The 72,089-nt window shown below is 41.9% G+C and overlaps 2 protein-coding genes and 1 pseudogene across 5 annotated transcripts in view; 2 read left to right on the forward strand and 1 right to left on the reverse strand.

Moving 5' to 3' along the window:
• The first annotated feature begins 4,356 nt into the window (after window positions 1-4,356).
• Window positions 4,357-44,202, forward strand: LOC117443429 (NLR family CARD domain-containing protein 3-like). 3 transcript variants are annotated; one of them, XM_034079415.2, is made up of 11 exons: window positions 4,357-4,416; window positions 15,328-15,516; window positions 16,207-16,314; window positions 16,869-16,976; window positions 25,871-25,949; window positions 26,089-26,317; window positions 28,263-30,066; window positions 30,154-30,327; window positions 31,861-32,007; window positions 43,433-43,482; window positions 43,571-44,202. In XM_034079415.2, the coding sequence occupies exons 2-11, from the start codon at window positions 15,491-15,493 to the stop codon at window positions 44,113-44,115; spliced, it is 3,270 nt and encodes a 1,089-aa protein (XP_033935306.1). In that variant the 5' UTR covers window positions 4,357-4,416; window positions 15,328-15,490; the 3' UTR covers window positions 44,116-44,202. The 3 variants fall into 3 exon arrangements, with proteins under 3 accessions (XP_033935306.1, XP_033935307.1, XP_033935308.1); XM_034079416.2 differs by lacking the exon at window positions 16,869-16,976; XM_034079417.2 differs by lacking the exons at window positions 4,357-4,416; window positions 15,328-15,516; window positions 16,207-16,314; window positions 16,869-16,976 and adding an exon at window positions 25,495-25,505.
• Window positions 44,203-48,948: 4,746 nt separating this feature from the next.
• LOC117443431 (galactose-specific lectin nattectin-like) lies at window positions 48,949-54,143 on the reverse strand (annotated as a pseudogene).
• An 8,480-nt stretch (window positions 54,144-62,623) lies between these two features.
• The window catches only part of LOC117443428 (galactose-specific lectin nattectin-like), a 17,681-nt gene continuing 8,215 nt past the window's right edge, over window positions 62,624-72,089 (forward strand). Inside the window, exons 1-6 of one of the 2 annotated variants that reach the window (XM_034079414.2) lie at window positions 62,624-62,681; window positions 63,684-63,718; window positions 63,923-63,988; window positions 64,374-64,392; window positions 64,559-64,650; window positions 64,767-64,901. In XM_034079414.2, coding sequence (XP_033935305.2) covers window positions 63,923-63,988; window positions 64,374-64,392; window positions 64,559-64,650; window positions 64,767-64,901 — 312 coding nt within the window. In that variant the 5' untranslated portion in view covers window positions 62,624-62,681; window positions 63,684-63,718. Of the gene's footprint in view, window positions 62,682-63,683; window positions 63,719-63,922; window positions 63,989-64,373; window positions 64,402-64,558; window positions 64,651-64,766; window positions 64,902-72,089 lie in introns of both variants that reach the window. The other variant, XM_034079413.2, reaches the window with a different exon arrangement.

Below are 72,089 nucleotides of genomic sequence, written 5' to 3' on the forward strand. Positions count from 1 at the left end.
CATTAGTTCACAATCCTACAACTAAAGGAACTGTAAGATACACTTTTTATGTATGCAAAACCTGTCATTTTGGAGAAACCATCTCGAGTGAGCTATAATTTGAAAGTACACAAACGGGGGGGGGATATATCCCCCTTCCTTCAGACTTCCTTACAGAGCCCCTCCTCCAACACACATGACCAGAAAGAGGCTGTACTCTGAACCCATCCCCCGATGCCGCATTCGTTTCTTGACTGGCGCTTCAGACGGTTGACTTGGTAAGCTGAATTGTCTGTCTTTTTTAAATTTAGTATTGAGCATATCTCTATACACTGGCCATAGCCTCAGGAGGCTCATTTATACAGAGATTAACACCAGAGGCTTTCATCAATGTGAAATTACACATCACATCAAAGGGCAAACATCAAAGGCTAATTAGATTAGACAACAAAGGGCTCTGAGGGGCAGGGGTCAAAGAGACTATCTTATTCAATACATCAAATAACTATACAACAAAGGTACTGCCTGGGGCTAATCTAATTACTCCACTCTCGGGCAAGGGTCAAATACCTTAACTATCTTATTCAATACATCAAAGACCTATACAACAAAGGGGGTGCCTGGGGCTAATCTAATTGCAGTCTAATTACTCCACTCTCAGGGGCAGGGGTCAAATACCTTAACTACCTTAATCAATACAACAAAAAACCTATACAACAAAGGGGGTGCCTGGGGCTAATCTAATTGCAGTCTAATTACTCCACTCTCAGTGTCAGGGGTCAAATACCTTAACTACCTTAATAAATACAACAAAAGAACTATACAACAAAGGGGGTGCCTGGGGCTAAGGCAATTGCAGTCTAATTACTCCACTCTCAGGGTCAGGGGTCAAATACCTTAACTATCTTAAATGAAGAATCACACCGGGGGGGCTTTCACGCCAATCTGACATCAAAGAATGGGAGGCGGGACATGGGAAGCGGGACTTAGCTCATTGGCCAATGGGAGACGGACTTAGCTCATTTGCATAATTGGGGGCGTGTCCACCTGTCACTTTGTATGCATACTAATGTGATTGAAACAGCATCATTACTACTACTCATATGTTTAAGTTTCGGTCATTGACATGATGGTTTCGGTAGTGACAAAATGGAATGGTAAGCAGGTAAATCCCACCATTTTTTAAATAAATGTGTTTTAACGTCTGAAAATCATTGTGTTACTTTAAAGGTCTCTTATTATGCTATTGTTACGCATATATTATAGGTCTCAAATATATAAAAAACATGTCTATGAAGTGTTTTGCTCAAAATACCAAACAGATTATGCATTCTAGCCTCATCCCCCTCTATTTCAGCTGTTACTAAAGTGCTGATTCTGGGTCAGCAGCTTCAAACATTCACACTTCAACATAAGGCATGTTATGAGTTCAGATTAAGCAATAAGGTTGAGGGAATATGATTCAACCTTGAGAACAAAATACTGCGATCACTACCGAAACACTGGATGTTTTGTAAAAAATTAAGTATGTTGAGTTATCAACTAAAATGATATGATACTGATTGGTTTAATGTATGTTAAATTTCAACAATCATCAACTCTGGAGTCAATATGATCAGTATTATGCATTTTACAAAGAAAGTTTGCATTTTGATTTTTAAGAATTGTATAAATTGAACTTTGAAATTTGATTAAAAATTCACTTTTATTAATTTAATTGTGAAAACCCTCAAGAAATATTTGTTAAAATACTATTTATAGAAGGGAAGGTAAAACAATCTTAACAGGTTAATATAATACTGTTTTACTACAGTGTATATACTATGTTTCGGTAGTGACCATTTTTGTTAGAGGAAGAACGTTCCAATACACTCTGAAAATACGATATAAAAATGTACGGTTCTTTTACTAGATATGTGTGATTTAGATATGGTACAAAATATATATGGACAAAGTTTTGGGAAAAAAACATACAGAATTTCAAAACATTTCCAACCTGACTTTGGTCCAATTTGGTAGAATGGCCCTAATATGACTTACAATCTCATTACTCAGATCATGTACTTGAGTAAGGTCTTAACAAGTTAGCGCTGTTGCTGAGCTGAGGTATGTCGGTGTTTGGAAGTGAAGCATCACAGAAAGCACCGGGAGAAGGACCGGGCATTTCATCTCTGTTCATCCGGGAGAGGGAGCAGGCAGAGCGGACAGCAAACCAAAGACCCCTGGTAGTGCGCCAGACGCTGATGCAAATCGTGGCCAAACGGTGGGACTACATTTAACATTTCACACACAATACACCCTGAAACTACACACTGCGGAGATTTAGAGCTGAGATTAGGGAAGAGCATATCCACCACAGAAAAGAACATATCTACTCTGTAAGTCATTAATATGACTTAACATCTCATTAATAAGACTTCTTTTTATGACTCAGTATTTCACTTGAGTAAAAGTAGAAGCAATACAATAATAATAATAATAATAATGAGTTCCATTTATAAAGCACTTCATATTTGAATGCAAATCCCGAAGTGCTACAAGTAGTGAGCATGAACAGTATAAATAAACATTACACAACACGGTAGAATTAATTAAAAAGCAATAAAAAAATAAATAAAATAAAAATAAAAATAAATAAAAATAAAAGGGTGATAAAAATGTCTAGGCAAAGGCTCTTTTGAAGAGATGGGTTTTGAGGCCTTTTTTAAAAGCCTCCACGGTCTGTGGTGCTCTCATTTGGTCGGGGAGAGCGTTCCACAGGCTGGGAGCAGCCGAGCAGAAGGCCCGGTCTCCCATAGTACGGAGCTTAGTCCTGGGGGGTTTGAGGAAATTGGAGTTGCTGGAACGGGTGGTCCGCAAGGAGGTAAGGGGGGTGAGGAGTTCCTTGAGGTAGGGAGGGGCAGTTCCATGGACACACTGGTGGGTGAGGACGGAGACCTTGAATTCGATCCTCAGTTCCACGGGTAGCCAGTGTAGTGCTTTAAGGATGGGGGTGATGTGATCATATTTGCACTCCTCATCGGGATCCTAGCAGCGCTGTTCTGGATGTACTGGAGCTTCTGGATGCTTTTGTTAGGGATCCCGATGAGGAGTGCATTGCAGTAATCCAGCCTGGAGGAGACAAAGGCGTGGACCAGCTTTTCGGCATCAGACAGAGTGAGTGTGGGGCGGAGTTTGGCGATGTTCCTGAGGTGGTAAAAGGAGTTCTTGCACAGCTGTTTAATGTGGGCCTCAAAGGTCAGATGGGCGTCCATTTTCACACCCAGGTTGGTGACTATTGAGGAGAGGGTAATGTCCTGGCCGGAGAATGATGGTGGTGATGGTGGATGACCGAACCTGGTGTGGGGTGCCAACTATAATGGCTTCGGTCTTGGAGCTGTTGAGTTTCAGGAAGTTTTGCTTCATCCACGCCTGTATCTCCTCCAGGCAGGCAGTGAGTGTGGGTGAAGGCAGGGCTGCAGAGGAGGTAGGGTTGATCCTGAGGTACAGTTGGGTGTCATCAGCGTAACAATGGAATGATACTCCATGTCGGCTGATGATAGAGCCAAGGGGGAGCATGTAGAGTGTGAAGAGGGTGGGGCCGAGAACTGATCCTTGAGGGACACCACAGGTGATGTTGTGGGTACCCGACTCTGCCTCGCCCAAGGAGACGTACTCTGTTCTCCCTGAGGTAAGATCTGAACCAGTCAAGGGGAGAGTCAGAGAGTCCGATGGTGGAGTGCAGACGATGGAGGAGGATGCCGTGATCGACGGTGTCGAAAGCTGCAGTGAGATCGAGGAGGATGAGGAGAGAGGGAGAGCCAGCATCAGCCGTCATCAGCAGGTCGTTGGTGACCCTGACCAGGGCAGTTTCGGTGCTGTGGCCTGAGCGGAAACCAGACTGGAACTTCTCAAATAAGTTGTTGGAGTTTAGGTGGTCCTGGAGCTGAGCAGCAACTAGTTTTTCCAGCACTTTAGATAGAAAAGGAAGGTTGGAAATGGGTCTGTAGTTGGCCAATGTTATATAAGAGCTCTTATTTTGAAGTACTTCCACTTTGCTGTTCAGTTAATAATTAATTAAGATGATAAAGGTCCATCTTATCTTAACTTCACTTCGTGCTTGTCGGTGGAGTCGCTTCATCTTCTTCTCTCTAAAGGTTTGTAACTTTTTGTGACTTCCGAGCTTTTAGAGACAACTCTGATTATCAATCATTGCTCAGAGAATAAGAAAAACTCTTTTAGAGACTCAGAGACAGACTTTAACTCTCTTCCTGTTTTTACCTGAGATACACCTGTACACAAAAACTATTATTATTATCAATCATTACTCAGGGAATAACTCAGAGTACTTCCACTTTGCTGTTCAGTTAATAATTAATTAAGATGATAAAGGTCCATCTTATCTTAACTTCACTTCGTGCTTGTCGGTGGAGTCGCTTCATCTTCTTCTCTCTAAAGGTTTGTAACTTTTTGTGACTTCCGAGCTTTTAGAGACAACTCTGATTATCAATCATTGCTCAGAGAATAAAAAAAACTCTTTTAGAGACTCAGAGACAGACTTTAACTCTCTTCCTGTTTTTACCTGAGATACACCTGTACACAAAAACTATTATTATTATCAATCATTACTCAGGGAATAACTCAGAGACCCTCTCTCTCTTTATTTCTGTCCTTACTACTGGAAGTGTGTGTGTGTGTGTGTGTGTGTATGTGTGTTTGTTACCTTTATACATACTGTCTACGGATGATCTTCGTCACATGACCAGCGAAGTTCAAGGTACAAGGTTGAAGGCTTTTATTGTCAATTGCACATAGCTACAGTGTAGTCATGGCAATTACAATATGAAGTCACAGGCTCCCCCAACAGAGCAACACAATAAAACAGATGAAATAGTTAAAATAGTGCGAGTAAAATATAATATAATAGAAGTTGTGCAGAATAGTCTATAGTAATTGGAATATTGATATAAGTTTCAAACAGATTCATGTTATGTATATTGTACTAATGTCATAGCAGGATTTGGAAAAACTAGTCCAAGCTTTTATCTTCAGTAGACTCGACTACTGCAATGGTGTCTTCACAGGTCTCACTAAAAATAATATTAGAAAGCTGCAGCTAATTCAGAACGCTGCTGCTCGAGTCCTCACTAACACTAAGAAAGTGGATCAGTCCAGTTCTGAAGTCTTTACACTGGTTCCTCTCTAACACTAAGAAAGTGGATCAGTCCAGTTCTGAAGTCTTTACACTGGTTCCTCACTAACACTAAGAAAGTCCAGTTCTGAAGTCTTTACACTGGTTCCTCACTAACACTAAGAAAGTCCAGTTCTGAAGTCTTTACACTGGTTCCTCACTAACACTAAGAAAGTCCAGTTCTGAAGTCTTTACACTGGTTCCTCACTAACACTAAGAAAGAGGATCAGTCCAGTTCTGAGGTATTACACTGGTTCCTCACTAACACTAAGAAAGTGGATCAGTCCAGTTCTGAAGTCTTTACACTGGTTCCTCACTAACACTAAGAAAGTCCAGTTCTGAAGTCTTTACACTGGTTCCTCACTAACACTAAGAAAGAGGATCAGTCCAGTTCTGAGGTCTTTACACTGGTTCCTCACTAACACTAAGAAAGAGGATCAGTCCAGTTCTGAGGTATTTACACTGGTTCCTCACTAACACTAAGAAAGTGGATCAGTCCAGTTCTGAGTCTTTACACTGGTTCCTCACTAACACTAAGAAAGAGGATCAGTCCAGTTCTGAGGTATTTACACTGGTTCCTCACTAACACTAAGAAAGTGGATCAGTCCAGTTCTGAGGTCTTTACACTGGTTCCTCACTAACACTAAGAAAGAGGATCAGTCCAGTTCTGAGGTATTTACACTGGTTCCTCACTACAGTGTAGTTTTTACAGTCACCATTGACTTAGACAGTAAGAGGGAGGGGCAGGATCGGGTTTTGTCCCACATGGCTCTAAACAGCTCAATAGGCACACACTGTAGACACTAATTAGAAGAACACAGACGAAAACAGCAATGTACAGACGAATCAGATGATTAACATGATCTTAAAATAAGTTAAATATATTTAATATATTTTTTAATGAATTATTTTCATTTTTTTGTAATCATTATTTTTAATACTTTCTGCTGACACTAGGTGGGGCTGCCCCTAATGACCAGTCACCCACTGGCAGGTGGTGATGGTAGGGGCCAGAGGCGGCGCTAGGGGGTGGCTACTTGGTCTCAAGCCCCGGATGTTTTCTGAAAAGCCCCGGATGTTTCACTTAAAAAAAAAAAAAATGTACATTTAAATATATATATATTTTTTTGAAAATGTCTCGGGAGTAATGTGCAGTACCGGAGTCCACCAGAGAGGCAGCCGCTGCGGGACATTAGCCTGCGTACTGCGTAGCCTTCCCTGCCCTGAAGAAGAAGTGATCCTTCCTAGTGCCTGACGAGTTTTAAGCTAATAGCCTATAAAGTTATGGATATTAGAAAGTTATTTTCATCGAAGCAGGCGCCACAAGCTGCAGGAGCAGCAGCAGTATCGGCAGCTGACAACAATGTCATCACCAGCAGTGAAGAAATGGATGATGTTTCAGGTTTGTGAATCTAATGGTGATATCTGCACTCTGGCTGAAGTGAAAAAGAGTGATGTACTGTAACGTTAATCTTATAGCTAGTAAACATGGAGTAACCAAGGCAAGGCAAGTTTATTTATATAGCACCTTTCAACACACGGCAATTCAAGGTGCTTTACAAAATGAAAGACATTCAGACAAAGGCATTTAAAAACAGTAAAAGATAATAAAAGAAACATTAAAAGAAAAAATACATGAATAAAAAGTTACAGTGCAGTTTAAGATATGAATAGTTCACACAGAAGTTCCACTTTACTGATGAACACAACAGCTCAGTTTAAATTAAAAGCAGCGACAAAAAGATAAACCACACTAAGTCAATACCCTTATATGTTAGTTAGGGCTGTCAAACGATTACAATTTTTAATCAGATTAATCACAGCTTAAAAATTAATTAATCAGATTAATCACCATTCGAACTATGTCCAAAATATGCCATTTCTTTATGTATATTGTTGTGGGAATGGAAAGATAAATGAAAGAAGGCGGATATATCCATTTAACACACAGTATCTATGTTTATTATAACATTTGTCTGCGTGCCAAAATGAAAGACAACCCACACACCTATCAATCATCAAACCGTGGGGTCTTAATTCATTACGTGTTGATTTCTATCAACCCGGGAGTACTTCAGGAAAGTCGACAGAGGGGGGGGGGGGGGGGGGCGGCGGCGGCTAGTGGAGTACTTGGTGACCACAGAGTGTGAACGTTGTGATCAGCTGTTTTAGCGCAGTTCTCCAGTGAAGGGGGGGGGAGTCTCCCTCCGCAGCCGGTTGGCGTAGTTTTGGCACAAGTCCGTTGTACAGACCGGTTAACAGCTCCCTGTCTGTGCACTCCGTGTGCACAGAGTCGGTGCACTCCGTCGGTGATCTAACCGCCTTCTGGAAAAGCTTCACAAGTACGTCGGTACGCAAATGCGCTTTGTGACACAAGTGACGGTACGCATTTCAGATTACGCCATAACCTGCGTACCAGTTATGTGCACCCCTGTACTACAGCAAAAGTATTCTGCGTCGGGACTTCCTGCAACAACACCACGCCGTTATCAAAGATGTTCTATTGAGAAGACGATCACTACGTGACAAAAGTTTTCAAAACCGTGGCTACTGAAATCAATCTTACTAACTGCTGTCTGTGCAATTTACTCCGCGAGTTGGCAGACTTTATTTTGCTTACTTTAACATCATTGTTCATGGTGGGGCTAAGCCATTTCTTGGTATGGGTGTAGCCTACCCCAGCCATACCCTGGCGCTGCCACTGGTGGCACGTATGGGGCGGGCCATTCTGCACATGCGTTAAATGCGTTAAATATTTTAACGCAATTAATTCAAAAAATTAATTACCGCCGTTAACGCGATAATTTTGACAGCACTAATGTTGGTATGTATACAGAACATGACTAAAAATTATTCTAAGATGTAACATTAACCCTTCATACCTCAGTCTACTTTTAAGACACTAAAATAACATGTTCCAATTTTTATTTTGTTTTCGCGCGTGGAATTATACCGGCTCTCGTTTCAGTACACATAACAACGGAACCATAGCAACGGAACTGACAGGCAACGGAACTGAAAGGCAACACTCTGAATCCGGCTGTGAGTGCATCCACTCAGAGTGCCCGATTCAGAAACGTGACTCTTACACTCTTTACGTCACAAACAAAGATGGTGGATGAGAATAGATCTATAAAACGATAAGCAATGCGCAGTGGATCGGAAGAGGACGGTGTGTCGGCGTTGTTCGATAGCGGTGCGGTATGCTAATGGGAACACACGCCAAACATGCTAAATCACATCAGAAGGCATCACCCAGATTTGCCAATCACCGAAGCCCGGCAAAAGACAACAGCAGTTCAACAGCTGATCCCCGCGGTTTTGAATAAACCAATAGACATGAGAGCCGAGAGACCAAAATAAATAACGGAAGCTTTTGGCATATTTTTTCAACGACTTTGCGCTCTTGAAACACTTTCTTATTATTTATGATGTAATATTTTCAAGACATTCTTTTTAGTTTTACAGCTTGATGAAACCTTTTTGTTTGACATCAGCCATTATAGATAATATGGCCATCTGAGTGTGTGTGGTACTGTTTGTGGTTTGTTTTTAACTGTTTAATACAGTTAATTATTCAAAATGTCAGAGTTCCTTATTTTTAAACTGAAACTTGCACTACTGTTCAAAAGTAAATAACAACAAACCTGGAATTATGCATTTGGGACTTTCTTTTGCTTTTTCTTGTTGTACCGAACCGTGACCCCCAAACCGAGGTACGAACCGAACCGTGACTTCTGTGAACCGTTACACCCCTAGTCCCCGGTGTTCCAGGGAACTCACCAAGTGTCAGAAAACACAACCCTCTCTCTTTTCCTCCATACCCAAATCTCTAAAAACGGGGCTGCAACGGATCTGATACAGACTGATCTTGAATTATTTTCTACATCACAGAAGTGGTGCTCCGCTTATTGGTCAATTCTCCACCTATCAGGGGAATGTGGGGTTGGGCCACGGCCGGCCATTGCGCTGGAGACGCTGTAGTACATATGCCAGGCCTGTAAGTGGCGCTGTAGTCTGCCACAAAAGCAGCGAAGAAGACTTCCCGCGCATGGTTGCCCTTCTGTTTATTCTCCGCTCTGGCTCTTTTTCTCCCTCCCCGAGGCAAGCGTTTGCTCCCTCGCTGTAATTCTCTTCGGTAGTCCACCAGCAGATGACAAACACCCTCCTCTCCGGCTCATCCAAGGAACGAGGGGACCGTGCGGCAGAGTTTCAGTTAGATTTTTATTTCGCCGGTCAACATGTCCGTTAAAGTTTAAATCTTTCGGACAAAATTAGAAAAGTGCCGGTCAGAGGTCTTCTTTGTTATTTATTGAGCTTTAAAACAAATGAATAAAGACTCTATATAATAATATAAGAATAAAACACGGAGGACGGAGATCTCTTTTTCTCCCCCTCTTCTCCCCGCTACAGCCCAGCAGCTGATCTCAGAGCACGCGCCCCTCTCCTGCAGGGGGGCGTGGTCAGGTGCAGCTCACAGAATCAGCCCCCTGCAAAAACAGCGCTGGAAAGAGCAAATAGAGCGAAATGAGGCATGGCTAAAATGCAGGATCTGTTTGGTATTTTGAAAGAAAAACTATTTATATACTTTATATAGGTATGGCCCTACAATATATTGTTCAAATATAGCATGATATGTCCCCTTTAAGGTATTATTAAGGTAGGGTTAATGTTGCTCTCAAAGTGCACCAGATTGATGCTTTTAACTTCAATATTCATGCTCCCCCCGGACCCCCCTAGAGGAGGCGACTACCCCCCTAAAGGATGTTTGGTCCACCCCCCACTTGTAAAAAAAATAGCACTTTTTCACACGTCACACTACAGTGGTATGTTTTCAAGAAACATTGAACAGTGCTGCCACATATGACGCAGGAACAAAGAAAAGACTCTGAACCCTTTCTTTGCCATTATATAAAAACAGTGTTGCTACAAAAGTATAAATTAGGCTTACTAATAAGACAACTCAGATCTGAAGCTACGCAGGAATCTGCTGCCAACGTGCAATAAAAGAGACAAAATTAATGGAATCAAACCCTTTTTTTGTTGCATTTTAGTCGAGTATAAAAAGAAATGCCTTTAAAATAGGATGCGAGCAACACTAGTTTCTTAACCTGAATTGATAGACTATAATCAATTTAGTTGGCATTCTTATACCATTTTGTACAATAATTATAATGAATAAATTCAAACAAACTAAAACTTACAGCTGATTAATAACGGTATCTAACTTGAGTTTTTATTATATCAAAAACCTGTTGAAATGCTACTGTTATTTTTACTGTCCCCAAAAGCACGTCGGCAGCCTCCGAGAATGCTTCTTTCACAACTTCGCCGTCTTTGAAAGACTTCATGTGTTTCGCAAGAACGTGACTGACACGTTCAGATGCTCTGGTAGCAGCCTTGCTCTTGTTGTTGGGCCTGGTGAAAATGGACTGCTGTGCATTTAGCTGTCCTTTCAGGCCCCTCCCCTTTTGGGAGCGTAGGGCAGAATCAGGAGGGAATTCCGTCTCGTAGCGTTTGTGCACTGTTTTGAAATGCCGCTCCTAAATTACCCTTCTTCGATAAAGCCACGCTCGCATTGCAGACGAGACAGATGGACTTTGAATTGGAATAGATACACAAATAATCACCCTCCCACTCGGAGTGAAAATTATATATTTTGGGCTCTTTTGCTTCTGCCATAATTGCGGTCTTGTGTGTGTGTGCGGACTGTCTCTCCTGTTGACACGGACAATGTCAACGAAATAGTGCCCACTGCCCACCAGCCACGCCCCCACACATGGGGTCACGCCGGCCAATCACAAAGCTTTGGTGCGTTCAAGTGCATTATTCTGGCACGGGAAGATTATGTTATAGGACATTAACGATAAAACAGAATATTGTTGTTCTATTTTTAGACACATCTCGCGATCGACTGGTTGGGCACCCCTGCTGTAGGGAGTACAACTCTAACACAGAAAATACCTGTCTATGCTGCCCATGGATGTATAATAAGAACTGGATACAGCGTGGGAGGCGGGGCCTCATTCATTCCTATGAGAGTTGCTCAATGGTGCATGATGACAAAATGGCCCAATTTTGGAGAGAGCGAAACGTCACAGATTACCTGGCATGCCTGAGAAGTACCCGTTGGTGCACTCATAGAGCATGCGCAACTTTAACCATGCCGCCCAAAAGGCTCATTCACATTAAGCACGTGAATTTGCGTACACATAACAGCACCGCGCGTTCATGACAGCATGGTACTGGATTTATATTAACGAGGCGGCAGCTAGCGGCTAGCTAGTAAATTATGCTAAGTTACACATCAATCGTTATGTACTTTTATATTACGCTGACATCAGGATCTAGTGATATCCAAGCAACAGAGCTTCATTTAGCATGATACTTGTGTGGGTTGTACATGAAACCACTTGGTAATATATACAAATGTATATGTTGAAGCCTGTTATGATCAATTGTGAGTTAAAACTTTATCTAAAAAGTAAAGCTGATGATGGATTACTGTGGTGGAGTTAAAATAACAATAGCCTATTTCTTTTTGAAATATGATAGCCCACAAGTAACTAAAACAATTGCAAGTGCAATAAGAAGCTACAGGAACGTTAATCTACTTCGGTAATATTAACTTTATTTAATACAACATTTACGGTACAAGATTTACATCATACAGCCCATGTAGTATAATATTTTACAAATGATGAATTACAGCAAACATGTGCAATATATCCATTATTACAGCTCCGTGGGCAGTAAGGCGATATGGTCCGTTGTTATTGTGCATCCATGGGTAAAGAGAAACTCATGTAGTGCTGAACACGTAACATGAACGTGCCGGGCGGCGCGGTCCCGTGGGTTAGATGCGCGTTCATAATGCCGAGGGAAATAACTCTCAGAATAACGTTATTAGGACATTTTTACAACTTGAGGAACGAATGTTTTTAATAAGGGCTATACAAACGTTCATACTGGGTAGTTTATTTAGTTTAAAAAAAATTATCCAACGAGTTACAGACCACTCTTTCCCAATGTAGGTCAATGGGAAAAAGTGTTTCCGGGCCCAGCAACCTAAAGGAAGTGTAGTACCGCCGTTTGACCAGCACGAATATTCTCATCAGACTCCGGCGCACTTCCTGGGGGCTTGGTGCTTCCCCAGAACGCCTCGTTGGGGATTTTTATTTTTCCATTTCTTCCTTCCGGGGCATAGTGATGTATGGAAGTCCAAATGGACCAATCCGCGGAGCTCCACACACACACACGAACACGCAGCCTTATCTTTTCTCAGCCGCGGTGCTGCGCGGAGCTCCGTACACACACACACACACACACACACACACACACACACACACACACACACACACACACACACACACACACACACACACACACACACACACACACACACACACACACACACACACACACACACACACACACACACACACTCGGAGCTCAGGCTATAGCCTCATCCCAATACCCCTCCTCGACTCCTCCTTTCCCTCACTCGCTTCCCTTCCTTGCATCTTAGCTCCGCCTCCGTAAAATGCGAGCGGGAGACACGAGGAGGTGACGCGAGGACAGAGGAGTCCTCAGGTATTAATTGGGATGTCCTCGTTCACTCAAACGTCACTCTTAAACAACGTCTGTTAATGATGACATGTGCACAGCTGTATCCCCTTTCATCGGGCTGAACTGAAGAACCCCTTAGAACCGGCCCATTTGTTGTTAAATATTTATTTAATGAATGAATCTTTCTCTTGTTAGTCAAGGAATTCAATGTATGATGGTTGGTCCTGCGTTTGTGTTCCGTTTTGGTGTAAAATGTAGTCTACATTTAAATAAAAATATAATTATAGTAATGTGAAAGCCTTTTAGAAATGAATTGCAAATAATAATTCCCACGGAGCTGTGAGCACTTATACATTTATGTGACGCTTTTCCACTCATCTTCCAGTTGTCGGTTTTCCTCTGTTGAAATCGACCAGCTGTGAAGGTGGGGGCGGGGCTTTTATAGGCGAGTAGTGAAAACACTTCCGCGTAGTCTGCTCGCATGTATCCTCCCTTTCGTCTCCTCCCGCACCCCTCCTCGAGTCCTCCATGTGCATTTCAGCTATTGGGACGTCCTTCAAAATGGCGTGTCTTGATCGATTTCCGGAGCTCCAACAAGGCGTGTGGGACAGAGAGTGAATACACATACTATACAGAGATGCTGTATGAGAAACCAATGTGAGTTTGGAACATTGAACAATGTGAATCTATTCTAGTAGACCTCAACGATGGAACTATGATCAGTAGAAATGGCCATGACATGGGACCTTCAACGATAAACATTTGTAAAGAGGAAAAGGTAAAAATGTGGAAATATAAAGAGGAATACATTAATAATACAAATCATTTTTTAATTACTAAAATAATAAAAGTGGAAATGTAAACATTAGTAATTAAAGAAAACAACACTAATGTTCCTCCCTCAGCCACCAGAGGGCGACACATCCCACAGCCTATTGATACATACAAAAAAATCAAAATACAAATAATTTTAAAAATAAAACATTAAAAACCAAAGTAAACAGGGATAAGAGTTGAAGAGCAGGACATTGAATATTTTTGAATTAAATCAAAACAATTAAAATCCTATATGAAAATATATGAAGAGGAATTTAATAAAATGTGTGTGTGTGTGTGTGTGTGTGTGTGCGCGTGTGCGTGTGTGGCCCTTTCTCATTTCTCTAATTCGAATTCTCTAATTTCGACTCGACTCCTCGTGTCTTAATAAAAGTTAAAATACAATAAAGGGTCAAATGGTATTTACATAGTATATGTGGAAGTATAAAGATGAGTAAATACAACATAATAATTAATGTATAAATACAACAGGTACAAAATAAAATGATGAACGTGGACATTTAAACATTTAAACATTAGAAATTAAAGAAAACAATATGTGAAAATACAAAGGGGAATACATAAAAGGGAATGTAATAAATAATAATACAATGAATACATATAGTAAAAAGGAGTAGTGATAAAAAGAGCTCACAATAAAGGAAACAATTATAAAAATTACATAAATTGAAGAATATAAATATTATAATAATCAGAAAATGAAAATGAAAATGATACATAGATGAATAATAATAATAAGCAAACACATAAATATAAAAATGAATAAATGGATTGATAAATAGGAATCAATAAAACAGGTGAAGCCATGTCTTACAGATTGCTTTGTGTTCATGCTTAGAAATAAACAGAGAGAAGGGATAGTGGAGATTGAGCCGGAAAACAAAATAGATAAATAAGAAATACATTAAAATCTAAAGTAAACAGGACAAGAATTGAATGATCATGAAATAAAAACACTACATCAGTAAACATTGAATACAATGATCCAACTCAAACCCATGAATGAGAGTGAAGAATAGAATGAAATGATAAGTACATGTGACGCATTGTTCCTCTCAGCCTGAACTTCAGGTTTTCACGTGCACAGATATGAGCACTTCCTGCAGCTCTCTGTGACTGATGCTCTGGGTGTGTCTGCAGATGAAGGTCTAAAGCTCTCTGAGGATTCAGCTGCAGCTAACAAGCTAACAGGATGCTTTATTGCACTAGCTCCAACTGTGACTGGAACAAGAGGAATATTTCAGAAAGCTTTCAGAGTCCGATGGAAGTGAAGAGTGATCCCCAAAGAAAGGCAACGAGAAAGCAGTTGGCATCAAAATATAGTGAAAGTAGCGACAGTAAAAGTAGTCGTTGTGCAGATTGGTCCATTTCAGAATAATATATATGATATGTTTTATAATGATTGATCTTTAAAGTGTTCTCAAATCTGGTAAAGGTGCAGCTAGTCTGAAGTACTTTGTAGACTGCAGGGTAGCTGGTGGATTCACTCCAGGTGGAACTAAAGTCTGATTCAACACTTGATTAGATTTCACATCATTCATCCACATCTGTGAAGTAACTAAATGTATGTAAATGTAAATGTAAATGTAAATACATGTAGTGGAGGAGAAGTACACCATTTACCTCTGATAGTGAAGTAGAAGTACAAAGAAGTATAACATGGAAATACTCAAGTAAAGTACAAGTACCTCAAAATTGTACTAAAGTACAGTACTTGAATACATGTACTTAGTTTACACAACTAAAGCTCAGCATGCACTTGTGTGTTGAAGCCCAGAGCAGCAGACCTGGATCCTAGATCCTGGACCTGGACCTGGACCGGAACCTGAACCTGAACCTGGACCTGGACCTGGACCTGGACCTGAACCTGGACCTGGACCTGAACCTGGACCTGGACCTGAGTCCCGCTGTGTTTCCTCAAAGAGTGACCGCTCAATGGAGCCTCAATCTGCTGATGGGGGGTAAGAATTTAAAACGGACTAAAAGCCATTTGAGTCAGTTGTTGTCTGTGTTGAAGCTTCTGTGTAACCTTCAGGAAATCCTGGTTATTAGCGACGTCGCTGGGCGTTAAGTGAACTGCAGTTAGCATCCTGGGCATGAACTCAGTGACGTTATCCACTAAAGAGATGTGTTTACGTTAGCTTCACACTGCTGGCTGTAGGGCAGCTGAAGAGACGCCAGGCACTTTGTAGATAAACTTCACGTTTTTAGGATTTACTCTGAACATCTTCCCGAGTCCTTCACATAGAGAGCAGTCCACCGGCTGATAGAGGACACTCAGAAAGTCTGGAAGGTTCATCTGTTGGGCAACACAGAGCGATTTATACTATTACATTGGAAAGAGTGACTTTAGAGTTAACATATTTTCATCAGTTTTTCTCCAGCGGGTCAATGTATGGGCGGTGGTGGCAAAGTCCGTAGGGACTTGGCTTGGGAACCAGAGAGTCACTGGTTCAAGACCCCAGAAGACCAAGTGCTACCCAGGTGTCCCTGAGCAAGGCAGCGTTCCCTACACTGCCCCCTGGGCCCATACATATGGCAGCCCACTGCTCCTAACACTAGGATGGATCAAATGCAGAATGTACATTTCCCCTCTGTGGGACGATGAAGAGCTCCTTCTTCTTCTCTTGATGCATCTGTTTCTGTTTCAGGGTCCAGCAGCAGAGACCAGACTCTCCCAGCTGTCTGTCCCTAAAGAGCGACTCCTCGAAGGACGACGTCATAAACTTTAAAGGACGACCTCCATCTGCTGATCAGAAGTAAGCTGTAACTCACAGTAAGAGTCCGGTTCTGATAGAATAAAACTGGTCGATATGAAGTCTTGTCCAACATATTTTTCAGCAGTTTTTCTCCAGCATGTTTTACGGCCTGATAAATGGGACAAATGATCAGGAGAGTGAGAGCGGTGTTTCCTCAGCGAGAACTTTACTCAAGTCAGTTGCATTACCAAAAGTACACAAGTAGAAAACATGCAAAGCTGCTTTAGTAGAGTCCAAACACTTTTTCCTTTCACAGCATTTATCTAAGACTTCTTGATTTTCTCTAATATTACTGTCACCATCAGATGGCTTAAACAACATTAACATCGCACACAAGTCACTTAAGTGCATAACATATAATTGTACAGATAGCAGAACACTCAATAATATGTGTAGATGTCCCAGTTTTAAAATGTCATTACGATCTGTTCACACATTAGCAATACAGAGCGTTTTTACCATTACATCGTTACATATATGGACTTTAAGACAGTTAACACATTTTTCATCAGTTTCCTCCAGCATGCCAATGTCTGCATCTGTTTCTGTTTCAGGGTCCAGCAGCAGAGACCAGACTCTCCCAGCTGTCTGTCCCTAAAGAGCAACTCCTCGATGGACGACTTCATACACTTTAAAGGACGGCCTCCATCTGCTGATCAGAAGTAAGCTGTAACTTTACACGGACTGTGTAAGAGTCCGGTTATGATAGAAGCAGACTTGATTACTGCAACAGTGTTTTACTACAACTCATCCAGAACGCTGCCACTAGAGTCCTCATCAAAGAGCACACTTCAAAATCTTACTTTTAACTTACAAAGCACTCAATGGATTGGGATCAGAATACATGTCTGATATGCTGCTCTGTAACGAGCCACCCAGAGCCCTCAGATCATCGGGGAAGGTTTACTCATCGTCCACAGGGTCAGAACCAAATTCACTGAGGCAGCATTTAGCTTCTATGGGCTGCAGGTCTGGAACAACCTTCCTGAGATCTGAGGTCCGGCCCAACAGGAAGCCGACAGTCCTAGACAATTCCAAAATAAAACATAAAATAAACAGATCCTAACAGTATCCTATTCTTTTGGATGGCTTTATTGTATGATATGACAGATGAACAGATCGCCACTGGGCTTACAACTAAAGACACAGCTACGCAAACAACGCAGCATGTGTACGGCTCATGTGTGCGGCTCTGAGGATCTGCCTTGGTACAAAGGAGCAGTGAAAACATGTTACGGAATTTCATTGATTTGGGCATTCTCACAATAAGCAAGTGGAATGAATTTGATAACGAAGCACTGACACGGCGCTCTACAAAGAGCGGTGAGTGGATAGACCGATGCACGGACTTTCCACATGGTAAAAGTGGGGGGTCCCCCCCCCTCCCCCACCCCTGTCCCCAGAACTTCACATGCTGGCTAGTGTTGGCACGTCTCTGCTGGGAATTGTAGTTTTAAAAGACGTTTTCGTATTTCCCATAATAAGAAGTTGCCAGTATTAAACTGTGTACATCCCTGGAGGTTTAGGGGACAGGAAACACTCACATTTAAAACATATAATTAATAAATGGGTGAAAATTGCTTGTGCCCATAATGGGTAGCATTAATACTCACATGCCAGCTAAGGTCAGAAGAGCTTTATTTAACAGCTGGTCTTATGTCTGTGACCCCTGTTGTTAATTGATAAGCCTGAAACATGCACTTGTCAAGGTTCAGAGGCACATTGTGCAAATATGGCAGTAGCCATCGATCAGCTTAAGATAAGATATACTTTATTGATCCCAAGTTGGAAACATTTGCGTTACATCAGCATGTGTAACAGTTAAATATGCAGTGGTGTTTATTTGTAAATCATTTAGTATAATCACACAAATTCTGTGTTTTATATTTAATAATTCTGTGTTCTTTATTTATTGATTGTTCAATACCTGACAAGGCCGGAGATGAAAAACTTTGGTCGCAGGCTCCTCAACAGTGCATCACAAGACATCTATCAATATGTGTGTACCTCCACCATTAAACTGAGATAACTACGGCCGTGCGTCACGCCTCCACCGTTCCCGGAAATGCATCCGCGGTCCGCGAAGGAGCCGTGGAGGAACCATCAGTGTCTCCTCGGTTAGAGTTCCTCCAGAGAGCCTCCTCGATGCTCGATGCTCGGTCCTAGAAGTGCATTTAGAGAAATGAGATGTCCTTCAACATGGCGCGCTGAAATTCATTTCCGGGTCACTACCGGAGGATCGAGGAGTCGAGGAGTCGAGGAGTCGAGGAGTCGAGGAGGGGGATTTGATGAAATGAGAGAGGGCCCCTGTAGCATCACGGAGCTGCTAGCAGAGAGACAGGAAGCTTACAGCAGCAGTCACTAGACAGAGCTGTCACTCAATGTGACCACGCCCTAATTTCTGCAACAACTTTAAGACCTAATATAACTAAAAGGGTTGCGTTATAAAACAATTAACTCACCAATCCATAGTCATGAAGGTGGAATCTAACTATATCCAGAATATTTTTTATTGCATACAGGGGTAGAAACATGTTTATTTCTGCTGTAAAGTTTGGCATTTTAACATGGGGTCTATGGAAATTGCTCATTTCTGCAGTCATCCCCTATCGGCCAATAGATGAACTGCAGTTTGAGGCACTTCATTATTGGCCTCCCGGCTCTGCCCCAGAGTTTGCCGCTTGCCCCAGAAGTGTTTTTTTTTCTAAACCTCTCTAAAAAGGTCAAATGTCACTTGTTTTGCATCAATCTTGATACAGGGTACTTATTATATGTTGTAGTTTGGATTCCTAAAGCTTTTAGTCTCCGATCCCATCATTCAAGGGTGGTTTTCACTATAAGTAATGTTTTATTTTTTGGACGGACACTATAATTTACATTTTTTTACTATGTTCAATCTGAATTTACTATAAAATTAAAATAAAATCGTTATTGATTCTGACATTTCTAAATCCAACGCACAGGTGTATCATTGCTTTGAGAAAAAAGATTATTAATGTACCCCTTTTAGAAGTGACGATATAGACATTTGTTCTGGGAATGAGACCTGGAAAACAGGCTCAGGGGTTAACAGGTTAACTGCTGACTCTGAGTCATTTTCTAAGAAATAGCTTATCAAGAAGAACATAATGGTGAACTTTGAATGCTCACTCAGCATGATCAAATAAAATGTTCCATTACATTCCACCCTTGTGATATACAAGCAAAGTTTGGGGGACGATCGGACCGTGTCCATTGGACTTACAGCGACATCGTGTTTCATGGTGAGTGGTCTGTCGCTATGGCAACGACATTTGATGACACCCCATAATAGGCTTAGATGCATTGATGGCTGCATCGTTACCAAACCTGTCAATCTGACATCATCGTGTTCCATGACACAGGTGTTTATATTTGAGCTAATGACGACAGCTGTGTGTCACCAATAATGTATAAAATAGGTGGAACATGTTGAAGTCAGTATGAAGTCTCCATCAGACAGAATAGAATAGGCTCAGACAGTCTGTTAAACTCCAGTGACCACGTCGTTAGCTCGAACACGAACACCTGTGAGTTATGACATCATCGTGTTCCATGACACAGGTGTTTCTATTTGAGCTAACGACGTGTGAAGAGATCAAAGGTTTCCATTGTTCTGAATGACAGATAAACCTCTTACATGTGAACGTTTTGTCGAAGAACCGTAACAGATATCTGCGAAATTTCAAAACGTGAAGCATATTGTTAAACTAAAAAAGTATGCACAGTCATTTTTCTTCTCTCATCCATTTATTCAGGGACATGAACCAGCATGGCAGTGCTGCGTAATCAACATGAGACATATAGCGCTCCGCGCTTGCTTATGACGTCACAATGGGACGTACCATTAAACATGGAGTAAGGGTGCTATTACAAAGTAATACTTAACACATGTCAAGGAAGTTGAGTATCTGAAGTGTAATTTTTGTGTACTTTCGGGTTAATAATGTGGCCTTTTTGACAGTTTAACTAAAGGTGTGCGGCCGATACCGTGAGGAAATATCAGCCTGAAATTACAATGGGCTTTAATGGAGGCATGTTGAAAGTATTTGTCACTTCATGCCCTCAAGAGGCATTTTGTTTAATTATTGTTGCTTAATTATTTGTCATTGTTCAAGCTACGAGATGTTTTCCTACGTTTGTCATGAAAAATAATGTCTCAGGAATGTAGGGTTTGGGAATTATGGCAGTTTAAAAAAAGAATCCATCCATCTTCTCCCGCTTATCCGTGGTCGGGTCTCGGGGGTAGCAGTTCCAGCAGAGAGCTCCACACTTTCTTTTCCCTGGCGACATCAACCAGCTCTGACTGGGGGGTCCCAAGGCGCTCCCAGGCCCGCGAAGAGATATAATCCCTCCACCTGGTCCTAGGTCTACCCCTTGGTCTCTTCCCAGCTGGACGTGCCTGGAACACCTCCCTAGGGAGGCGCCCAGGTGGCATCCTAACTAGGTGCCCGAACCACCTCAACTGGCTCCTTTCGATGCGAAGGAGGTGCGGCTCAACTCCGAGTCCCTCCCGGATGACCAAACTTCTCACCTTATCCCTAAGGGAGACGCCAGCCACCCTGCGGAGAAAACCCATTTCGGCCGCTTGTATCCGCGATCTCGTTCTTTCGGTCATGACCCATCCTTCATGACCATAGGTGAGGGTAGGAACGAAAATGGCCCGGAAGACAGAGAGCATTGCCTTCTGGCTCAGCTCCCTTTTCGTCACAACGGTAAAGCGACTGCAGTACCGCTCCCGCTGCTCCGATTCTCCGGCCCATCTCACGCTCCATTGTTCCCTCACTCGAGAACAAGACCCCGAGATACTTGAACTCCTTCACTTGGGGTAAGGACTCATTCCCTACTTGGAGTGGACAGTCCATCGGTTTCCTGCTGAGAACCATGGCCTCAGATTTGGAGGTGCTGATCCTCATCCCAGCCGCTTCACACTCGGTTGCGAACCGATCCAGTGAGTGCTGAAGGTCGCAGACCGATGAAGCCATTAGAACCACATCATCTGCAGAAAGCAGTGGTGCAATCCTTAGTCCACCGAACTGCAGACCCCCTCCCCCACGACTACGCCTCGAAATCCGATCCATGTATATTACAAACAGGATTAGTGACAAAGCGCAGCCCTGGCGGAGGCCAACCCTCACCGGAAATGGGTCCGACTTCCTGCCGAGGACCCGGACACAGCTCTCGCTTTGGGAGTACAGAGATTGGATGGCCCTGAGTAGAGACCCCCTCACCCCATACTCCCGCAGCACCTCCCACAGTAACTCCCTGGGAACCCGGTCATACGCCTTCTCCAAGTCTACAAAACACATGTAGACCGGATAAGCGTACTCCCAGGCCCCCTCCAGGATCCTTGCGAGAGTAAAAAGCTGATCCGTCGTTCCACGATCAGGACGGAATCCGCATTGTTCCTCCTCAATCTGAGGTTCGACAATCGGCCTGACCCTCCTTTCGAGTACCTTGGAGTAAACCTTCCCGGGGAGGCTGAGTAGTGTGATGCCTCTGTAATTGGCACACACCCTCTGATCCCCCTTTTTGAAAAGGGGAACCACCACCCCGGTCTGCCACTCCTTCGGTACTGTTTCCGACTTCCACGCAACGTTGATGAGACGTGTCAACCTTGACAGTCCCTCAACACCCTGAGCCTTCAGCATTTCTGGGCGGATCTCATCCACCCCCGGGGCTTTGCCACTGTGGAGTTGTTTGACGACCTCAGTGACCTCCCCCCGGGAGATTGGTGTTGATCCCCCGTCATACTCCAGCTCTGCCTCTAACATAGAGGGCGGAGTTGTCGGGTTCAGGAGTTCCTCAAAGTATTCCTTCCTACGCCCTAACACTCCATCAGTTGAGGTCAACAGCGTCCCATCCTTACTGCACACAGCTTTACAAAAATAATATGAAGGCACATTTCAAACTGTCCTCCACTCTAACTCTGACATCATGCACTCTGCCTTAACGAGCTGTGCAAAGTTAAAATGTAAAACATGTGATAAATTATGGGCTATATCTCTGGAATTATGAAAGTTATGAATGAAAAAAGTAATAGCCATGGATTCCCGACCGAGCTGAACATTTTGATGTTTGAACAGAGTTTCTGCGATGTGGAATGTGGGAGAAGAAGAGGGCCAAAATAACAGGCGTAATAATAAAGAATTTTGTGCGTAGAAGAACCAGTTGGTATAAAGTCTTGTCAGACCCCTCCTCTTGTCCGAAGTGTTTAGTTGTGAACGTCCACACTGGGAGGGGCAGTGAAACTCCATCTGAAATCTCAGGGTGTTCAGAAGCTGTTCCACCATCTCTCAAACACTTCTGATGGAGGATACTGAGCCTTCATCAAAGTCACAACCAGCTCTACTGCCAGGTGAATCCTGACCCCTGCTGTGGTGCTGGAGGTGGAGCTGGGGGGAGGGGGTAACAGGGGCTGGTGTAAGAACTGTCCATAGGTCTTTCCTTTTCCTGATGAACAGCTGTTAGCCAGCTGCAAAGTCCAGTATCATCCACACAGCCACGTTTCAGGAAGACCAGAATGAAGGACGGACAGAATCCTCTGCTCTTCAACAGTAGCTGGAAATAAATATTCCTGTAGTGCAAAGTTCCCGCTGACGCACAGGACCACCAGCCTGTTTCCCTGTCCTCCTTTACCACGAGTGTGTCTCTGTGTGGACAGACATAATGTGAGCTAATGCTTCATGATTCCTCCACGGTCGGTGTGTAGTTATGCTAAAACAATGTCGGACACCGTAATCTTCTCTGGTCCCCTCCCCAATCTGATCAATGATGACATGTGTAGCCGCATATCATCATTTCAGCGCTGGTTGTCTTGGTGGTGCCCAGCAAACAATGTGGGCTTCGTAAATAATTGGACAGCCGTCAGGGGAAAACCTGGTCTGATTAAGAGAGACGGCATTCATCCTACTTTGGAAGGTGCAAATCTCATTTCGGCAAATATTTCAGGGCTTTGTGGACTTAATCCATGACAAACTGGATTTGAGACCAGGAGGCGGAGTCGCAGTCTTACACGCTTCTCTGCGCTCTCTCCTAGGCAGTCATCCATATCAATCAATCAATCAATCAATGTTTATTTATATAGTGCAATATCACAAATGTTACACTTGTCTCAGTGGTCTTCACAGTGTGTACAGAATATCAGTATGACAATACGACACCCTCTGGCCTTAGACCCTCACATCGTACAAGGAAAAACTTCCGAAGAAAACCCACAGTTTAAAGGGAAAAAAGGGAGAAACCTCAGGGAGAGCAACAGAGAAGGGATCCCTCTCCCAGGACGGACAGACGTGCAATAGATGCCGTGTATAAATTGAAAAGATAATACATTTGCAACATAGGTAGTCCAAATGTTTGGAAATGCATGTGTCTATAATAAGAAGATGAATCCATGAGGATATCCATCCAGGACCTATGATCCAGGACCACAGCCACGACTCAAGATCCAGGGCTCACGATCCAGGATACAGGACCGCAGGATCATCCATGACTCCGGATCCCGGCGTATATTGACACCAAAAAGAAAGACATTTGGGGAAGCTGGGTTAATCGGAACATGAGAGTACACAGGTATAGACAGAGAGAAGGAAGAAGTAAGATGTCCCCCGGCAAACTAAGCCTATATCAGCAAAACTAGGGGCTGAATCTAATCAGCCCTAACTATAAGCTTTATCAAAAAGGAAGGTCTTAAGTTCACTCTTAAAAACGGATAGGGTGTCTGCCGCCCAAACACAAACTGGAAGCTGATTCCACAAATGTGGAGCTTGATAAGAAAAGGCTCTGGCTCCCATTGTACTTTTAGAGACTCTACTAACAACCAACAACCCTGCATTCTTGGATACTATCGACCATGATATCCTATTGCAAAGACTAGAGCACTTAGTTGGCATACAGGGAACTGCTTTAGGCTGGTTTAGGTCCTATCTATCTGAACGCTCTCAGTTTGTACGTGTCAACGATGAATCTTCCACGCAAACCAAAGTTAGCCATGGAGTGCCACAGGGCTCAGTGCTCGGACCTATTTTGTTCACATTATATATGCTTCCGTTAGGCAATATTATAAGGAATCATTCTGTACATTTTCATTGTTATGCGGATGATACTCAACTATATTTATCAATCAAGCCTGATAAAAGTAATCATCTAAATAAAATTCAAGACTGCCTCAAGGACTTAAAAACGTGGATGACCTTAAACCTTTTGATGTTAAACACGACCAAAAGTTATTGTACTTGGCCCAAAGAATCTATGAAACAAATTATCTACAGATATACTAACTATGGATGGCATTAATTTGGCCTCCAGTGAGACTGTAAGGAATCTTGGTGTTATATTTGATCAGGATTTATCCTTTAAAGCCCACATAAAATCAATTTCAAGGACTGCCTACTTCCATCTACGTAACATTGCAAAAATCAGGCATATCTTGCCTCAAAACGATGCAGAGAAACTAGTCCATGCATTTGTTACTTCAAGGCTGGTTTATTGTAAGTCCTTATTATCAGGGTGTACCAAGAAGTCAGTCAAGTCGCTTCAGCTGATTCAAAATGCTGCAGCTCGTGTACCAACCAGAGTTAGGAAAAGGTACCACATTACTCCTGTTCTGGCTGCCTTACACTGGCTCCCTATAGAACACAGGATATAATTTAAAATTCTTCTTCTCGCCTACAAAGCCCTTAATGGACAGGCGCCATCTTACGTTAAATAACTCATTATACCCTACTGTCCTACTAGGGCATTGCGTTCCAAGAATGCAGGGTTGTTGGTTGTTCCTAGAGTCTCTAAAAGTACAATGGGAGCCAGAGCCTTTTCTTATCAAGCTCCACATTTGTGGAATCAGCTTCCAGTTTGTGTTCGGGCGGCAGACACCCTATCCGTTTTTAAGAGTGCGCTTAAGACCTTCCTTTTTGATAAATCTTATAGTTAGGGTTGATTAGATTCAGCCCCTAGTTTTGCTGATATAGGCTTAGTTTGTCGGGGGACATCTTACTTCTTCCTTCTCTCTGTCTATACCTGTGTACTCTCATGTTCCGATTAACCCAGCTTCCCCAAATGTCTTTCTTTTTGGTGTCTATATACGCTGGGATCCGGAGTCATGGATGATCCTGCGGTCCTGTGTCCTGGATCGCGAGCCCTGGATCTTGAGTCGTGGCTGTGTTCCTGGATCATAGGTCCTGGATGGATATCCTCGTGGATTCATCTTCCTATTATACACACATGCATTTCCAAACATTTGGACTACCTATGTTGTAAATGTATTATCTTTTCAATTTACACACGGCATCTATTGCATGTCTGTCCGTCCTGGGAGAGGGATCCCTCCTCTGTTGCTCTCCCTGAGGTTTCTCCCATTTTCCCCTTTAAACTGTGGGTTTTCTCCGGAAGTTTTTCCTTATACGATGTGAGGGTCTAAGGACAGAGGGTGTCGTATTGTCATACTGATATTCTGTATACACTGTGAAGACCACTGAGACAAATGTAACATTTGTGATATTGGGCTATATAAATAAACATTGATTGATTGATTGATCCACAGAGGGGACCAGGAGAGCTGGGAGGTTCCCGGTGGTCAGTCTGCCCAGCAGCATCAGACACAGCTGGACTCCATATTCACGGTGAGTACATGTACTACAGATACTTGACCTCTCTTCTGTTCACAGTCATCTCCATGCTGCACTTTTAGAGAGTCAGTCTATCCGGATCTGATGTTTGGATCCATGGTTTATAGTTTGTGTCGTTCATGTGATGTTCCAGCTGCTGGAGGACCATATCGTCACCTTTGTGAAGAGCGAGCTGAAGAAGTTCCAGAAGGCTCTGAGTTCAGATTACCCAGAAGGCTTAGAGGGTCAGAGTGAGGATGAGGAGGTGTTGGAGGCTGAGGATGAAGAGCAGAGGAGGAGCAGCAGAGAGGCATTTCTGAACATCACACTGCACTTCCTGAGGAGCATGAAGCAGGAGGCGCTGGCTGACCTTCTGCAGAGCAGTAAGAGGGTTTCTATAAAGATTGTTGGAGTCGGGGGCCTGTTAATTGATTCCGGAAAATTACTCAGACCTACTAATTGACCTAACAGAAGTTATTGAGTCTATGTTTACTGCTTGGTTCAGATCCACCAAGGTCAGCAGGATCTCACCTCGATTAACTCCTGAAGAACCAGGTTCAATTAACTGCTGTTTCAATTCAGACAGCTCTCTTAAATCAGCGATCCCGAAGGATTTTGATATCAGTAATGAGGTGTGGCCCTACCTAAGTGTGAGTGTGGCAGGGTGCAATTTTCCATTTGAAGCAGGAGAGGAGAGCGCAGATGTCTTTTAAGTTGTCCCCATCCAAAAGGTGGGATCAGTTTATTTGAAGAAACATTGGTCCACACTTGAACAGGGTTTTACCTTCTCTCGTAACAACATGACAATCATATAAAACATATCATGCTGTGGTCATGTTCTAATCTGAAACCTTAATTCACAGTTTTACATTTATTACCCTAAATGGTAACTTCAACTGCAAAATTCAGTTGTGACATTAAAAATCGTCCGACAGAATCCAAAGGTATCTCCTCACAGATCGCCGGTGATATACAGATTCACACCTATAGCTCGACAGCATTCAGTGGCAGTTCCTCATAAATGGTCAGTGATAATTCCGACGGAACCCAGAGGAATCTCCTCACGGATCGAAGGTGCTATTCATTCCAGAGGTCGCGTTAACCGAATATATTCCGTCTATGACGGAATTCTTTTGACAATGACGGAGAAATCTGAAAGCAGTCCGTCATTTTGACGGATTAGAACAAACTCAGAACAGCGCCAAAGTTTCCCCGCAGCAGAGCTCCGGTGTTATGCCCTGATGTCGTTTCCAGACTGAACTGCCGTACAAATCATTGAAATGTCTGGGAGTTTATGCTTTATGCTGTGGCGCGCTCCCGCGAGGTGGGCATGCACAACACGGCATAACACCGGCGCTAATATTTCATGAGGCGCCCCCCCCTGTTGACAGTTCACGAGCGTGCTCTTCCGCCCCCCCCCCCCCCCCCTGTCAGTTGTGTACAGACCGACGTGTAATAATGGATTTTGACGGAAATGTTACGATCCTGTCCGTCAAAATGACGGGCAGCGAAAAAGTCTAGCGCAACCTCTGATTCATTCACACCTATAGCCTGACAACATTCAGAGGTACCTCCTCAAAAATGGTCAGTAGGATCTAACAGTTTCAAACTTTCATCCAACAATTCACTCAGCATTCAACCAATAGATTCGAGAGATATTTACCAAGTTTGAGAAAACCTTTACAGAGGAAAACCCCAGCTCTCCAGGGAGAGAGCTTTACCGGGAGAGAGCATACCAGGGGAACCCCCCACCCCCTCTCGAGAGTTTTCTCCCTCTCAGACAATGCTTTTATGATGCACAAAAAGACAGAAAACACCCAAAAACACCTCCTTCTTATCCATATTTGTGGAAACTGGGCATGGCCTCTGATGTACAGGCCTGGACATGACCAGACATATTCTATGGCTATGGCGTAAACACCTTTTTGGGGCCTCAGTATGTTTCTCCAATAAGTCAGGAGCACCTCCCTGTGCACTGCTGTGGGAAGAAACTGTCTACCCTCTCTTCTCAGTGACACCTCATAAACCATTATAGGCCTTACTCAACTCAACAAACCACTTGTGTTTTGTTCATCCTGTAAATATAGAAAATCCTAAAATATGAAGCAATTTCATTGTGGGTTATACAACAATATAATTGATTATATTTGATTATAATTAACTTTCGTTTTAAGTATTCAACCTAATATGGAGACCTCAACAAGATTTAACACTCTGGATACATGTCTCATCTGCTGATGTCTCAAGGGTCCAACATGTATCCATATTTTATTCAGAGAACCAGAGTTACAGTGTTTCCAAATTATCTTTTGTTGTGTGTTCTTTTAGGAACTCCTGCTGGAATTTGTCAGCGTAAACTTAAATCCACCCTGAAGGAGAGGTTCCAGTGTGTGTTTGAGGGCATTACTAAAGCAGGACACCCAACCCTTCTGAACCAGATCTACACAGAGCTCTACATCACAGAGGGGGGATCTACAGAGGTCAATGCTGAACATGAGGTCAGACAGATTGAAACAGCATCCAGGAAACCAGACAGACCAGAAACCACCATCAGACAAGAAGACCTCTTTAAAGCCTCACCTGGAAGAGATGCACCAATCAGAGCAGTGCTGACAAAGGGAGTGGCTGGCATTGGGAAAACAGTCTTAACACAGAAGTTCACTCTGGACTGGGCTGAAGGCAAAGCCAACCAGGACATCCAGTTCATATTTCCATTCACCTTCAGAGAGCTGAACGTGGTGAGAGACAACAAGTACAGCTTGGTGGAACTTGTTCATCACTTCTTCTCTGAAACCAGAGACGCAGGAATCTGCAGGTTTGATCAGTTCTCGGTCGTGTTCATCTTTGACGGTCTGGATGAGTGTCGACTTCCTCTGGACTTCCTCAACACTGAGATCCTGACTGATGTCACATGGTCCACCTCAGTGGATGTGCTGCTGACAAACCTCATCAGGGGGAAGCTGCTTCCCTCTGCTCGCTTTTGGATAACCACACGACCTGCAGCAGCCAATCAGATCCCTCCTGAGTGTGTGGACATGGTGACAGAGGTCCGAGGGTTCACTGACCCACAGAAGGAGGAGTACTTCAGGAAGAGATTCAGAGATCAGGAGCAGGCCGACACCATCATCTCCCACATCAAGACCTCACGAAGCCTCCACATCATGTGCCACATCCCAGTCTTCTGCTGGATCTCTGCTTCAGTTCTGGAAGAGGTGTTGAAAACCAGAGAGGGAGGAGAGCTCCCCAAGACCCTGACTGGTATGTATATCCACTTCCTGGTGGTTCAGTCCAAATTGAAGAACATCAAGTATGATGGAGGATCTGAGACGGATCCACACTGGAGTCCAGAGACCAGGAAGATGATGGAGTCTCTGGGAAAGCTGGCTTTTGAGCAGCTGCAGAAAGGCAACCTGATCTTCTATGAGTCCGACCTGACAGAGTGTGGCATCGATATCAGAGCAGCCTCAGTGTACTCAGGAGTGTTCACACAGGTCTTCAGAGAGGAGAGAGGACTGTACCAGGACAAGGTGTTCTGCTTCGTCCATCTGAGCGTTCAGGAGTTTCTGGCTGCTCTTCATGTCCATCTGACCTTCATCAAGTCTGGAGTCAACCTGCTGTCAGAAGAACCAACAACCTCCAGGCTGCCTAAAGTCTTCAGAGACAACCCTAAACTAAGACATCTCTACCAGAGTGCTGTGGACCAGGCCTTACAGAGTCCAAATGGACACCTGGACTTGTTCCTGCGCTTCTTCCTGGGTCTTTCACGGCAGACCAATCAGAAACTCCTACGAGGCCTGCTGACACAGACAGGAAGTGGCTCAGAGATCAACCAGGAAACAGTCCGGTACATCAAGAAGAAGATGGATGAGGATCTGTCTGCAGAGAGAAGCATCAACCTGTTCCACTGTCTGAATGAACTGAATGATCGTTCTCTAGTGAACCAGATCCAACAGTCCCTGAGTTCAGGAAGTCTCTCCACAGATAATCTGTCTCCTGCTCTGTGGTCAGCGCTGGTCTTCATCTTACTGTCATCAGGAGAAGATCTGGACGTGTTTGACCTGAAGAAATACTCTGCTTCAGAGGAGGCTCTTCTGAGGCTGCTGCCAGTGGTCAAAGCCTCCAACAAAGCTCTGTAAGTACAGAGATAGTTTGTTTTTGAGAATCAGTTTCTAATACTCTGCTGTCTTCTGAATGACTGTTGTCCTCACCGTCTCTTCAGGCTGAGTGGCTGTAACCTGTCAGAGAGAAGCTGTGCAGCTCTGTCCTCAGTCCTCAGCTCCCAGTCCTCTAGTCTGAGAGATCTGGACCTGAGTAACAATGACCTGAAGGATTCAGGAGTGAAGCTGCTGTCTGCTGGACTGGAGAGTCCACACTGTGAACTGAAGACTCTCAGGTCAGAGACCAGTACAGTTTGACTCTGCCAACAATAAAAGTCAATACCAACATCAGCCATGCTGTTGTGGTGTGGGAATATCAAACACATTATTCAAGTGAAAGGCGACACAATACATCCTTCACAATTCCAAAAGTGGTTATTGGCACAAACTTCTGTAAAGTTAAAAAACATCCCCTCTTGTGCACCACGCACAGACAAATCTCCAAAGGGCTGGGCCCCTCACTAGAGGTGAGGTATATTGCCTCACAGATCAATCAAATGTAGGTACATTATTCTTGATACTTTATTATGCTTTATGAAAAACACAGCCTACATCCAGCTCTCCAGAGGGTTTCATTTACGTTGTTGTCGGCTCATCCGTTAACACAGAACCCTCAGATTGTTTATAATAAGGAGAAATAGGAAGGGTTTGTTATGCAAATAAGTTATTGGGCTGGGTTAAGATTTGTTAAACATGTTTTCAACTTTTATTGACTGAATTTATTTGTAAATTGGGCTTATTAACACATATACTTCTGTTTGAGATATATATATCAAGGCTGTCAAGTTAACGCGTTAATAACGTGTTAACGCAAAAAATAATTAACGCCACTAATTATTTTAATGCGATTAACGCGTGTGCATTTTTTGTCCTCGGCCGCACCGTAGTTTCAGAGTGCATCGAGTTTAAAATACCATCAACAAGCTGATGCTGACAGCCCCGCTCCTGCCGTCCGCTTGCGGCAGACCACACTTCCACGCTCACCGGCAGGCACCGACTGGCCATCGGGAGGACCGGGAGGGTGTGTGTATGTGTGGCGGAGCGAGAGAGAGCCTTACGTGTATTGTTGTTGTTAGCATCTGGTGCTAGCTAGCTGCGCTAACGGATATAAGGAGCTGTTCTAAATGAAAACAGAGGAGCGACATTTCGCCGACAACTGCGCCGAGCACTTGACTTTATGCAGGCAGCCAGACTGTGGGACATTGTAGGAGAAGTCAGCACACTCAGCTCGGATAGTGCGCGCAACATGATCGCAGCGTCCAGACAGCTCCCGTTCGAGCATACCTTGAGTTGCACATAGCTCCAATGATCCATCACTCAAATGATAATAAACATTAGCATAAAGCATATTTGTCCACTATATGTTGATAAGAGTATTAAAAACGTCCTAAAATATTCCTCTAAGGTTAATTTAGAACAGATAAAAAATGTGCGATTAATTTGCGATTAACTATTTTAATCGACTGACAGCCCTAATATATATTATATACATATATATTTATATATATGTTTACATATACATTTAAGAAGTACAATATAAGAAAAACACATGTTTCTCTCTAGTCTTTGTTCACATTATTCTCTATTCCTTTGTTTTATGATCTGTTCATATCAATAAGACCCTTACCATGGCTGTCCATTTGAACTGTGAAGCAGTGACTGGAGTTTTAGGTGTAGAGATGACCCAGAGGTGATGCCGTAATAAGCCACCCCCCTCCTTCCAGTCCTAGACCCTCAGATGATCTGACGGCTTGTTTGTGTGTCTGCAGGTTGTCAGGCTGTCTGATCACAGAGGAAGGCTGTGATGCTCTGGCCTCAGCTTTAAACCCCTCCCATCTGAGAGAGCTGGACCTGAGCTACAATCACCCAGGAGCCTCAGGGGGGAGGCTGCTGTCTGCTGGACTGGACACGCTCAGGTATGGAGAGGCACTCAGTCTGATAGAGGAGGTAGAAACGGGCTCCTATGACCTGAAACAGCCAGAGCTGATAGACCCTGACTCTTCACACTGTCTGCCGCCAGCTGTAAGCATCAAACACAAATGTTCCACAACTGAGAGGAGACCCCCCCTCAGTGGGTCAATGTTCATCGTGGAACCACCAACAGAAACAGAGTGGGGGGGTTTCAAAGTTCACACAGATTTAGCACAGGAAGTGACATCATGACTAAATAAACTGATTCATTTCCAGATGTTTTATTCTGAGTCCTAGCAAACGGCCAATCAGAAGAACCTCCTCTGCAATGAAAATATTGATTTATAAGTTTCAGTGTTGGGAGTAACGTAGGGGTGTAACGGTATCCGTATTCGTCCGGTACCGTCACGGTTCGGACATCACGGTTCGGACGTCACGGTTCGGCACATGCAGTCACACGGCGAATACGCCTTTTTTTTTTTACGAATGGGAAAAAAGTCTGTCATTCAGGGCAGTATCCACTACACTATATATAATCCAGGGGGCGGTATTGCGCCTAAAAGCTGTTTGCCAGCCGCCCTTAAACAACAAATGAAGAACAAGAAGAAACACAACAACAAAACGAACTAAATACAAGAAGAAGAACACTTAGTATGGTGAGTTCAGATAACACACAGGAGCTAGCTAACATTTTGGGTTCCCTGTGGACTACAATAACGATGAGGTGTGCCGTGCGAGTGGTGGATCGGACGAGGACGGTGTGTCGGCGTTGTTCTAATGGTAACACACGCCAAACGTGCTAAATCATATCAGAAGGCATCACCCAGATTTTCCAATCACCGGAGCCCGGCAAAAGACAACAGCTGTTCAACAGCTGATCCCCGCTGTTTTTAAGAAGCCAATAGACATGAAAGCCGAGAGACCAAAAATAAATAACGGAAGCTTTTGGCATATGTTTTTCAACGACTTTGCGCTCTTGAAACACTTTCTTATTATTTATGATGTAATATTTTCAAGACATCCTTTTTAGTTTTACAGCTTGATGAAACCTTTTTGTTTGACATCAGCCATTATAGATAATATGGCCACCTGAGTGTACTGTGTATGGTTTGTTTTTAACTGTTTAATACAGTTAATTATTCAAAATGTCAGAGTTCTTTATTTTTAAACTGAAACTTGCACTACTGTTCAAACATAAATAACAACAAACCTGGAATTATGCATTTGGGACTTTTTTTTGCTTTTTTGTTGTTGTACCGAACCGTACCGAACCGTGACCCCCAAACCGAGGTACGAACCGAACCGTGACTTCTGTGAACCGTTACACCCCTAGAGTAACGTGTTACAGTAATCAGATTACATTTGTCTGTAACACGTTACTGTTGGTTCAGCAGTAATTACATTAGATAAGAGAAGATAGTACTTTATTGATGCTAAGCACAACATAATCTCCTTACCTGCGTTACGTTAAGGTCTTTGACTTTCTGAATAACGGGAGGACAGAAAAAGCAGAGTTAAACAGGCGCAGCAAACATCGTGTAGGACATGTTGCCCGTTTCATTACATCCATGGTTTCCACGGTGGAATCACCATCTTTCTAAAAACATATTAGTAGTAGTAATGATGCTGTTTCAATCACATTAGTATGCATTAAAAGTGACAGATGGACACGCCCCCAATTATGCAAATGAGCTAAGTCCGCCTCCCATTGGCCAATGAGCTAAGTCCCGCCTCCCATGTCCCGCCTCCCATTCTTTGATGTCAGATTGGCGTGAAAGCCCCCCCGGCGTGATTCTTTGTTGTATTGATTAAGATAGTTAAGGTATTTGACCCCTGACCCTGAGAGTGGAGTAATTAGACTGCAATCAGATTAGCCCCAGGCACCCTCTTTGTTGTATAGGTCTTTTGATGTATTGATTAAGATAGTTAAGGTATTTGACCCTTGCCCCCGAGAGTGGAGTAATTAGACTGCAATCAGATTAGCCCCAGGCACCCCCTTTGTTGTATAGGTATTTTGATGTATTGATTAAGATAGTTAAGGTGTTTGACCCTTGCCCCCGAGAGTGGAGTAATTAGACTGCAATTAGATTATCCCCAGGCACCCCCTTTGTTGTATAGGTCTTTTGATGTATTGATTAATATAGTTACGGTATTTGACCCTTGCCCCCGAGAGTGGAGTAATTAGACTGCAATTAGATTAGCCCCAGGCACCCCCTTTGTTGTATAGGTATTTTGATGTATTGATTAAGATAGTTAAGGTATTTGACCCTTGCCCCCGAGAGTGGAGTAATTAGACTGCAATTAGATTATCCCCAGGCACCCCCTTTGTTGTATAGGTCTTTTGATGTATTGATTAATATAGTTACGGTATTTGACCCTTGCCCCCGAGAGTGGAGTAATTAGACTGCAATTAGATTAGCCCCAGGCAGTACCTTTGTTGTATAGTTATTTGATGTATTGAATAAGATAGTCTCTTTGACCCCTGCCCCTCAGAGCCCTTTGTTGTCTAATCTAATTAGCCTTTGATGTTTGCCCTTTGATGTGATGTGTAATTTCACATTGATGAAAGCCTCTGGTGTTAATCTCTGTATAAATGAGCCTCCTGAGGCTATGGCCAGTGTATAGAGATATGCTCAATACTAAATAAAAAAAAGACAGACAATTCAGCTTACCAAGTCAACCGTCTGAAGCGCCAGTCAAGAAACGAATGCAGCATCGGGGGATGGGTTCAGAGTACAGCCTCTTTCTGGTCATGTGTGTTGGAGGAGGGGCTCTGTAAGGAAGTCTGAAGGAAGGGGGATATATCCCCCCCCCCCGTTTGTGTACTTTCAAATTATAGCTCACTCGAGATGGTTTCTCCAAAATGACAAGTTTTGCATACATAAAAAGTGTATCTTACAGTTCCTTTAGTTGTAGGATTGTGAACTAATGTATAATTACTTTTATTAACTATAGGTTTGCATCCATTAAAGTGTATCTTACAGTTCCTTTGTGAATGAATTACACACAAATCTGTGTCACTAAAAAAGTTTTACGCAGTGACTGACATTCTGAATGGGAGTTCACACCCGAGCTGCTGTAGGGGGTTGAGTATGTTTTGGCTCTCGGGGGATGGTGGGTTAAGAGACAGATTCTTAACTAAATTTTTACACATAAATCTGCCGAATGTCTGTAAAAAAAGTCTTTAAATCAAAAAACTTGCCTTTTTAGAGTCAGAAGCCTAACGAAATCTCATCAAACAGAGTACTTTATGTTAGTGGTCCTCTTTTATACACAAAAGTGTATATTTTCAGTAACTTTCTCAAAGAATTTAAGCATAAATCTGGCAAATGTTCAAAACAGCCTTGTTTTTCACTGAAATAGCCTCAAAATCACAAACTGACATTAAGAGTCAGTGGGTTAACGAAATCTACTAAAACAAAGTACTTCATTATCTACTTTTTTCAGCTTTTATACACAAAAGTGCAGGGAAGGTAGGCAGATTTAGAACACTATCTGTGCGATAGTGTTAGTGTTCCCTACCCTTAAGAACAATTAACACACACACACACACACACACACACACACACACACACACACACACACACACACACACACACACACACACACACACACACACACACACGAGCTGCAGGGGGTTGAGTATGTTTTGGCTCTCGGGGGATGGTGGGTTAAGAGACAGATTCTTAACTAAATCTTTACACATACATCTGCCGAATGTCTGTAAAAAAAGTCTTTAAATCAAAAAATTTGCCTTTTTAGAGTCAGAAGCCTAACGAAATCTCATCAAACAGAGTACTTTATGTTAGTGGTCCGTTTTTATACACAAAAGTGTATCTTTTCAGTAACTTTCTCAGAGAATTTAAGCATAAATCTGCCAAATGTTCAAAACAGCCTTGTTTTTCACTGAAATAGCCTCAATGAAAAAGCTACAAAGCTTAAAGAACTTATTAAACAGAGTCAGACATCGATGGACATTATACTGGTGAAAAAAAATCTCACCTTTACAGAGGACTCTGCCTCCCACTCAACATAACAAGTCACACCCTCCTCACCAGATCATTTTAAACTAAGGACCCCTCAAAGAAAAACATTGTGTATTCTACCTTTGTAAAAAGAATGTCGGGGTTGTCTTGTGTAAATGTGTTATCTCTGTATCAAGATGATGTGTTAAAAATGAATTTTGTGAAAAATACCAACTGTGTGAGAGACGTCATAAAGACACTCATTTTAACCACAGTGTTTGTTCTCTACAAATGTTTTAAGATTGTTACAAAATGTAAAAAATTAAAATACAAGGTATGGAGACAAAATTAATTCAGGTGACTCTGGCTTTATTAGGAAAAGAGACATATAATACAAAGGGGTTAGGGGTTAAATGTAACCATCGTGGACTTAATAGTCTAACAAAATACTTTTATCTGATTACATTTGTTCTTTTTAAGAGCACTTTTTGAAATTATTTATTTATTATTTCAGTGGAACAATCCAGTTTTTGTTAACATCAACGCTATCTTCTCTTTTTCTTGTGTTACTAAGATACTTTTAGACACACTTTGGTGTATGCAACACTTGTTCAGATAAACAAGGTTTTTTCTTTTCTGATAAACTTACATATTTTAGTTATTTTATGTTACCAAGATACTTTGAGATACACCCTGATGTAAAGGGAAAACATCAAAGGCTAATTAGATTAGACAACAAAGGGCTCTGAGGGGCAGGGGTCCAAGAGACTATCTTATTCAATACATCAAATAACTATACAACAAAGGGACTGCCTGGGGCTAATCTAATTACTCCACTCTCGGGCAAGGGTCAAATACCTTATCTATCTTAATCAATACATCAAAGACCTATACAACAAAGGGGGTGCCTGGGGCTAATCTAATTGCAGTCTAATTACTCCACTCTCGGGGGCAAGGGTCAAATACCTTAACTATCTTAATCAATACATCAAAAGACCTATACAACAAAGGGGGTGCCTGGGGCTAATCTAATTGCAGTCTAATTACTCCACTCTCGGGGGCAAGGGTCAAATACCTTAACTATCTTAATCAATACATCAAAAGACCTATACAACAAAGGGGGTGCCTGGGGCTAATCTAATTGCAGTCTAATTACTCCACTCTCAGGGTCAGGGGTCAAATACCTTAACTATCTTAATCAATACAACAAAGAATCACGCCGGGGGGCCTTTCACGCCAATCTGACATCAAAGAATGGGAGGCGGGACATGGGAGGCGGGACTTAGCTCATTGGCCAATGGGAGGCGGACTTAGCTCATTTGCATAATTGGGGGCGTGTCCACCTGTCACTTTTTATGCATACTAATGTGATTGAAACAGCATCATTACTACTACGCATATAGCCAGAAATACGTAACAGGCGGGCGCCATCTATGGTATCAGATCAGTCTCACAAATAAATAAATGCACACAGAAGGAAACACAAATGTAATTCCGGATTTATATATACATTTCTCCATCCACACACATATTTGAATGCACACACACAAACTTATCATTTCATAAATGTAAAAGAGTTTCACAAATATATTTCCGATCAAAAACATATTTGACTGTTGTTACATGTATATAAAAAGGCTTTCTGTGTGTGAATCTCTGGATTATTGAGAAATGTTTTCAAGAGACGAGTGTCTTCGGCCAATCAGACGTCTGCTTTATTTTAAGCCAATCACATGCGTGTGTCCCCTCGAGGGTGTGTTTAATGCGTTTGCAACGTAGCATAACATCTCTGCGGTTTGCGGAGACCGGGGGGGTGAGAGTCTGGGCCCCTCAAATGCTGAGAGATTCACACAGAAAGCGTTTTTTATATAAATGTAACAACACTCAAATATGTTTTTGACGTAACTATTTGTCTGTGGATCATAAATATATTTGTGAAACTTTTTTACATTTCTAAAATGATATGTTTTTGTGTGTGCATTGAAAAAGACATTTAACACACGTTGGGGTTTGCGGTCAATTGTAAGAAGAGCAGTCTAATACCTCTCCAGCAGGTGGGGTAGCTGGGGATTTTGGCTTGACGCAGACCCCATCGAGAGCGAGGTGTACGCCCCATCGAAAGCGAGGGGTACGCCCCATCGAGAGTGAGGGGTACGCCCCATCGAGAGTGAGGGGTACGCCCCCATCGAGACAGAGGTGTACGCCCCATCGAGAGCGAGAGGTACGCCCCATCGAGAGCGAGGGGTACGCCCCCATCAAGAGCGAGGTGTACGCCCCCATCGATACAGAGGTGTACGCTTCCATCGAGAAAGAGGGCAGGCTACGTGCCACTCTGTCAGAGAACAGACAGACGTCCCTGCTTCAGGCAGTTTGCAGGCTGTCTGGTACATTGGGCTCTATTCTATCCTATTTACAGCTACTGGTGTTACAAGGGGCTTGCTCATGCCAAAGTCAAGGTGTATGCAGCAGCCATCTCGTCCTGTCATGAGGGATTTGGCGACAGACCAGTCTTTAGCCAACTGCTTATGAAGCGTTTTTTGCAGGAGATCGGGAGACAGCGCCCAGTGGTGCATGTCTCCACCCCGCAATGGGAACTGCCATTGGTGCTCGAGGCTTTGGTTACAGAACCGTTGAGCCTCTGGAGCTCTCCTCCCTGAAGGCGCTATCATTAAAAGAAAAAGAGAGAAGCAAAGAGAAACAGCTTTGCTGCTTGCTTTGACTTCTGCCAAGAGAGTATGCGAACTGACCGCTCTATCGGTGCACTCCAGTTGCCTTCTGGTTCGTGGCGACCGTAGCAGGGCGACACTCAGACTGAACCCCTCCTCTGTTCCCAAGAACCTAAGCAGTTATTTCAGGTCGAGGGTTATAAGTCTTCCAACCAGTGCTTGAATTGGAATAAAAAAGGTGCCAGTACTCTAAATCAGCAACTGTTTCAAAGTCAATTTATTTATACAGCCCAAAAACAAGTATTTGGCTCAAAGTCATAGTACATCCTGTAATGCTGGTGTGTTTGTCTGTTTACTGTATATTTGAGAAAGGCTCACTGTACTTAAACTCAGGGTGCATCTGAGATTAGAGGGGGTGCAGTGGTAAAGTGCTATTTGTATAAGTCGGGAGTGGACCTCCTGATTCATCTTCCTATTATAGACACATGCATTTCCAAACATTTGGTCTACCTATTAGGGGTGTTGAAAATAATCGTTTCTACGATGCATTGCGATGCGGACGTGGACGATTCGGTCTCGATGCAGTGACGGAAGATAATCGGTTATAGAGTAGTAACGTTGCTTCCTGATTTTCCGGCCGCGGCTTTACTATAACGTTTTTTCTGTCACTTTAATATCAAATCGGTCGGTGACGCAGAGATCAGGGAACATACGTGACAGCGGCACAGCAACACCGAACACGGAGCAGTCTGCTTTATCCACCAACACAAGAACACCAGTCCAGAACCCACAGCAGAAGGACCCGCTCTGAATCACTCCGTGTCGCTGCGGCTCAGAGACACAGACAGGGATTTATGTTTTTCAAAAATAATCGCGTTACAATCATGTCAGGTTTTTGGTGGATTTAATTAAGTCTTGGATTGCAGAGTATGAATGTCCTCTAGCAATTTTCAGATGATATATACGTGTGTAAAGTTTGTGAAGGCAGGAGGAAAAAAGCTTCCGCGATCACCGTCCTCCTCTCCGTTCCTCCAAGCCCCGCCCCTCCCTGAAAATAATGAGTGACATGCTGATAGTGACCCGATAGAAACTTTATTATTCACTTAATCACTGAGATATAATGAAGCTAATTTTATCTTTCATTCATTGGATTTATGTAACAGTAAAACAGAGAATGTAAGTGTGCACCCACATGCAGTATTTTAGTTTGTATATGCTGTTGTAAATACTCCTGTTGTCTGCTGTGTTCAGACTCACGTCCTGTGTGTGATGCCTCATTCAGGACATTCAGTGTCCTTTCTTAACAGAAGGCCGTGGCTAGAAGCTGCAGCTCGACTGCAGAAGCATTAGCTTTTTGTTTTTGAGGATGGAACAACTTCACACACGGAGGCTAGACCTATACAATTCATTTATTCTGGTTTATAAATGAATGTCAAGACATTTATGTTATTGATTTCTGAAGCACTTTCTAAATAATAAAAAGAGAGTTCATATGTATTGACTGCATGTATGCATTGATGAAAAATAAGCCATGTGCAGTAATCTAGAAAATTGAGGATGCAACGCATTGGTATGAATCGAGATGCACCGGGATGCACCGGGATATCGAACCGAATCGAATCGTTGACAGGATAATCGTAATCGAATCGAATCGTGAGACCAGTGAAGATGCACAGCCCTACTACCTATGTTGCAAATGTATTATTTTTTCGATTTACACACGGCATCTATTGCACGTCTGTCCGTCCTGGGAGAGGGGTCCCTCCTCTGTTGCTCTCCCTGAGGTTTTCTCCCATGTTCCCTTTAAACTGTGGGTTTTCTCTGGAAGTGTTTCCTTGTACGATGTGAGGGTCTGAGGTAGGGCTGAACGATAAACCGTGTCATGGCGATAACCGCGATATTCACACCGCAGGGACGTGCGGTTTTATTCATTTAAAAAAAAAAAATGCTAACGTACTTTAGCACAGAATTCAAAATAAAGATACCCTTATTACTTATCGAAACTGCACATACAATATATCCGATTAAAGATGAGACTCCACAGATTATTTAAGTATAGTATCTAAGCGATCCGATCTTGCGACAGGGGAAGCAAACACAGACATCACAACACGTACCTTTTACGGAGCTTTTACGGGAGATTGTCTCACAGTAGCTGTCAATCTGATCAAAAGACGTATGTATGCAGCTTCCGGTTTTGGCTACGCGTCACTCTCACTCCTTATTTGGTAATGTGTGTGTGATAGACTGTCGCATAGCCAAGACCGGAAGCAGCAGCCACTCTGGTGGCTACCATTAGCAGCTAACTTTTGCTCTGCGATTTTTACATAAAAATGGAATTATGGATTATAAATAAAATAATTTTTTTATACAGAGACGTTAAAAACCTATGGATTAACCGATTCAGCCGCGTTTTTTCTCGTTTTAATGCCATTGAACACGTCTTTTGATCAGATTGACAGCTACGGTGAGACGATCTCCCCTAGAAGCTCCGTAAAGGTACGTGTTGTGATGTCTGTGTTTGCTTCCCCTGTCACGAGTTCGGATCACTCAGTGATGATACTATATACCTAGATAATCTGTGGAGTCTCAGCTTTAATCGGATATCTTGTATGTGCAGCTACGATAAGTAATAAGGGTATATTTTATCTTGAGTTCTGTGCCAAAGTCCGTTAGCATTTTTCGCTCAGGGGTCATTTAGATGCTTCTTATGAGACTTGTGTTTTCTTTTGGTAAAAATGGTTTATATCGTCAGTTAGCTGAGATTATTCCCGTTAATCTGGTATAACACATTAATAGGTTCTTAAATATTAAGATTCCCTGAGACCAGAGTTGGGTGTAACGCGTTACAAAGTAACGCGTTACTGTAATAATATTACTTTGTCGGTAACGGAGTAGTGTAACGCGCTACTTTTATAATCCAGTAATCACACTACAGTTACTAACATCGCCCCGACACGCGTTACTTCGTTACTTTCTAAAATCAGTCATAATCAAACCTCAACAAACACCTGCAAAGAACACATGCTAGGTGAAGCTAACGCACATAGCTGTTGTTTATTTATATCACACACACACACACACACACACACACACACACACACACACGTAGTTCTTCTTCTCTGTTTTCCGGTTGTTGTTTCTTTTGAATGACGAATACACACTACCGCCGCCTGCTGGTAAGGAGAGTTATTGCCACTCACGCATGCGCAGTTCGTACGTGCTCGGCTGAAGTCTGGCTCCAGTGCAACACATGGCCAACACGCAGGAAAACACGCTGACGCAACAGCGTGAGCAGAGATAGACTGCGCAAAATATACAGATAGCAGGAGACAGAGGACAGCCACGGTCAGATAGCAGGAGACAGAGGACAGCCACGGTCAGATAGCAGGAGACAGAGGACAGCCACGGTCAGATAGCAGGAGACAGAGGACAGCCACGGTCAGATAGCAGGAGACAGAGGACAGCCACGGTCAGATAGCAGGAGACAGAGGACAGCCACGGTCAGATAGCAGGAGACAGAGGACAGCCACGGTCAGATAGGAAAACATTCAGGATCTGGATCAGTCTTATGCGACAATGGAAACTGAACTAAAGAGAACATTTGAAACTTTAGCAGTCTGCGTGATCTGCCTGTAGGGAGGGGCGGGCCGGCCCTGCGAGTAAAGTAACGAGTAAAGTAACGAATTACTTTATGTAGATAGTAACGAAGTAGTGTAATATATTACTTTTTTTTAAAGTAATATGTAATATGTAATATATTACTTTTTTTTAGTAACGACCCCATCTCTGCCTGAGACACAGTGTCGTGAAAACAAAAGTAAAGGACCCGCCGGGACTTTGGGGCTTAAGAGGTTAAAAAAACCGCAATATATATCGCAGGGGAACAAAAAACTGCAATGTAAAAACATTTCAATATCGTGCAGCCCTAGTCTGAGGACAGAGGGTCTAAGGACAGAGGGTCTAAGGACAGAGGGTGTCGTATTGTCATACTGATATTCTGTACAAACTGTGAAGTCCACTGAGACAAATGTAACATTTGTGATATTGGGCTATATAAATAAACATTGATTGATTGATTGACCTGACACCCTCTAGGAGGGTCCGGGGGCAAGCTCACCCGGGAATATTTTTTTGAAATATTGAAGTTAGATGCATCTGGTGCACTTTGAGAGCAACATGAAGAGATATATGGATACCTCTCAACATCCATATGAAACAACTGTAAACAGATTACATTTTTCTTTATGGATATAAAAGAAAGTAAAGCCTGACTCCTACTGGCGGCTGGTTAAATGACTCTTCGTCCCTGAGTACACTCACCACCTTCCAGCAGGGAAGGAGAGAGGGAATCCTTGTCCGGCGACAACCGCTGTCTTTTCGCACTATTATTAAGCCACGCTAACATTTTCGAAATGCTAACGTTATGTGATGTATTTTCTGCTCTAGTCTATTGCTGCGGCGTGTCATAGATGGACAATACGAATAATCATCATTATATCAGCAGCCCCCCCCCAGCTGTAAATTCAGGCTTACACAACAAAACAAACTGAAAAGTATAAAAGAGATTCAGGAATCAGGAATCAAGAGAAAAGATAAATATGAAGCGCGCAGTGAACCAAAGAGAAACCCATATTTCCTGATGCACACAGGAAGCATGCCCCCACCTGATCAACACCTGGAGAGGAGATATAGACATCATGAAAGAGACACCTCAGTGTTTGTAGATGTTTCTGGAGGCAGACTGAGGTGGACATATCAGATCCTTTAAAGACTAACTGACCCCCTTCTGCTCTCAGCCTGGAGCCTGCTGCAGTCCGCTGGTTGAGGCCAGGAGGTCTCAGGAAGTGTAAGTGTGTTTTTAATCAGGAACATCTTCACACTGGGACATCACAGGTACTTTAATAACCTTTAATACCTGCTGTGTCTCTCATCAGATTCCTGTGGACTCACACTGGACTCAAACACAGTGAACAGAAACCTCAAACTGTCTGACAACAACAGGAAGGTGATATATGTGAGTGAGGAGCAGAGATATCCTGATCATCCAGAGAGGTTTGACTATTCCTGTCCTCAGCTGATGTGCAGAGAAGCTCTGACTGGTCGCTGTTACTGGGAGGTCGAGTGGAGAGGAGGGGTTTCTATATCAGTGACTTACAGAGGAATCAGGAGGAGAGGAGACAGTGAGGACTGTGGGTTTGGAGGGAATGATCAGTCCTGGAGTCTGGAGTGCTCTGCTGGTGTTAGTTACTCTGTCAGGCACAATAAGAGAGAAACACTCATCTCCTCCTCCTCCTCTTCCTCTCGTAGAGTAGCAGTGTATCTGGATCATCCTGCTGGCTCTCTCTCCTTCTACAGAGTCTCCTCTGGAGACAGGCTGATCCACCTCCACACCCTCAGAACCACCTTCACTGAACCTCTCTATGCTGGGTTTGGGTTCTGGTCTGGTTCCTCAGTGTCTCTGTGTGCTCTGCAGGAGTGACCCCGCACTACATCTAAATGTTGAGATTTCAGAAAATAAAAGTTTCTCAAAAAGAAGTCAGGAATTACAGAAATGTAAGATTTTAAGAAAAAACTCTTAAATAAAAGTCAGTATTTGCAAAGATGGAACTCAGAAAGAGGTTGAAGAACAACAGGAAGTCCATTCTGATTTATTTCCACACGGAGGCTTTTATTCTGAAACTGCAGGAAAACCTACATTTATCCAAAAGTCTTCCCACCACCTGTAGTTTGTGAACACGTGACATCACTTCAGTTTGAATGGCAGCAGCAAAGGGTTCCTGAGGCTCGTTGAGAACAGGTCATCGTGACGAGTTCAACCACTTCTGCAGAATATAATGTATGATGTCTACAAACTAATGTATAATAACGTCTAAAGTGCAAACGTGAACATAAAGTGCAAACCACAGCGTGCATGCATTTGAGCTCAATGACCGGCTTCCCTGTGAATATGTAAAATATAACGTGGCCCTACACAGCGGAGTCTGAGCGGCTCAGAGCTTTCATTTCAATGCTCGCTTTGGTCATCACTTTTTAAGAAGTGTTGAGGTCTCCATATTAAGTTGCATAATTAAAACGAAAGTTAATATAATCAAATATATTCTTGTATAACCCACAATGAAAATGCATTATATTTTATGTTGTTCCATAATCACAGTATATACAAAACACAAGTGGTTTGTTCAATTGAGTTTAAGGCCTTTTATAGTTTCACTAAGGGTGTAGCGGCCAAAATCCTATAGAACTACAACACCGCTGAGGCACTAGTTAGCGGATCTTACGCAGGGCAATGATCATCCAAGTCCAGACAAGGCTTTGGTACCTGTACATGTGGTTAGATATGTAAATTGTAATCCCTGTACATTTTGCTGTATGATGTCCTTTTGTTGTTCTGTTGTTTATGTTTTTATGTCTTCTTGTGGAACCTACTGCTGCAGGTCTCCCTTGAAAAAATGTTTCCTGTCTCTCTCTTCCTGAAGCCGTTCCTTTGTGTGGCTTGAAACACCCTTTGCTACGAGTGCTCTGGCTCCCACCTCCACCTGTCTCCAATATATACAATTACACCAGATGCTCTGATCACCCAGTGCCCAAAGCATGCCTTCAAAATAAAAGCATAGAAACTACTTTAACTTATGACACTAACTAAGAATACATTTACAATAAACACTATAAACAGCAAGAGAATAAATGTTAAACTATTAAGTAATATAAAGAGACATATAGCTCCAACACTCCGGCCCCTAATTGAGACCTGTGTAAACACACAATTACTTAAAGATATATAAATGGAGCTATACTCTATCTGTATCCTAACCATATAATAATCATCTGCACAGTTTTCAGGCAACAGCTTCCTGGAAAATAAATGGAGAGAAAGAAAGATAGTCTAGAGAAACAGAAATAATAAATGTTCGTGATGCTACGCTGCTGCATCCAGGAGCAGGCGGATCTTCAAACCGGTCTCTCCAGGACACTGGTCTTCATTTGGGGCTCGCAGAGCTGACCAATCAGTGTGCGTCCGTCCTGCCCCTCATCCAGGGTCCACTTGTATTTGCAATGAAGAACATATCTCCTGTTGGAAATTCTTTTCTGGGCCTTTTCCACTCGCCCCGTCATCCAAATCGTCTTCATACGGAGGCTCCTCTGTGTCTCCATCACTGTTCACTCTGTCTATCTGGAGGTCGGATTCGACTTCCTCATCCTGTGTTTCAGTCTGATGTGTATGAGGCTGTGATGTCTTGGAGCTGGTCTCCTCTTTGTGATCTATGTCCTGCTCCTCACTCTCTGTGTGCTTTTCACATTGCACTGTTGATGTATTGATGATTCTAGACTAATTTGACTGGGGGGGCCACTGGGGGGCCAGTTATTTTCTGAAGGGGGCACAATACATGCAGGCCGAAAAAGAGAACTAGACAGCATGAAGTAATTGCGCATAAGAAAACAATGCAATCCAGTTATTGGTATTTGTTTCAGTACACTTATTTATTTCAGATAGATCTTATAGTTATTACGGTTAGCTTCAGCTTAAGTTATCGTGCAATGTTTGCACTAACACCATATTTATATAAAAATAAAGGCAATGAACAGGTACATCTACTTTACATAAGGGTGTCTGCACAATCTCACATTACAGCAAACCGAGTACCAGAAAATATACATTTAAAAAAATAAATAAATAACTTTTCATTGTTAGGGGGGCCACAGGGGGGTCAGAGGTCAGTGTTAGGGGGGCCCCCCCTAGAACCGCCCCTGATATGCGGCGAAACAATGACTCCAGCACTCCAACAGTGAGGCCGTTTTCCTTACAGCCACTGAGATAATGTTCACATACCGCCCATGCTCCTGTTCCGTTGTTGAAGTCCGTCCAGGGCCCGGTGTGTCTTTTAAAGTGAAATCCAATACTCCACTTCTAACGCGGGCATTCCAAAAATCCACAAAAAGAACTTAAAAAAAACAAGTCCGCTTTCACGGCAAGGTTTTTACCAGGGTTTTCCAACCACAAGAAAGGAAAGCCAGAGGAAAGGCTTAAGGAACCAACCATAGGAAACCTGTTCATTGTCAACGATATTGGATCATAATAAATGCACAACGGAGAATCTTTTCTGGACCTGGATCATTGCCCTGCGTAAGATCTGCTAACTCGTGCCTCAGCGGCTGTATTATTTAAGTTAATTATTTGTTTTACTTCTATATGATTTTGGCCGCTACAATGGTGTGTCACTCACAGTTGGGTGTGCACAGGAGGCCCCTGACTCAATGGCAAAGTACTGAAGCCCCAACATGTGTGTAGGCCATAGCATAGGAGAATATGTCTGGACATGTCCAGCTCACCAGAGGCCATGACCTTTCCTACATATATGGGTATGAGTCGTGCCTTTGGGTTTTTTGTGTGTGTCCCTGTGTGTAGCATAAAAGCACTGACTGAGAGGGAGAAAGCGAGAGAGCGGGGTTTCTCCCCTGGCAAGCTCTCTCAAATTGATGTGTTGAATGTTTGAATGGTTTTATCTCCAGCCACCTGTGAGGACGCTCCTCTCAATTCATGCTGGAATAGGAGTTGAAAGTGATGTTGATTTGTTGAATGAAAGTTTGAATGTGTTTTTTATCACCGACCATTTATGAGGAGATTCCTCTAAATTCTGCCGGATTAGACTTTTAATGTCACAACTGAAGCGGGCAGTTGAAGTTACAATTCAATGTGAGAAATGTAAAACTGTTAATTGAAGTTTTATATTAGAACATGACCACAGCTTGATATGTTTGGTATGATTGTCATGTTGTAACGAGAGAAGGTAAAAACCCTGTAAAAAAGTGTGGACCATTTTCTTCAAATAAAATCATCCCACCTTTTGGACTGGGATAACTTAAAAGAAATCTGCGCTCTCCTCTCCTGCTTCAAAGGTGAGAGTGCACCCTGCCACACTCACACTTAGGTCGGGCCACACCTCATTACTGATACCAAACTCCTTCGGGATCGCTGAATCAGATTTAGCGGGTCGTCTGAATTGAAACAGCACTGAACCTGGTTCTTCAGGGGTTAATAGAGGTGAGACCTTGCTGACCCAGGTGGATCTGAGCCAAGCAGTAAACTTACTCAATAGCTTTTTTTAGGTCAATTAGTAGGTCTGAGTAATTGCCGAAATAAATGAACAGGCCTCCCGACTCCAACAGAAGGGTCAGATGTGCCTTATTTGCATTTAGAAACTAATACTCCCTAAACAACACGATGATGTTTGAATGAACACGGCTGCTTCTGGGGTGAATGTAGACCTCTGATCTGGGTTGGATGGGTTTATTAACAGACCAATCGCATGATGATTGTCTCTTCATTAACACTCATGTACTTTCAATGTAAGCAGCTGATCTAATTAATAAAGTGTGTGTTTTGAGTCGGACTCGTGGCCTGTCTTTGTCTCAGATTGCTGGTTTGTTTATATCTTTGCTCCATATTGATAATGATCAGAAAGCTTCAGATCTGGTGTAATTCTCTCCCCCATTAGAGACAGAGACGGGAGCAGCTCACGTTCCTGGGTCAGTTTAGTGTTGCTTTGCTAGACGACACCTATCAGGAGAAGTTAGTCTTTGAAAACAGAGACACCAGCTTCTTGTCTCCCCAGCAGCATACCATGATGCAATGCAAAGCCCTGGTGCATGATGGGAAGCAGCAGCACTGTGGTTTAACTCTGCTGGGAGACACATTGTGGGACATCCAGTCAGAGATGTCAGCAACAGACAGTACTAGTTAGTTACAAAGAAAAGAAGAAGTCTACCTTTATTTCTACTTGAGATGTTTACATAATGGGTTGTTTCTTTCTAGTCTTTTAATTTCTCTAATGTGCAATGCCTTGTCTTTTTATGCTGCTGCAACGCAAACATTTCCATTTCCTGCATTTTTTGATTTTCAGAAAAGTCAGAATTTTGAGAAAGTTAGAAAAAGCCAACATTTTTCACGACAGGATGTATGATTACCGACAAGAACTGGTATTCCTCCATCTTGTGACTGTGTTACTCCCTCTCTGCACAATCAAGGGTTAAGTATGAAACCACGGTTAAAACAACCTTTAGTGTTCGTGAAAAAGCGTCACTCACTTTACTTCAGCTTTTATGAATCCAAAATGTTGTGCCATCCACATATAAACACATGAATATTCAAAAGGGATGGCATGGTGTTGATGAGGAGTCACTTCTTTTTGCATATTGGAATGATGTGGTCCTTCAGTATGTTTAGAGCCAACTCAACAATGTTCTTTTTTATTCAAAATTAACAAACTTCTATTTTTAAATTGACCAAAGAATGTAAAAGTATTAAGCTGCCAAACTAAGCTACGGAAAAAGGAGACTGCAATGTTCCTCATGTGTACACAAGGAAATAACATGAATGCCTTCTTTAAATTATGTTTTTGAAATTGATTTCCATTTCGCAATATGTATATGCAGTGGTTTAACGGTATGCAGTGTACTTTACTACTTCTAATATTCACATTACAGTAGTGGGTGGAAATTAACAATATTTCCCATTTGATTTTGAAGATGTTCAAGCAGTGAGAGGACGATGACATGAGTACCATCACTGGCTGATGGAACATTTAGAAGATGTGGAAATAATGAAGCATTTTGCTTTCAGTTATGCTTTCATTGATTGGATTGCTGGTCAGCTTTAGTATCATAGTACAGAGAGAGAAATACATGTTCAAGACAGACAGGTGCTAAACCGAAATATTGCTCAGCTGGGTGAATCAGTTTATTGATAAGTGAATGAGAAGTGTCGATTAGTCTTCAAAGCACTGATGTCCTCGAGGCCGGACATCCTGGTAGAAGTGACATCATCATTTCAGGGAGGAGGAACAGACAAAGGGTTGCTTGTCGAGACAGTTTTGGTCGTTGACTTTTTTGTTAGCTGGATCTTAAAGATCATCAAAAACAACACAGATTAGTTATCTGATGAATAAATGAACGACAACATTAAAGAGGTATTGTTTTGTCATGTTTTTAAGTAACAACTTCAAAAGGAATAATTCAAATGTTTTATAATACTCTTTAAAAGATTGTATGCATAAATAAAGAGGACAACATATACTTTTTTATGTTTTACCTCCAAAGTTAACCTCCATACAGTGTTCCTTTCCTCTGTAGTTGTTTGGCTCCCCCTTGCCCCAGCCGCTGAAGCTAAACTTAGAGCCATCGCTCCACAGCCACACTCCCTCCTGAGAGAAAAATAAATGAAAAGTCATTTTCTAGACACAATGATGGATGGATGACAATGCATTTTTTAATGATAGGACGCATCAAAATGAAAATATTACCCACATTTGTATACCTATTTCAATCCCACAAAGCTAGACTGAGATGTTATATCTTCCATATGAAATGGTAGGACTACAACTCCCAAACAGTTCTGCAATATTCTCTTTCTCAGAAGAATCGCTTCCAGGTAGGGGGGGGGGGGCATTGAGCAATCATCAGAACCAAAGCTCCCACTGAAACTATATTTATACTCCGCAGATCCAAAAAAAAATCCATTCCTCAAAAACACTATGGACATCGGGTACAGGCCCGAAAGCAGAGATGCAAAACAAAAAAAGTTCTCAGATGTGTATTTGAATGCAGCCGAACCACTTATTACAATGCATTCATGTGATGACTTCCAAAGAGAAAAGCAAGCACACGCAGAATAAGTATTATTTTCTTTAAAACTTGTTTTCGTATTTTCTATCGCATAAACACCATTATCCCAACTAAGACATCCAATCACCGAGCTTCAACGACAGCTGAGGATTATGGGTAGCGTAATGTTTTCGGCTTTCCAAAACTCTCAAAAAGCAATGTGTCTCTTCTCTCCGAATCAAAACGGAAAACACGAAAGCATTGGACACCATTTAAACCAATTCATGTTGTGTGATGTTTTTTAGTTGATGCGTACTGCAGATATCACTGTAAAATAATTCGACAGTGAGGGGAATGATATGCGTCCCTAGCAACCACCTTAGTTACTATGAAAACGCAGAGACCGTAAATACTGTTTTCAACCAGTGAGAGTTGACTATAACTTAACATGGACGCTGTTCAATAGAAATGAATACGGGGAAGTAGCAATCTCACAATTTCAAGGGGTGCGCGCAGAGCAAACACAATAGTTTACATACGTAGTGTTGGGGAAATATTTTCCCAGGCCCATAACTTCGACCCAGTTTATCAGTTTGTACTGTCCTGACTGAGCTCATGCCCCTTTCACACCAGCGCCTTTTCAGCTCCGGCTCGGAGCTAGAGCCTGAAAAGCGCCAGGTTTTCCAGTTCACACCGCAGCGGCGCCGGCTCTTAGCTCCGGAATCCGCTTCATTTCCAGCTCCAAAAAATTGTCGGTCCAGAGGCAAGAGCTTTGGAGCTAAGAGGCGACGTCGCTTATGTCTCTCTCACGTCGAGGCGTGCAGGAAACTAAACCCACCTCCCATGGGTCGACTGTTATGCCTGCCTACAAGCAGTAGTGCCTATAAACACACTTTATAAAGTCAGGCAACACTAACCAGGCTTCATGTGATTCTGTTTATTTGTGCCTTACTTTGACCATCCGTTCGCTGTTATCGATCATTGTGGAGAGAGGCAGACGTGTTGTTTTGTATTATTGCAGCTATCGGATGCAAGTAGTCAGTTTAGCTTCGGTTGCTATGCCAACATCACCCGTTTGATACCAGAGAAACTTTCATAACAGCGTTGTGATACCAAATATCAATTCAGACTGACACACATTCACTTAGGCTAAGGGGAACTGGGGATATGCATCAGCTGCTTGTGTGAGTCGGACAGTGAATACTTTAGAGCGGCCGCTGCAGTGTGAGCTAACCGGGAGCTAACGGGAGAATAAACTCCGTGGAAGAGCAGCACTGCAGCGGTCGGTAAATGCTGCAGAAACACATTAATAAACAATGAACCACGGCACTCTGGAGAAAAGTATAAGGTTGGAGAAGTCGTTATTCAATTTATTCTGGCTTTGTGTGATTAAAAGCAACACGATCATCGACCCAACGCAGTTGTTGTTGTTGTGAGCGCCGTAATGGGTGCCGTTGGGGAGCAAATCAGCGATGTAAACGGTGACGTCATGACGCACCAAGGGCAGCTCTGGGGCGCCAGTGGGCGGTGTGCACAGAGCGGGAGCTGAAAAGGGAAACCGGAGCTGAACCAGAAAAGCTCCCGCTCGGAGCTAGAAACTGAAAAGCGCTGGTGTGAAAGCCGCAACAGTGTTCTGTCTCCCTGCTGCTGCCTGTTGGCGTCAGCTGATAGAGGTGCTCTCGTGCTTTGCCTGTTGATTATTCTCTCAGAACCAGCTAAACACACGGGTCTGGGGTAGAGATCTTCAGAATTGGTTTGGCATCCATTGTGTCAACTCGTGGTGCACGACATGTCTCGTGAATTCTCCGGCCGAAGCTCCAAATAAACCATCAGTGTTTGCCATCAAAGTTCCTGCTCTCCCCGTGTCTCTCTGAGTTTCGTCTCCATTGCTTCAGAAGTTTCCACTACAGTAGTATATACACGTTCTCCTGGCGAGAGCTCCAATACAAACTATAGACTACACATCCACTGGACGTACATTTTAAAAGTACAATATACACTTCTCGCTAGAAGAAGTGTATTCTTTTGTGTATTTTTTTTTCTCAGGCAAGGAAAGTTTTCGATCACGTGACATGGACACGGATCATTAGAAATGAAGAGGAACACATATTGTATCCATGTCACGTCTTGAGAGGGTTATTTGTGAATATACTAAGTTTTGCCCTGTGGACAAACGTCGCTATTACACGTTGTTTTGTGAGACTGGGTTGTCTTATCAGCAGTCTGCCTGGTGCTGTGTCATTAAAAAGGTAGCTTATTGTTGGCTTATTGGTGCGTTATGTTGTCAAATAATTGCTTATAATGGAGCTTACAGGCACAGTTAAGTGACACTCTCAGTATGTTGGTCAAATGTTCATGAAGCCAATTCATCCATTGTTTATTTAGTGATATTAACTAGTAGAGATTAAAGTAATCTGCTGTCCTACGGAGTCCCTGAGGCCGTCGTATTCAAAGTACAAAGTCTAAGGTATTCCATATAGTTTGTTCAATGTTATCTGACTCTCCAGACGTGAAAGAAAGGCCTTCCTGAGTGGCTTATATTTAGTCATAATTAGTTAATTGAGACAATGAAAATTGTTATAAAAAAGGGTTTTTGTACAGTCCTTATATCTTTAATGCGACTCCTAAATTAGAATATATAAATAACTCACCATGACAGCATCATGGCCTCCAGCCCAAAAGTGTAGATCTTGGCCTGTTGCTGTTCTCACCAACTTTCTGATGAAGTTGAATTCAGTGGTCGATTGGAAAGAAGCCAGATTCCCTCCGAGGCCAAGGCAATCTCTCTATGGTGGGGAAACAAAGTGCGCACAGACAAACAATGTTGTTTCAAAATCTGTTTTAGAGAACATGCCAAACATTAAAAGTTCCAGTTAATGCACTATTGTTGTCATTTCAGTACCTCAGCACTAGCCCAGTTCATTGGCTGATTCTTGAAGATGAAACAGCGAGAGCCAAGCTGGGTCCACTCAGGGGGGGCAGCTCCCTCTGCAATCTGCAATTGTCATATAAAAAGACTTAATAATAAATACTTAATTAATTGAGAGAGCAACAGAAGCAAAGACTTCAGAACACAGATGCTGTCCAATCGGATGCCATCTTAATGTTGCTGCAGTCACAAAGTGTTGGATGCTGTATTTTGACTCCATTACCAAAATAACCTGCTGAATTAGCTGTTGCCTGTGGATGTAAAGAACACATCATTAGGAATGAACAGGTTGTGTTTCATAGTTCAGATAACGCTATAGCGTTGCTTTGGAAATGGTGTTACGAATGAATTCTTTACTAATATTCCCTAAAGTAACCCCAGCTTTAATGTATCTGTGATATTGATCTACAGTGGGATCTACACATCAAACTTGAGTCTCCATCCCCATTACTTATTGTAACATCCCTTTATCTTATCTCATCATCAAAAAAGAGACTGCATTCTGAAACCTCCTGTGATTATATTTGAAAAAGATAATGTTTGCATGTGACGGAGCTGGATATTCATTAAATAGTCTATTATTTGTAATGTATTACTTGCGTATTATCCGTAGCTACGCATAACAAATAGTACGTACATCTGCCTCCATCCACAGTCCACTGGTCAAACAGAGGAGCACGATGCAGTAGACGCCAGATTCCATCTGTGTAGAGATTAGAAATGTAAAATGTTACAATGACTAAAGCGCCTGGAGTAAAGTTTGCTTTCTGAGCAGTGCTTCCCTTGCAGTGGACACAACTTCATACATGTTCGTTATATTGTGTTCCTTGACATGTTGCACTCAAGGGCTATAGTTTAACTTTCACAGTTTTTATTTTTAAAACAAACTAAAGAACTAAACCCTTACCTTGCTGTGATGATCAGATGAAGTAGCACTTGCAGCTGCAGCGAGAGTTGCGATAGTCATGGAAGGGTTAGGGTTCTTTATATACCTGCTCTAGACGCTATACACGTACACTTGATCGTCATTTGATATTGCGAGTGACATATTGACACACCCTAGATTAAATATTAGACTGTTTCATAAGACATAGAAAACTAAACAACTACTGATGTGGAAACCAGGTTATTGTTTTGCTGTAGCTACAGTAAATTAAACTGTGCAAGGCAAGGCTCGATTATTTATATAGCTATTTCAACACAGACGAAAACACGAGGAGCATTAACAGCAGAAACACATTTTTAAAATGTCATGAAAAAGCCAAGAGAATAAAATGAATAATAAAACAAACTGAAATAATATATATATATATATACATTTGATGTAATATAAAATACAGGAATACATATCTAAATGTAGTGTAAGACATGAATAGTTGATTTGATCAAAGAATAAAGTAATGGATTACAGAACTGAGGGTTACAGCGGACCTGCAGGATTCTGGGAGTTTGTTCCAGATGTTTGAAGCATGCTAACTGAGCTTCCCCATGTTTAGTTCTGACTCTGCAGACAGAAAGCAGACCAGAGAGTTCTGGATGGTTCATAATGTAGCAGGGGATCACAAATGTGTTTTTAGCCTTACAGCATTCAGTGCTTCACAAACAAGCAGTAGTTGACAGTGTGAAGACCTCAGAACTGAAGTGAACCTGGTGTTAGTGAGGACACGGGCCGCGGCCTTCTGACTCAGCTGCAGCTGTCTTATACATTGTTTTAGTAAGACTTTCCAATTCCTGCGAAGAAAGTTATTTCATCTTAGAAATATTCTTTAGGAGATAGTAGGCTGACTTAGTAACTGTCCTAATGTGACTGTTGCAACTCAGTTCAGAGTCCATGACCTAGATGGCTGGCCTTCTCTGTTGTTTTGAACCTTGCTCATTGAAGCTAAGTTCTGACTTTTTTCCATTTCTCTTTGGCTCAAAAATATTGATTTGTTCAATTGACTTACTCAGTGCTTGATTTGTTCTCGAACGGTTATGAAAATGTGAGTATTGTCTTCATAGTAGTGTTAATTTCGTCAGCTATTTTTTAATTTAGTTTTAGTCTTAGTCCTGTGTTAAATTTCCTTTTTATTTTTAGTCATATTTAGTCACCTTCATCCTGTTTTTATTTAGTCAAGTTTTAGTCGACTAAAAGTCTGAGCATTTTAGTCAAAGAAAACTAATTATTTTAGTCTTCTTTTTGTCAATGAAAACTGTTGAGTCTTTTTTAGTCATCAGATTATCTAGAACATTTCAGTCAAACTAGTCTCGCCAAAACCAATAATTTGTCATTTTAGTATATAAATAAATAAGATTATATCTTCTCCTTATTTGATGAAAACCACAGGTTGAATGATTAAGCAGCTTTGCAGAGAGTATCTGGTCAGGTTGGTGGTGGTTGTACCAGCTGTGTTATGGCCACATTGCTTCCCTTCTGATGAAACAATGCATTCACTTTTTTTCTCCGCCTCATTGTAGCGAAAATGGGCCCAAATATCACATCGTTTCTTTCTCCCAAGCAGTGGTGGCTTTAGACTTTTTCGTTGTCAGTCATATTGACGGACAGGATCGTAACATTTCCGTCATAATTGCCATTTTATTTTCTGTTAAATAAGGTTAGTTAGACCACGAGTTAGACCCGAGTCTTCCTGACAGTTCATATTGTGCCGCTGCCCGGTGTAATTCAAATGTACCGCCGCGCGCAGCACAGAAACAGCTGCTGCTCTGCCGCAGCACCGGAAATGGAACTGCTGGGAGAAAAACTGACTATCAGAGATTTAACGTTATCTTTGATAATATTTAGTCTCCTCATTTTTCATCAACGAAAGTAAAGAGAGATTTTGTCATAGTTTTTATTTAGTAAACTACATTTTCGTCTCGTCACTTTTCGTCAACGATATTGCATGATGATTTCGTTACAGTTATTATTTACTGCCGTCGGTGCCGTCTCGTCATCGTCTCATTTTCGTCATGGAAAAAAAGGTCGTTGACGAACATATTTCGTCATAGTTTTAGTCAACGAAATTAACACTACTTCATAGCTATGGGAACTGATTCTGTTGTTTTCGATTATCTGAGCCACTGGAAGCATTTAGATGTTAAAGAGAAGAGGCCCCAAGATGGACATTTGAGGAACTCCGCTTGTCACATCTGTCCACTCGGATGTGTAGTTGCCAATAGAATCAAAGTGTTTCCTTTCCTTTAAGTAGGATTCACACCAATTCAGAACTGTTGCCGAAAGTCCAACCAAGTTTTCCAGTCGGTCGAATATAAGTTAAGATAAGATGGACCATTATTTATACCCATAGGGAAATGCACTTGTCGTGGCAGCAACAGACTTTGATGAAACACAGATATTACACATAGAATATACGAAGGAATACAAATAATTCAAACAAATCAAATGAGAACAAACATGTATTAACAGCGTTAATAGAAATAACAAATAATGGGAGTTAAGCAATGATCCAGTGAATGTACATATATGCAGATATGTGAGAAGAACAGATGTTAAATATACAATATATACATTTAGGGTGCAGGTAACAGAGAGTATACGTTGTATGTGCATACAGTGCAAATATGATCAATGTTCAGTGCAGGTTATTGATGGGTTGCAGGGCTTGGTTGTGCAGCCTGATGGCTACAGGCACAAAGGACCGAGGCGCTTAGTGCTGTGCCGAGGAGGGATGCGCCTGTCGCTGAACGTACTCTTCATCTTCTAGTAATATGTTGTGGTCAACAGAGTCGGCGGTGAGACTAATAATACTATTAGCTTAACTATATTAGCTGTTTAAAAAAGTTGTTATCAGGTTTGATATGGGCCTATAATCGTCTATTAATGAGGCGTCTAGATTGTTCTTTATTAAGAGTGGTTTAATGACTGCATTGTTTAAGGGCCTGTGGAAATACACCTGAGTGAAGATACGTGTTTACTATCTGTGGTAGATCAGAATATAAGGTGGATTCAGGAATTCACATACATACCCACCACAGTGATGCTTGTATATTTATACGCCTTGTTGGTCTGTGTCTGTGTCATATGGCAACATGCGAGACACCTACTGTGCGGTACGACCCCCCACTCCCCAACACCACGACCCCATCCTATCATCCAATTACAAATTAACAAGTGTAATAGTCACTAGAACATTTTCCATCGAGAAATGTTTACTGTAACACTTGGTGTGTTCATATTGCTAATATTGCGAGCGCTGTGTTGGTAATGATAGCAGTGTCTGGCTTCTTGTTTTTTGGGGATTTTATTTTGAAAAACAAACTTCAACTTGAGCTTTATGTGAAGATAGAGTTACATCCTAGGGCTTTTTATTTTAAAGGTCCCATGTCATGCTCTTCTGGTTCTCACCCGTCCCCTTATGTTATGAAGGTTTTTCTGAGCGGTCTGCAGAGTCACAACCCCTCAAAGTGCACCCTGTAGCGAGTACAACTCCAACACGGAGAAGACCTGTCTGCTGCCCCAGAACGCCTCGCAACGTCCCGCCGACACGGCTCCCAGACCCCACGCAGCATTCTCATCCGTTTGTCATCACGGGTGTCATTTCCTGGTTGCTAACAAACAACATTGTAACACATAATCACTGATTTTCAGCTGTAACGGTGGTGCACTCATCAGAACAGAGTGGGCGAGCTGACCAATCAGAGCACAGTGGGCTCACGGGGGGGGGGGGGCAGGAGCTCCAACAAGGCGTGTAGGACTGAGAGTGAATACACAGACTATACAGAGATGCTGTGAGAAAGCAATGTGAGTTTGGAACATTGAACGATGTGAATCTATTCTAGTAGACCTCAACAATGGAACTATGATCAGTAGGAATGGCCGTGACACGGGACCTTTAAAGTATAACCTAATCCTGAACTCCCTGTTAGGATGCAGTGACGAACCGTCAGGGCCTTCAAGGTATTCAGAGAATACCCTGGAACACTCAGATAAAACAAATGTGTATATCAAATGAATAAATGAGAATCGTATCTGTGTTGGTGATCTGTAATATCACAGTGTTACGTTGATTTGTTTGTCCTTCTCGGACCATGCACTACGCATTTCAGTGGTTTTGTGTTCGAAAAGAAAGCAACCAATCAGATCGTGTCCTTCAACCAAGGTATTCTACATCCTTGATCGAAGTCCCTGGCCGTTGCACTGAATGAGAGCGCACGTTTGGACTGACAGTTTGATCAACCAATCAGATATTGATGTGTAGCCAGTGGGCGTGTTCTTTCAGAGTTCCCCTCGGTTCCAGGGTGTTCTAGAAGGCCCGCTAGTTAACTGGCTCGAGACAGAGGATCTATGAATGCGACGAAGCCGTTTGATTGTTTTTAACGTTGAAATGACAAGTGGAGATGAAGTTGTTGCGGAATTGTTGTGAGTACCCTTTCAAGACGACAATTCAGTGAAAAGACGGACATTATAACGCCGCGGGGGGGAGGGGCGGCAGGGGGTGTGTCTACAGAAGGTCCAGTTGTGATAGACGCGGTTCGCCACTGCCTTTTACTAATGCTGCCCTCAACTGAAGATGTGTCTAGTCGACTCATATTAATCAATTCAGGCAATAAGTCTTTTTTTATTATTTATTTGTTCTCCCAACATTGTTTCAGTTTCAAAGGCTGATAAAGAACGTTAACAGCATGGCACCTTGTATTTCACATCAAATATAATTAACCTTTGAAATATAAATTAAATGTAAAAAGAGCATCAGTGATGACGCAGCGGTCTGTCAAGGTATGAAAAGCATACCTTGTTTTTGCTCCTTTTAAAGATATCTGTGTGTGAAGAAAGCATGGCAAGGTTAGGTAACCAGTTCATGAACCATGGGTTGACGATAAGAGAGAGAGTCTCCATGGAGATGGAAGGTGTACCATTAGCCTCGAGGGTGCATGCCTCTTCTGCAGGCAGTGGAACAGGCATGTGAGGGTGTGTATGTGGGGGCTGCTCAGGGCTGGATACGACAGTCAAGAAGGGAAGATGTCGTGTCTGATGTCGATGAGGTGCTGTGGCCAAACCGAGTCAGTGTATTGGAGAAAAAAAGATCTGTGCATTTCTTACGCTAGGTTTTCTTTTCCATTCACAGTATTTGATAGAGGGCATATGTGGTTCACACAACTGTAACTGTATGGGTTGTACACAATACTGCTTAGTTGTGGAGACAAATAAAATGGTTTCTTGTAACTGTCTATTTATGTTTCTGCACATATTTCTGTGGAAAATCCCTATTTGCACACAGAACACAGCCAGCAGAAGATGAACAGGCTTTTGATCGAGCACAGAAGTGTGTTGTTGGGGAAACACACATCTGGTAATATGAATGAAGTGTGCGCCAAGTGGTAAAGGCTTGTGTCGTTTTGATTGCAGTGCTTCATGGTGCAGGATATATGAGGTGTTCTGCACTTGAAGCGTGGATGTGTGAATTGTGTTAAGTGTTTTGAGGAAATCAAAAAAGAAGTACTTTTTACATGTGCTAATAACTAGACCTGCTCTTGCAGTTCAAATCAAGTGTGTATGAGGAAAGGAGGTACACACACATTATTATTTCCTCTGGATGTCTAATACAATAGTTGCTAAAAAGGCTGTGCAAGCAGTGACATTCCAAACATGAGATAGCGACATGTCACCACACCTTTATTGATTGAGATGTTACCTGTGCTAACATCAACACTGGTATTGTTTTACATTGTGAGTCTATCAACCTGACACATGTCAACCTGTGTGTCAGGGACCACGCAGTAAGACAACAGGACACAGGAGTGGTTTAAATAAACTAGGCTTTTTATTTACCCAAAACATCATATAATAGCTAGGCCTATAAAAGAGGTCAACAGAAAATACCTCAAAGAAACATAACAGGTGTTAACTCAACAAAACGGACCTCCTACAATGAAACACCAAGGAACCTATATAGTGGCTTGGCCAAACCAAGTTGAACCCAAGGGATAATTAATATCACATCATACACAGGACACTGACAAAACCCAAATCCCCCTTTGACTTGGAAGCAGGTGGTTTGTCCCAATCTGTCCCAATCGGCTCCTTGCAGTATTTATGAGCCCTTAGCGCTCGGCCACGCCCTTTGCTGAACCAGGAAGTAACCTCCCCCAATGGACATGGTAACTCAAGAGACAAAGAATGTAATTAATACAAACAAATACTTGTGTATTAGCTGTGCTAAAATGTTTGAAGTAATGTCAGATTACAATCAAATAAAGAGTTTACCATCTAGAGCAAATGTGTGGTGTTAATTGGCATGCTTTACTGTAGCTGCACTAAAGCAAAACTACTGACGGTGAGGATGCAGTTGGTTTACCCTGTGTGGCTGTGGCCATCACACTGACACTTCTTTCTGAACTACCACAGAAGGGATTTAAGGTGTGTAAAATTAAGCAGACAGATATCACTGCTATAGCATTGCATCCGTGCAAGATGCAGTGACGGAGCTTTTTGAAATCAAATGAAAGGTTAAGGTCACAGCTGGTTCGATCCTGTGCGAGATTAAATCTAGTTTAGAAATGACATCGATGCACCCGTGTTCATTTATTATAATTTAAGACACAACAGTTATGTTCAGCTTTTCTTAAAATGTGTTTTATAGCAACCTAAACTGCGCTATATGGGTCACAGCCTTGGTTGGCATTATTTATATGGATAGTATATTAACTTAGATTATAAAACAAGACACACCCAAAGCAAGCTAGAGTGTTTGTTTGAAATGAATTACTTTTTCGCAGCTTTTGTTTGAACTTCCTCACGTTTTATTGTAATTGTGATCCAGCTTCTAACAAATAGGTGCTCGTCAAGTCGATGGATCCTCTCGCCTCCCCCGCGGTGTCAGTGGAACATACCATAACCGAGACATACAGCTATCCCCCCAACAATTACCTGCTGTAAAACTACTTACACCATACTTTACCTCTAGCACTGTGCTATTGTACTTTAAGGAACTGAGGCTGCCTACCCACACACTACGATTGGCTAGATAGACTGTCCTATGACAACGTGTTCCTGTGTGCATGATAGTTGGAGCATTCATTGTGTAGAAGCCACAGAAACCAACGTAGCATTAATGTTTATTTAAAAGCCAGGACATTTGATGTCATGCCTTTTTTGTGTATTTTGCTGGCCCATGCTTTAATCAAGCGTGCACCAGGTGAGCTCTGGGAATTCCCAACCGAACAAACACTCTTTCTTGCAATTTTATATCAAGCATTGTTCAGGGTTTGGCTGTAGCTCCAATGAATGGAGCAAGTTTCATGAATGTGAGACTTTTATTTTGTAAGATAGCAAGGTGTGCATAACGTGGCAAAAATATGCTGACAAAGACTATGTAACATTTGTAAACATATATTGTGTTTATTATACGACAAATATGCAAGACAATAAATGGCAAAGATATGTATAAAATAAACGTATTTAAGAGACGTTGATAACGAACGTAACGTGGGAGAAAATACGTGTCTAGCTAAACGTAATTGAGAATTCAGTTTAGTTCTGTGGGAACGTCAAAGAAGTGACGAATGAATGAAAAATCCAGGATTCGACACCACTACCATCAAAATACGGAGCGAAAAGTTTAACCACAAGAATCAAGACTATATGAGCGACCACTAAGCGACTCAGTCTGTAAATTACCATTAAAAAAAACCTGGACGTTTAGTTTTCGTCTTAACGTTTCATTTACAAATGCGCGTTCCCGTGACAAGGGGTGCATTTCATGATCGGGGTACATAATTTGACACGACACCGGCACTCACGGGGACGGGCTGCCCATCTTCACGGATCTGACTGGCGCGGGGAGAAAATCTCTCCGCCCGGGACGAGAGGGCGAAGCCCGCCTCCTCCCTGTATAATGCACAGATCACTACGTTCTCTAATAAGAATGCGGTTGATCTGTATCCAAATCTGAGTGTCTTTTGTTTCAACAAAGCACATTCAGGGACCTCAGTAGAACACACTACGCCTATAAAGACTCCGATTAATGCTTTTTACCGTGGTGACAACAGCATTAGGGTGGAGCGCGCGCTCACACAAGACCTTCAAATGCAGAGATTCACTCAGAAAGCGTTTTTTATATAAATGTAACGACACTCAAATATGTTTTTGATGTAACTATTTGTGTGGACCAGAAATACATTTTTGTGAAACTTTTTTACATTTATAAAATGATATGTTTTCATCAAAGTCTGTTGCTGCCACGACAAGTGCATTTCCCTATGGGTATAAATAATGGTCCATCTTATCTTAACTTATATTCGACCGACTGGAAAACTTGGTTGGACTTTCGGCAACAGTTCTGAATTGGTGTGAATCCTACTTAAAGGAAAGGAAACACTTTGATTCTATTGGCAACTACACATCCGAGTGGACAGATGTGACAAGCGGAGTTCCTCAAATGTCCATCTTGGGGCCTCTTCTCTTTAACATCTAAATGCTTCCAGTGGCTCAGATAATCGAAAACAACAGAATCAGTTCCCATAGCTATGAAGACAATACTCACATGTTCATAACCGTTCGAGAACAAATCAAGCACTGAGTAAGTCAATTGAACAAATCAATATTTTTGAGCCAAAGAGAAATGGAAAAAAGTCAGAACTTAGCTTCAATGAGCAAGGTTCAAAACAACAGAGAAGGCCAGCCATCTAGGTCATGGACTCTGAACTGAGTTGCAACAGTCACATTAGGACAGTTACTAAGTCAGCCTACTATCTCCTAAAGAATATTTCTAAGATGAAATAACTTTCTTCGCAGGAATTGGAAAGTCTTACTAAAACAATGTATAAGACAGCTGCAGCTGAGTCAGAAGGCCGCGGCCCGTGTCCTCACTAACACCAGGTTCACTTCAGTTCTGAGGTCTTCACACTGTCAACTACTGCTTGTTTGTGAAGCACTGAATGCTGTAAGGCTAAAACACATTTGTGATCCCCTGCTACATTATGAACCATCCAGAACTCTCTGGTCTGCTTTCTGTCTGCAGAGTCAGAACTAAACATGGGGAAGCTCAGTTAGCATGCTTCAAACATCTGGAACAAACTCCCAGAATCCTGCAGGTCCGCTGTAACCCTCAGTTCTGTAATCCATTACTTTATTCTTTGATCAAATCAACTATTCATGTCTTACACTACATTTAGATATGTATTCCTGTATTTTATATTACATCAAATGTATATATATATATATTATTTCAGTTTGTTTTATTATTCATTTTATTCTCTTGGCTTTTTCATGACATTTTAAAATGTGTTTCTGCTGTTAATGCTCCTCGTGTTTTCGTCTGTGTTGAAATAAGCTATATAAATAATCGAGCCTTGCCTTGCACAGTTTAATTTACTGTAGCTACAGCAAAACAAATAACCTGGTTTCCACATCAGTAGTTGTTTAGTTTTCTATGTCTTATGAAACAGTCTAATATTTAATCTAGGGTGTGTCAATATGTCACTCGCAATATCAAATGACGATCAAGTGTACGTGTATAGCGTCTAGAGCAGGTATATAAAGAACCCTAACCCTTCCATGACTATCGCAACTCTCGCTGCAGCTGCAAGTGCTACTTCATCTGATCATCACAGCAAGGTAAGGGTTTAGTTCTTTAGTTTGTTTTAAAAATAAAAACTGTGAAAGTTAAACTATAGCCCTTGAGTACAACATGTCAAGGAACACAATATAACGAACATGTATGAAGTTGTGTCCACTGCAAGGGAAGCACTGCTCAGAAAGCAAACTTTACTCCAGGCGCTTTAGTCATTGTAACATTTTACATTTCTAATCTCTACACAGATGGAATCTGGCGTCTACTGCATCGTGCTCCTCTGTTTGACCAGTGGACTGTGGATGGAGGCAGATGTACGTACTATTTGTTATGCGTAGCTACGGATAATACGCAAGTAATACATTACAAATAATAGACTATTTAATGAATATCCAGCTCCGTCACATGCAACATTATCTTTTTCAAATATAATCACAGGAGGTTTCAGAAATGCAGTCTCTTTTTTGATGATGAGATAAGATAAAGGGATGTTACAATAAGTAATGGGGATGGAGACTCAAGTTTGATGTGTAGATCCCACTGTAGATCAATATCACAGATACATTAAAGCTGGGTTACTTTAGGGAATATTAGTAAAGAATTCATTCGTAACACCATTTCCAAAGCAACGCTATAGCGTTATCTGAACTATGAAACACAACCTGTTCATTCCTAATGATGTGTTCTTTACATCCACAGGCAACAGCTAATTCAGCAGGTTATTTTGGTAATGGAGTCAAAATACAGCATCCAACACTTTGTGACTGCAGCAACATTAAGATGGCATCCGATTGGACAGCATCTGTGTTCTGAAGTCTTTGCTTCTGTTGCTCTCTCAATTAATTAAGTATTTATTATTAAGTCTTTTTATATGACAATTGCAGATTGCAGAGGGAGCTGCCCCCCTGAGTGGACCCAGCTTGGCTCTCGCTGTTTCATCTTCAAGAATCAGCCAATGAACTGGGCTAGTGCTGAGGTACTGAAATGACAACAATAGTGCATTAACTGGAACTTTTAATGTTTGGCATGTTCTCTAAAACAGATTTTGAAACAACATTGTTTGTCTGTGCGCACTTTGTTTCCCCACCATAGAGAGATTGCCTTGGCCTCGGAGGGAATCTGGCTTCTTTCCAATCGACCACTGAATTCAACTTCATCAGAAAGTTGGTGAGAACAGCAACAGGCCAAGATCTACACTTTTGGGCTGGAGGCCATGATGCTGTCATGGTGAGTTATTTATATATTCTAATTTAGGAGTCGCATTAAAGATATACACTGCAAAAACTGAAATCTTACTAAGATGAAATATCTTAAATCAAGACAAAACATGCTTATATTTTGTCTGCCAAGATATTTGCTCTTACAAAGAAGTTTTTGCAGTAGTGAATTTCACTTCCATTAAGTGCTTTTACTTAATTATCTTAATAAGGTTTTATTACTTGTTTTTGAGATTTTAATACTGATTCTGAGTAAATTCATGTATAAATTGAGAAATACCATAATTCTAAAGGTATTGGATCAACACTGATAAGTAGAAAACTGCTTTTTCAAAGTCAGAATATCTTATTGCAAGCATCCTATCCTTTTTCATCTCTTAACATATTAAAAACAGATAATCTGACCAAATTAAATTCATTGTTTTATGGTCAGTCTAAACCCCAGTACATCAATTAAGTATGTCCATGAAATGCAGTATACAGAAATAACAGTACCAGCCAAGTCAAACTACTGCATTAAGAACATTCTTTTCAGCATGTATTATTCTTCAGCAAGCTAAAGTGATTGAGCACTATGTGCAAACATCTCATTTGAAAAGTTAAAGTCGGTAACATTATTCAGGACAAGGGCATTTAGCAAACATAAACAGCGTTGATAAACACCTAAATGGCTGATAACATGTTATGTAATTAACATTTAAAACAACCTGAAAGAAAGACCCAGTATTATACAAAGACAGATGATTTATTGATTTATGATGATTTAGGCACACTGCAAACTATAATGCAAAACACATCTGGAATCCAAACAGCTAACATTTGTATCTGCTAATAACATATCCTAAGTCAGGACCTTAGTCCTACATTTAAACCTGCTGAGTTTGCTTTAAATGCTTCAACATCATCATATCAAAGAAACACACTATGAGTCATTTGAACTGTTGTGCAATTCCATTACATCCCCAAGATAGTATTTCACTTGTACATAGGTTTGGCCCTTTCTGCTGATTGTGTAATAAGAGGTAAAATCAACCAGCTTTTCGGCATCCACTAACTCAGTGGCCTGTGCAAGGTGTGGGACCTCAACTTGATAAGCCATAACATTTCTATCAAAGCTTAGAATCAACAAGAAATATGCTTTTGACAAGTCCAAATTCTGGTGTATTACCATTTAGTACATTGGCAAGGATCAAGGACTTCTCAGTAATGTATTTCTTACCATGTATCACAAGCCACTGATACAGCGTGGTTAATTTCACTGAAACCTAGGAAGTCCCTCAATTTTCCTTGTAAATATTGTAAATATCTCTAACCTCAGATACAGGACCTATCTCCTTTTCATTGGAAAAAATTGGGTGCTTGGAAGGGTCAACATTTTGGCAGCTTTCATATATTTGGTTCTGATTAATCAAAGACTTGCATACATTTTTAAATTGAGCTTGGAGGCCCATTGCTTAAATAAACAATGCTTAGACTCGAACCGCATACACATATGTCTGACCATGGGACCCAATGATTCTATCTGTGATGGCAAATGTATCATGTAATGCTGCTTAGGTGGAACATTGTGGTCTGGAAAAAGCTCCTTCCAATGCTTCAAATGACTTTCAATCAGTAACTTTAACCTTGACACAGTTGCAATGGTAAGAACAGGTGCAAACACTATTTGAACAATCTCTATTAAGTCCATTACCAACTGCACTTATGCATTGACTTTCACATGTTCCAAAACAAATGGCAATATCCTCAACAGGACAAGCATTTGCCCTGATGTAGTGTTGTCACGATACCAACATTTTGGTTTCGATACCGATACCAAGTCAAGAATTGCGATTCCGATTCTTTTTCGATACTTTTCTTAAAAAAATGGAAACACGGAATATCGGCTTTAAAATTAGGAATAACAGATGATTTTAGCAGTCAGAACAACTAAAGCAGCAGTGTTACTAAGAACAGAAACGCCAAAGAGTCACATCTAATATAAATATATATAAAAGCATTTATTTTAATTGTGTAGCAGTGAGTTTAACATTCTGGCAGCACTGTTGAGCATTTTGAAAATGTATTTTCATGCCTCTGTGCAAGGCTTAGTCTTTCTATCTTTATAGCCACTGGTGTAAAGTAACTAAGTTCATAAACTCAAGTACTACTTGGGTACAATTTTGAGATACTTGTACTTTATTTAAGTATTTCAATGTTTATTTTGCTACTTTGTACTTCTAATCCACTACAGTTCAGAGGTACATGGTGTACTTTTACTCCACTACAGTTCAGAGGTACATGGTGTACTTCTAATCCACTACAGTTCAGAGGTACATGGTGTACTTCAACTCCACTACATGTATTAATACCTTTAGTTACTTCACAGATCTGGATGAATGATGTGAAATCTAACCAAGTGTTGAATCAGACTTTAGTTCCACCTGGAGTAAATCCACCAGCTACCCTGCAGTCTACAAAGTACTTCAGACTAGCTGCACCTTCACCAGCTACCCTGCAGTCTACAAAGTACTTCAGACTAGCTGCACCTCCACCAGCTACCCTGCAGTCTACAAAGTACTTCAGACTAGCTGCACCTTCACCAGCTACCCTGCAGTCTACAAAGTACTTCAGACTAGCTGCACCTTCACCAGCTACCCTGCAGTCTACAAAGTACTTCAAACTAGCTGCACCTTTACCAGCTTTGAGAACACTTTCATGATCAATCATTATAAAACATATCTTATATATTATTCTGAAATGGACCAATCTGCACCATGACTACTTTTACTGTCGCTACTTTAATACTTTTACTTGAGGAACATTTTGAATGCAGTACTTTTACTGTAACAGAGTATTCCTACACTCTGGTGCTTCTAGTACAAGACCTGAGTACTTCTACTTTTACTGTCGCTACTTTAACTATATTTTGATGAGAATACTTTTGTACTTTTATTTGAGGAACATTTTGATTTCAGGATTATTCCTACATTCTGGTACTTCTACTTTAACTCAAGTACAAGACCCGGGTACTTCTACTTTTACTCAAGTACAAGATATATACTTATACCACCTCCGTGTATAGCCTATGAAAAAAAAACTAATAGAAAACGAAGGCTAAAGCTAACGTTAGCAGATAGTGATGCTAGTTTGCTAGTTAAGTTTGCTCAACGATAATATTGCGACAGAAAAACTTTTCAGTGCACATCACGCTCTGCCGCTCCGACAGGGAGCTCTGCTCTGAACACCTGAACGGCCCGTTCACAGACTTCTGGCGTCTTTTTTGTTAACAAGCCGAGGCGCAGCGGCAGTTGCACTCCCACTTGCAGCCATGCTTCTCGTTTTCTCACATGCTCTGGCAGCTAGCACGTGGCCACGTGCACGAGAGAGGGGAGGGACTTAGAGCGTGCTTGAGAGGAGCGGGACTGCAGGCACGGCTGCAGTGCAGGGAGTGGAAGCAGAGCGCTGAACACACACGGCTCTTATTAAAAACGGCGCTTCTTCTTTCGTATAACGTTAGATGTCCAACTCGGTGTCGTGTAGCCATTCCCGCATCGCTGGTCCTAGGTCGAAGAGGCTGGCTTCCGAGGGTGGTCTATATAAGGGGCAGATGGTGATTATTATTATTATTATATGGAAAAACGGCGCTTTTTCACGGGAGTACTTTTCCCCGTCATTCTTAAAATACCGATACTAATGAAACGGAGGAATCGTACCGTTTTTAACGGCAGGGTATCGCGGTACCTTTCAAGTATCGGTACACCGTGCAACACTACCCTGATGACTGCCTTAGTTTACCATCAGTTGACACAAGTGTACTCAGAGAAATTGGGGATGGTCGATCTCTAACATCTAGCGGCGAATAAGGGAAACCAAGAATAGCTGAATTCACAGAGTCCAGATTTAACTCTCCTGACTGAATAAGATGATTCAAAACACATTTAATTTCCAAAGGAGCTATACCCTCTAGAATGACATGCATAATGTCTTGCGGGGTTTGTCGAATAATATCAAAGGATGGGAAGTCAACTAACTTGCTCCTTCGATTGATCCCATATGTTGTTCTAAGGCTGTTGCGAAGCAAGTCTGTGCTCGCCTTTTCTATTTCATCACACTGCCTGACATGATTCTCCAATGTTCTTTTAATATATGCATCCTCGTTGAATTGTGACTGCATGTCCTCAAAAGAACACTCACAGTGTCTGCACTTACTGTAAGCAAAGCCCACTCCCTCTTTGAACCCTGCGAGTTCATGCTGTGCCAGAGAGAAACCATAGCACCATGTATTGTTTTCTCCCCGTTAATAGTTTGCATTTTAACACCACTGTACAATGCATCCATGTCTTCCTTTATTCTATTCAATATTACATCTACGCCAGATTGACGGAGGTCTACTGATTTAGCCATCGCAAGTAGCCTAATAGCAGCCAGCTTAGACCTGTATTTTGGATTTATATTACCTAGGGTGTAGTACACCATTAACAACTTGTTCTTTGATGCAAAGGATCCTAGTGGACTACAGATCTCTATTTCGTCTGTATACAGAATGATCTGCAGTGCATTTGGTTTCTCTGAAAATAAGGGATGAGATTTTAAAAGAGAACCATCAACAAGGTCATGAAAAAAACCTTCACTGCACCTCTGGGGTCCCTCTTCAATCATAGTCAGAATCCTCGGATGTAATAGGAACTGCTCTACACTTTTGACTAATGGTACATAATAAAATAATTTGTCTTTGATGACAAAATCTGTTGATTCTCCACGTTTCTTCCTGCATATGGTTCGAGCAATTGGAATTTCCTCTGCATCCAAACAACAAAACTGCTTCTTAATAACACTGTTCTTGCGAAATGTTGTTGAAACATTAGCAAAGGGGTCAATGAAACTGTCAAATATATCCATTGCATCTTTTTCAAGTCGATTGGTTGTACTTCCTGAATTCTTCTTTAGAACTTCCTTCATCTGCGTCCTGAGGTTGTCCAATAGTGATGAGTGATACTGCTGCACCCCAGCAACAATGTCATTCATGCCTTTCTGAAAATGAGAGATTGAAAGTGATGTGATCAATCTTTGATGTTGGAACACATTATCATGATCACTGTAGCTAGACACAACAGTAAAGTGGATAACCACTAAGACTGAACTTGGCCAACAGTGAACCACTATTAACTGCTAACTGTGTACAATAAGTAGCCAAATACTGTGCTCTGTTCTCATGTGTAAGGAAGCATCTTACCTGTGACAGACGATGCTTGGATCGGGCATTGATAACAAAGGCAGTGGCATGTGTTGTCAGATCCTACAATATACAAAATGTAGTAACTTGACATTTGCAGGTATAACATTACTCACTGTGACAGAAATATATAACCATTAAATGTATGCACATCTGATGATAAAAAACTGGTGAGATGTGGTGAGCAAAGATAGATAATTTAATATTTTGTAACTCTGACCAAAACATATCAAACATTAGTATTCCAACAAGACAATAAGCCGCTCTACCTCTTTATGTGTTCATTTAGTTTTGCTAGTACAGCACATAGAAATACATCTTCACATATACCTCTAGGTGTTATGAATCATTTGGTGAATTTAAATGAAATATTTTGACATAATATTGATATGTAAATGATATGCTAGGCCAATATTAGCCACTACTATATCGGCCTGACCTTTATTTAGCATCCCTTAATTTTCAGTAGATAGTCAACAACAAAGAAAACATACTTGGTGCACTGTGACAGCTCCTTCTTGGTCGATGCCCATTTGCTCTTCAACTGAGTCAGGTGTGTGAAGGTTCTGATCCTTGCTGCTGGAGTCGGCTGGAAGCTGATCATGTTGAATGTTGTCCTGTGTACAACATATCAAAGAAACAGGATTGTTTGAAATTGAATTTAGCTTCACTAAAAGAGCAATTTAAATATTGAATTCCTATCTATCTAAGATTATTTTCACATTAAACAAACTTTGGGGGTAAGAGTTATTTCAGCAACAATTACTAACTGTAAGCAGTAGCACTTTGTCCATTGTCTGGGTTACACTCTATTAAATTGTTTCAGTCCGGAAATCAAAACCATGACGTTTTTTTTACAGTACTACGGCTTCCACAGATTACATTTTTTTATGGATTTTTGTCAAAGCACTTAAGATATTCATTGCTATCGGGATGTTAAAAGCATTCCATGGAATATAACAAAAAGTGTATCTCGAGCCGGTTTCTCAAACTTACCCCACCTTTAATAGTGGGTAAAGAATTTGGGATTTATTTCTGATTGGTTGAATTCACAGTTTTAGCAAATCATGTGCAGATCCTGACAGTGATGCATGCACCTTGCAGGATCTTGCAGAGTGGAAAACCATATTTTTTGTGATTTACTGTTTTAGCAAGTGTGGCCAAACGTTACCAACGTAATGCATATTTTTTAACGTTTTTTTCATCCCCACAAAAACACTACATAGCTAACTGCTGAATTACAAATATATGGTTGACAGATGCCGCCTGCTTGTAGCCTAGCAGATTGATTAGTTAATACTAATAGTTTATAATAACTAAATGTGGCCAGGCTGATCAGTATTGGCTAACGCTATCTGTAACATCACAAAACGTACGAAACTAACCCTGTATCCGAGTTTTTTAAGCACTGGCCCAACCACTGTAGCTAACAATCTTAGCTGAGTTAGCAGCCGTTACTTACTTTTTGCTGCTGTGCTTGGGTTTCCTCCTGTCGGTTTTCATCTCCACGTGTGGCGTCGCAAAGTCTGGTGTCTTCAAGAAGATGTTGAAAGTGTCTTCTCTTTACATGATGGTAGAATGAGTTGTACACTCTATATTCCTCAGTGCATCCATCAATGCCACAGAGCAACCTGAAGTCAGGGCTGCGACTGTGCAGTCGATTAATATGGCTCAATAATAATTTCAGTGAAAAAGTTATAAAAACGCAGCAGATAACGCACCGCCAAAGCATCGTGAAATCTCCCAAAAGTTAAAGTTATTAAAACGTTTCTTCTGCAGCAGGAAACGTTGGGGAAATAACTAATGAAGTGTGTTTATCACATTCTCTAGCTGTATGGGGGAGGCCGGTGAGTCATGTTCCTATATATATATATATATATATACACGTCATAACAATTCCTGGGAATAACTTATGATGTGCATCTAGAAACAGATGTTTGAAATGTTACCTATGACCGCATCAGTTATTAATATTCCTAATAT

This window comes from Pseudochaenichthys georgianus, unplaced genomic scaffold (genome assembly GCF_902827115.2).
Source record: "Pseudochaenichthys georgianus unplaced genomic scaffold, fPseGeo1.2 scaffold_610_arrow_ctg1, whole genome shotgun sequence".
NCBI classification, from domain to species: domain Eukaryota; kingdom Metazoa; phylum Chordata; class Actinopteri; order Perciformes; family Channichthyidae; genus Pseudochaenichthys; species Pseudochaenichthys georgianus.

What these genes read in the sequence shown, in the direction of transcription:
- LOC117443429 (XM_034079415.2), top strand. Translation starts at nt 15,491, where the DNA reads ATGGAGCCTCAATCTGCTGATGGGGG. An exon ending in CCTCCATCTGCTGATCAGAA is followed by an intron (nt 16,977 to 25,870) that starts GTAAGCTGTAAC and finishes ATTGATCCACAG; the next exon opens with AGGGGACCAGGAGAGCTGGG. An exon ending in AAAGCCTCCAACAAAGCTCT is followed by an intron (nt 30,067 to 30,153) that starts GTAAGTACAGAG and finishes CCGTCTCTTCAG; the next exon opens with GCTGAGTGGCTGTAACCTGT.